Here is a 72089-nt window from a genome sequence, read left to right as displayed (position 1 = left end):
GACTCCATTACCTGTATAACTTTCAGCATGCCTCCTGAGCCCGGAAATGGCAATGGGCTGCTTACCTCACCTTGAGGGGGAAGGGGGTCAGAACTGGGGGTCTCCTCCTCCACCTCCATCTTTGCAAACCTTTGTTCGTTGCAAAACTTCTCCCTGTAGGGACCATCTCTGCCTTTCATCATGGCCACGATAGTTTCTTGATGTTCCACACAGACTTTCGCTAATTGGACCTCTGAATCCATGGATCCACGGTTCTTGCTGAACAAGCCTTCACGCTGCTTTCTCAGGCGTTTCAAATCCGCTCTAAGCTTGTAGAGCTTGTCTCTCTCCTTATTGAGGACTTTGATCCCAGCCACCACTCGCTCCCGAATGGATCCAGCATCTTCATCCTCACCAGGTGCAGAGAGATCACCAACCACGGGCTGCACAGGAGCATGCATGCCATCCATCCGCCCAGGGGATGACTGAGAGCCTCCAGCAGGAGAGGCCCTGCTGGCCTCCATGGCTTCCCCAGAAGGGAGCCAGGAGAGCTGGGAGGGATTTCACCTCACTCCCCTCTTACACAGATCACCTGCAGCAGCTCCAGACACACAGCCAGAGAACCTTCCAGCAGCCACACCCAAAGCTGAATGATGGAAAACTGTTCCTCCCACTGACACCAACAATGGGGGACTATTCCTCCCACTGACACCAATGAAGGGGTACTATCCCTCCCACTGACACCAATGAAGGGGTACTATTCCTCCCACTGACACCAATGAAGGGGTACTATCCCTCCCACTGACACCAATGAAGGGGTACTATTCCTCCCACTGACAACAATGATGGGTCACTATTCCTCCCACTGACATCAATGAAGTGGTACTATTCCTCCCACTGACACCACTGATGGGGCACTATTGCTTCCACTGACACCAATGAAGGGATACTATTCCTCCCACTGACACCAATGAAGGGGTACTATTCCTCCCACTGACACCAATGATGGGGCACCATTCCTCCCACTGACACCAATGATGGGGCACCATTCCTCCCACTGTGTAATGTTCTGGTACCTTTGGTACCCTAATTCCACTTTCCTTAGTGTATGCGCCCCACCATTCTCTTTTGGTAAGGTGCGCATACACCTTTAAGACCGATGCTGTCATCAGTGAGCGCTGCAGGAGCGGCTATTTCAACCGCCGGCGGTCTCACTAACATTGTTCGTTCAACGCCGCATAACCTGCCTTGAAGCTCACATGCTTGCAAGCATACCTCGCTGTCGGAACCTCGCTGCTGATCCCTGTATCCCGCTACCGGATCACCCGCTCATACCGAACCTCTCTACTACTGCTTGCTACTAGTGATAAGTACCCCGCAGGGGAATCCTCCATAAACCTTCATACTAAAGCTTACACTATCTAGCTCTGCATACTAAGGACTGTTACTATCATCTGCACTATCTAGATTGCTAGCTCTTGAGCCTACTAACATCTATCCTTGCACTGGGTTAGTCTCTCCTGTATGTCATCTGCTATCCTATCATCTACTACCATACATGATTGCTAACCTATCTGCATCTTACCTGTTACCATCTCATTCTCAAGAACATTCCTCTCAAGTGTCTGTCAACTATTGTCTCTACTTAAACCTGTCTCTTCAGCCTATCACCACTATACTACTATATACATAGATCACTCCAGGAACATCTTATTGAGTGTGTATATTTGTATGCTGAATCAGAGACTATCCACAGTGATGAGTCTTGGGAGTTGGGATTGGTATCTCAGCGTTTCTCTACATGACTACTGAGTGGAGTATTTCTGCAGCTGCAAATCCACATTGTTCAGAAAACGCAGGAGCGTTACACACTGACACCAATTTAGGGGTACTATTCCTCCCACTGACACCAATAAAGGGGTACTATTCCTTCCACTGACACGAATGAAGGGGTACTATTCCTCCCACTGACACCAATGATGGGCCACTATTCCTCCCACTGACAACAATGATGGGCCATTATTCCTCCCACTATCAACAATGATGGAGCACTATTCCTCCCAATGACACCAATGATGGGGCACTATTCCTTCCACTGACACCAATGAAGGGGTACTATTCCTCCCACTGACACCAATAATGGGGCACTATTCCTTCCACTGACACCAATGATGGGGCACTATTCCTTCCACTGACACCAATGATGGGGGACTATTCCTCCCACTAGTACAAATGATGGGGTATTCTTTGCTCCCAGTGACGCCATGGCATTTTCTACTCTCTCCGGTCACAGTCAGGCCCCCTCAAAGTCTGAAGGACAATAAACTAACCCTTGGTTTAGAAAGTTTGGAGACCCCTGCTCTAAACCATAAATAACTGCATATAATGGCAGAAATCTGAGAGAACATTTTAATCCAATCTGCAGGGGATTGGATGGACAGAAAAACAACGGCTGTGGATGTTAAAGTCTCTGCTGGGGGTGAGAAAGTGTTTTGCTTTCACAACAGTTGGCTGTACATACCTGTTTAGGTTTTCAGAGATTGGCAAAGTGAGGGAGAACGCAGCACGCCGCAGCGAGCTCAGAATATCTTCCCGCTGAATTGAAACAACATCTGTTGCCTCTTTCACCCCCCCCCCCCCATATGTCTACAGAAAAAAGGAGCCAGCGGCCCAGAGCAAATCTGCTTCTGGCAGCGTGATTCCACAACAATGCTGGTGGTAAATCGGAGAACTTGCAAGTTTGCTGCGTCCATTGCGGTTGTCGTAGTAACGGAATCTTTACAACTCCGCGTTCTGGGTTTTAGAATCTAGCAGGCAACGCTTAGTAAAAGAAAATTGACATTTGTTGTCACAAAACACCACGTCCTGTGTTACGGGCCTGAAAAATTGGCATAAACCTAATTACAATAAGAAAAAAATCAAATAACAAAACAGTGGAAAGTCCGTGCCAGCACATCGAAATCACATTTGTTTTCTTGGCACCTGAAAGCCACTCTAATCGTCTCAATCAGTTCTAAAATACATCTCACGCTGGCTAAATATTCGGTTCCAACGTGCTCCCCAAATAGCAGAAGTACTTTCATAACGTCGGAGAGGAGTGAGACGGCTGCCATTTAACTGTCTTTTCATTATTTATTTCAGTTTATGGAAGTGTTTATATGATAATAATCGGAGGAATTTACAGGGTGGACTGTAACATGGATCTGTTTAGCGGTGGCCATACACGCTGCCATTGTACTATTTGATCCATGTGCGATTCAATCAAAACATTCAATTAAGTATAACTTCTCTTCCGATCAATTTATAATTCATTTATATCTCATTCAATTAACCAGGCCATTTTTTTCGCGATTCGGCACTGCGACACTTTAACGGACAATTGCGCGGCTGTGCGACGCTGTACCCAAATAAAATTGACGTCCTTTTTTCCCCACAAATAGATCTTTCTTTTGGTGGTATTTGATCACCTGTGTGATTTTAATTTTTTGCATTATAAACAAAAAAAAAAGAGCGACAATTCTGAAAAAAAAACTATATTTTTTACATTCTGTTAAATAACATTCCCAAAAAAAAAAAATGTAAAAACCAAAATGTTTCATCCTTTTAGGCCAGTTTGTATTCTGCTACATATTTTTGTTAAAAAAAAAACGTAATAAGCATATTTTGCTTCGTGTGCGCAAACGTTTTTGCGTCTACAAGCTAGGGGAAAGGTTTATGTCATTTTTATTTATTTTATTTTTCTCACTAGTAATGGCAGCGATCTGCAATTTTTAGCGGGACTGTGACATTGCGGTGGACAGATCGGACCCCTAACTGACATTTTTGACACTTTTGGGTGGACCGGTGAAATTACTACAGTAATCAGTACTAAAAAATATGCACTGTTACTGTAATAATGACACTGGCAGGGAAGAGGTTAACCTAGTGGTGATCAAAGGGTTAAGTGTGAGCCTAGGGGGGTGTATTCTAATTGTATGGGGGCGTGGCTTCTGAAATGATCATAGAGCCCTGTGATCCCATATAGGAGGATCACAGGCGCTCTGTGATCATGTCAAAGAGAAGAACGTTCAGCTGTGTTTACATCAGCTGACCGTCCTTCTCTCTCAGCGGGGAACGTCCCATGGATCGGCATCCCCGCTGCCTAGTGGGAACAGGCTAGTGGGAAAATTCGCTATTGTCACATGGATCCTCCTCCTGGCCAATCAGGAAGCGTGTCCGATACGCGCTTCCTGATTGGCCGAAAGGCAAACCCCATGCCATTGGCTGGGGAGGAGGCGGGAGCTGGGCCATCCACGCCAGAGAAGCCGTTGTAGTAACATGCTGCTGCTGCTGAAGGAGCCGTGTCATTGTGATTGTGGATCGATGGGGAGCTCAGCACAGAGGACAGCTCCGGTACACCATCTGACCATCACATCACTCACTGCTTCAAGCAACAGGAGGGGATCGATGTCGGAGAGGTGTGCGAGGTGTGCGCTGGCACAGGGGCGATCCATGGAGAATGGTGTGCATTAGGCACGGCGGCGTCACTGCTACTGCTCCTCTCTGCTACCTGCCCCTTCCGGACTTTACAGGACCTCATCTCCCCGGCTGAAAGGGACAACGCCGGGCTGTCACCCTGTGCAAGGAAGTGCAAGTCTTTCTATTACCCCCCCCCCCCAATATATTCATCCCCATCCCGACAAAGCTGTCACCTTCCACACTGCAGTGATCGCGGCTTGCTGGTGACAGGTGCACTGGGGGGAAGAGAAAGCCCAGCAGTCTACCGCAATATACCCGACAATAGCTTCTCTCTGCTCATCACTCTCCATCATCTCTTTCACCTGCACTCTACTAACACTGCCCCTTCTAGCTGCTTTCTGATCAAGGTTAATAGTACAAATCAAACGATCCTGGTGTGTTAGCTCTATGAATCTCTTCAGTTATGCTGACTAAAGTATAGGTGGGCAGAATGGGGCTAGGACAGTACATATGGGTCATGCCTAGAGTCCTGAGGAACGGGGAAGTGAGTGTACGGAGCTTCAGGACCATGTTGGACCCTTCTTACAGCGAGGAAGAGTCGGAGGAGTTGTTGGAGGAGGACAGGCGGGATGTGCTGGTTGTATCCTCCGCTGGAGGAGGAGGAGTGGGGCACCGCACACTACATGCACCTTCCCGGGACTCAAGAGATATGACCCTCACCAGACCGGCCAGTCCCAGTCTGTCCATTAATAGTGAGGGAGCCGGCTGCAGCTCTATGTCTTCATTATGAGGTGTATAGCCTACCCCTTCAATGCCAAACAACCCACTGACATGACCAGGAGGCAGGTAAGAGGTAGGAGGTAGGCAGGAGAAGGTAACCAACCTGTGTGTGTATGTATGTGTGCAGCAGGTGTAACCTGCCTTCCTCTGCCACTGCATAGGGAGCGATATTCCCTGCCTGCCTGACTGCCTTCCATATTGCATTGTGACATACATGTGTTCCATATTGCATTGTGTGTCCATCTCTGCCATAAAGATACATTTATATATATTACACCCACATACATCGCTGGGGGACAGGCACAATGTTACAGCGTACCCCTCTGACAACCAGAGGAGGACTCGAGGAGACGCCGGGGGACTGAGGAGAAGCCGCTACTGCAGGTAAGTGCACTGGTCACTCTGCATTGAAAGGGGGCACGCTGGTGCACTCTGCATTGAAAGGGGGCACACTATACCTTGATTACTGAAGGCCCCTTTCACACTTTTGTGACCTCAAAGTCACACAATTTTTTTACAGCGTTTTTTGCCGCAAAGCAATGCCTATTACATTTTTCTGTTTGCGCCCCCCAAAAATTTTAAACACCAGCCACCACTGCCTACTGCTTGCAATAAAACCTACATGGATGGAAAGAAACTGTGTCTGGTGAGTTCAGCTTTCTGATAATGATTGTTCGCGGTGATTGCATCTGCTTATACAGGCAAGAAATAGGTCTCAGCAAGGGATAAGTCACTATTACAACAATTGGAGTCAGAATAATGTCAGATGGGGTGGTGCTACCGGGTGACGTAGCCGGGTGGCCCGCCCCTTGCCTACATAAGAACTGCCAAAGTGCAGATTGAGCAGATGGCAGGACGCCTCCCAAGAGGCAGAAGCGTTTTTATTTTTTCTATTTTTCGTGTCCGGCGGGCGTCGTGATTGACGATGGATTTACATTGAGGGACACTATATTTTTATTTTTTTATAAAGCACTTGTCAAAAATTGTTTCCTGTAGTGCTTACGTTTTGACACTTTTTTGGTGAATAGCCGATACCCATTCACATGGGGGGGCAGGATGTGGGGGCCCCCTTTGGTAACAAGGGCTTCCAGATTCCAATAAGCCCCCCCACCCAGAAACCACAACAACCACAGCCCAGGGTTATCGAGAAGAGGCCCTTGTCCCCATCAACATGGGGACAAGGTGCTTTGGGGGGAGGCTGAGACACAGTTTAGCAACTGGGGTAGCAAAATTTGCCTGGTGAAATTAACAGGTGGTGTACTGTTAGCAGATTGGGTGCAAGTACCTGTGGCACCCATTGCTATACCATCATCCCTCTCAGTGCAGGTTTTTGAGAAGATTTTTTTTTATTTTTATTTATGCATTTTTTTATGATGTGGGTCTTTTTAGGTGCTTTTACCAATGGACTGCATGGCAGGTCATCATATGCCTTGCCCACACCAATGAACTTTTGAAAGTCAGCGGGGAGTTAGCAGCGCCCTGCACCTGTGGAGCTCTGTGGTGTGACGCAATAGGGTGGCTACCCCTAAGCCAGCCCCTGGAGGACATCCTGCCTCGTTGGAGTTGTGTCTTCTCCTCCTCTTCACTTTCCTCCTCTGTTCTCTCAGGCACCCAAGTGCAGTCATTGACCTCATCATCCCCTCTCTCCTCATCAGTGGAGCAAGCTTGGAAGTATGCTGGGGGAACATGACTGCTAGTTTCTTGTCTGTCATTGGCACTCCCTGTCTCTAGGCTTATGTTATTCCCTTCATCAACCTGTGAACCAACATCGGAGCATTCAAATTGCTGCGCATCCTCAAGCAGCATGCAACTGACACTATGATCGAATAATTCAGGTGACTCCTCTGTGCATGATGGTGGGACTATGTAAGGAGTAGCTGTGGTCAAGGAGCCTGTGGAATAGGGCGCTTTGGCAGCTGTGGTGGAAGGCAAACTAGTATGAGCCTGGGTGACAAAGGATGAGGAGGATGAGGACGGCTTAGTTATCCACTCCACCAACTCTTCTGCATGTTGTGGCTCAAGAACACGCCCAGCACTGGAAAAAAAGGACAAGCATGGCCTGCCTGCAGAGGATGCACCATGTCTGCGACCACCACTTTTCACTGTGGACACATAGGCTGCTTTCCCTCTTTTAGTGGCCTGTGAGCATCTGCCTCTCCTTGTTGGCCTTTCACCCACGATGGGGATTTTTGGAGGCATTTTTATAACTTTTTATTATCGAGTGTGAGATGGAAATATGGTGCTTGGGCGTAATACTTTTGTGCTTGGTGCAATATAAACCATTTTGTGATTGTTTTTTTTATTTTCTGGGGGGATTTTTATAACTTTTTATTATGAAGTGTGGGAAGGGAATATGGTGTGTGGGTGCAATATTTTTGTGCTTGGTGCACTATAAACCACAAAAAAAAAAACACTGCTGACACAGAAGGAATAGTACAAGTGACGCAGAAGGGGGGCAGCAATTATGAGCTAAATAATATTAGTGCTATAAAAAAGGAAGAAAAAGCAAATCACTGCTGACCCAGAAGGAAAAGCACCTGTGATGCAGAAAGGGAGGGGGGCAGCAATTATGCTCTAAATATTATTCAAAAAAAAATGGGATCAGTGGGGTGACACAGACGTGTTGCATACACCAACACTTCAGTGGCACCACTACACTTTTGTTACACAAGAAGCACAGCACTAGACTCAGGGCCGCCATCAGGGGGGTACAGCCCATACAGATGTAGGGGGCCCAGGCATCCCGAGGGGCCCAGTCCCTCTGGGTTGCCCCAGGCTCCATGTTGGCAACTCCCCTTTTGTTCATTGTCTCCCCTACACTGACTCCCACTGGTGCCACCCACTGCACTGGCTCCTGACTTCCATCCTGCCACTGGCCACCGCTGTCAAAATGATTGGTTGCTAGGACCACCTGGCGTCCTAGCACCCAATCATATGCATTCACAGGCCCCCGCAGAGGAGGAGGATGTAACCTGGTGGTCAGGTCCTGGGAGCCCAGGCCTAAACCTGTAAGGGGCCCTAAAATTTCTGATGGCTGCCCTGACTACACTTCACTGACTGCACTAAACTGACTGAACACACAATCCACTAACTACCTGCCTAATCTCCACTAACACACTACACAGGGCTGCCCTTTAAGCAGCCTTATATAGTATGGGACGTGGACTTAGCCCCTGAGCCATAATTGGCCAATCATGGCTCTGACAGGACATTGTGCTGTGATTGGCCAAAGCATACAGGTCAGGTGCATGCTTCGGGCAATCACCTGCTATTAGTGCACTGCAAGATGCACAAAAACACAATATAATATCCAATTGTTTTGGTAAAATATAAAAGATGGTGTTACGCTGAGTAAATAGATACCAAACATGTCACACTTTAAAATTGCGGCGTCAAACAGCGTAAATTTTACTATCCATAGGTGACGCTTAAAAAGCCTTTACAGGTTACTACTTTAGATTTACACAGGAGGTCTGGCGCTAGAATGAGTGCCCACAATCTGACTTTCATGGTGATACCTCCTCACATGTGTGGGACAATTGCTGTTTGCGTGCATGCGTGCAAGGCCGACACGTGCGTTCGCCTTTGCACATGAGCGCGGGGGCAGGAAGGCATTTTCTAAACGTTTTTAAAATAATTTTTTTATATTATTATATTTTTTACACTGTCGCTTTACACTTTTTTCAATCACTTTTCACAGGGAATATACATATCCCCTGTGATAGCAATAGGCAGTGACAGGTACTCTTTATGGAAAGATCTGGGGTCTATTAGACCCTAGATGTCTCCTTTGCCCTTAAAAGTGTAGCACTGCCCCCTTGAGGGCTGCTGGTTAACGGGTGTTCCTCAGCACTCCCATGACCATATAGTACAGAACTATATCTCCCACAGTCCAGTTCTTCCACTTCCTGTGAGAGGCTGATCTCCCTCTGAAAGCAGCCTTAAAGAGGCACTCTGGCAACATCAACAGTAACGCTAAGTATATATATATATATATATATATATATATATAAATATATATATATATATATATATATATACATATACATATACACATATATTATGGTAGTCCGATCCCGGCTACAAAAGTATTTGATCACACCAAGATTGGTGCAGAAGTGTCGGCTGGTCACGTGGGTCTCCCAGTGGGATGGGCCCGAGAAAGCCGCGGAAGGCGAAGTGAGGGGAGGACATCCCGTCCCGCTGCTTGTAAAAGCTAATAAAGAATTTATTTTACAAGAAAGCCAACCGTTGGTTCTAAAAAAAAAATTAAAATACACTGCTGTTGCCTGCAGGCATCATCCTGGTAAATCCACTGAAAGGCCAGTGATGTAACGATGCTGGAGCTAAAGTAAATATACTATTGATCCCCTAATATCCCTTGAATTAGTTATATAGGCAGCAGCAGCGAGGGTGCAGAATGTCTTTGGCCTTCAGCCATTCTGCTCCTGCACAGGCTACTCATGGTTGCAGATGACGACTTTAAATGTACAAATCTGCAGCTGCGATGCAAAGGTTCCATTAGCACTGTAGGAATGTTAATGTTAGCTGCTCTGTTCTAAATGCCATTTTATTCCTTGGCATACCTCATTAGACCCAGCCTGTCTAAACAGTGGGGTCACCTGCTGGCTTGGCACCATCCACAGGCAGCTTAACTCTTCAATAAGGCACAGAAATTGAATCCAACGCAATGTTCTTTTTTTATTTTTATTTTTTTTATCTTTCTTTTTATTGTTTTTTTTTCCTTCAAATGATGCAAGGCAACTTAAAGCGGAGTTCCGGCCATGAAAAAGTTTTTTCAATAAAAATACCCCCGGGACAGTCAGGGCTAGTACATTCCACAATGGATAGCCTCTGTACTGTCCCGGGTCGCACTTACCTTTTAGAAGAAATACTTACCTTGAAAATGTTTTCTCCAGCCCTGCCATCTTGGATGTGGGCAGCTGAAGCCAGTGCATCCTCCTCCGTGTCCTCTTCTCCCAGAATGCGCCTGCACCGGCCCCCGATCGTCACTTCCGGTGCGGGCGCGTCATCCCTCCACAGCACCGGAAGTGATGAGCGGGGCCGGTGCAGGCGCATTGATTCCTGGGAGCGATGACGTTCAGCTCCCAGGAATCAATGCAAAGAGGAAGTGACGGCGCGGGCCGCGGCCGCAGAGGTAGGAAATGGAAGAAAGGTGAGTATATTTTTCTTCAATAACAAGGTAAGTAAACAAAAAAAAAATCGTGACTATCCATTTATTTTTCAGGTGACGAAAAGCAAGTGGATGGCCCAAAATTGACTATGTCGATTTTGTGGCCGGAACTCCGCTTTAAAAAGAGCTGAGCCACTTCAGCCCTGGAAGGTTTTACCCCCTTCATGACCAGGCCATTTTTTGCGATTGAGCACTGCGTTACTTTAACTGACAATTGCGTGGTTATGTGACGCTGTACCAAAATAACCTTGATGTCCTTTTTTTTCCACAAATAGAGTTTCTGTTATAAACAAAAAAAAGAGCAACAATTTTGAAAAAAAAAAAACATTTTTACTTTCTGCTATAAAACATATCCAATAAAAAAATAGAAAAAAATAGAAATTATCTTTATAAATTTAGACCAATACATATTCTGCTACATAATTTTGGTAAAAAAAAAATCCCAAAAAGCGTACCGTATATACTCGAGTATAAGCCGAGTTTTTCAGCACATTTTTTTGTGCTGAAAACGTCCCCCTCGGCTTATACTCGAGTCAAGGAAAAAAAAAAAGTCCCTGGCCGCTCCGACGGACTTAAGCTTTAAAAATGGCGCCGCCCGTCGCATACATGCGTGCGCAATGACGTGTCGGCGCCGGGCGGCGCCATTTTTAAAATGAAGGCGCCTCTGGAACAGGTAAGTGAAACAGCTGCACTACCTGCCATTATGCAGGGCTGCGGGCACACTACAAGGGATGCAGTGCTGCGGGCATGGTCCACCTGTACCATGCCCACAGCACTGCATCTCCTGTAGTATGCCCACAACCCCGGATCCTCTTGTACCATGCCAGTACCCTGCATTCTCCTGCACCATGCCAGTACTGCATCTCCTGTAGTATGCCCACAACCCCGGATCCTCTTGTACCATGCCAGTACCCTGGATTCTCCTGCACCATGCCAGTACCCTGCATTCTCCTGTACCATGCCAGTACCCTGCATTCTCCTGCACCATGCCAGTACCCTGCATTCTCCTGCACCATGCCAGTACCCTGCATTCTCCTGCACCATGCCAGTACCCTGCATTCTCCTGTACCATGCCAGTACCCTGCATTCTCCTGCACCATGCCAGTACCCTGCATTCTCCTGTACCATGCCAGTACCCTGCATTCTCCTGTACCATGCCAGTACCCTGCATTCTCCTGCACCATGCCAGTACCCTGCATTCTCCTGTACCATGCCAGCCACACTGCATTCTCCTGTACCATGCCTGCTACCCTGCATTCTCCTGTACCATGCCCGCCGCCCTGCATTCTCACCCTAGGCTTATACTCGAGTCAATGATTTTTCCCATCTTTTTGTGGTAAAAGTAGGGGCCTCGGCTTATACTCGGGTCGGCTTATACTCGAGTATATACGGTATATTGATTTGTGGTTTTGTGCAAAAGTTATAGTGTCTACGAACAATGGGATATTTTTGTGGAATTTTTATTTATACATTTTTTTACTAGTAATGGCAGCGATCAACGATTTTTAGCGGGACTATGACATTTTGATACTTTTTTGGGGACCAGTGACATTAATAACGCGATCAGTGCTAAAAATATAAAGAAAAATAATATTGCTGCGCCAAGTAAAACATCAATCATTAGAGATAAATATAAATGTTTAGTGTTTAGTCTGTTTAGTCTGGAAAAATCCCAATAGCCTGGTTCGCCTTCCAATCACCGCATCCTGATACTCTCTCCGGGTATATACGGCATCGGTGTGGAAATAAAAACAAGATCTAGTGATTCATTGCTTCATCTCCTGTTATCCCATCACTTGGAGGGATTTCCACACCGATGCTGTATACACCCGGAGAGAGTATCAGGAGGCGGTGATTGGAAGGCGAACCAGGCTATTGGGATTTTTCCAGAGTGTGTATTGACTCTTAAGGCCCGTACACACGTGCAGATTGTCGGCCGAAAATGTTCGGCCGCCGAACGATCTGCCGATTTTCGGCTTGTTAGTATGATGCTTCCGACAGCCGACAGCGCACTTTCGGCCGAAAAGAATCTGTCGTGCAAGCATTCAATTTTTTGTATGCCGACACCAGAGCGGCCGCTTGTTCGCCAGTCAGTACAGATTTCGGCCGACAGACAGCAGATTTGCAAGACTGGGCATGCTCAGAAAAGAAAAAACACAGGGAAAGTTAACCATCAAATGACGTCACTTCTGCAGTTGGCGGACAAAATTCTTGTGCAGTCTTTTGCACTTTTCAACAGACACCGACAGCCCTGGACAAAAGACGGCCGATCGTTCGGCCGACGATCTGCACGTGTGTACGGGGCATTAGGAGTCTTTCCCTAAGGTGAGCTGCTAATCTGTCACTAGTCACTTGGACTTGGAGTAAGGCATGCAGCACCTTTAATCACGTTTATGGATGAAGATTTTAGTCACGATTTCTGACACTATTTTTCATCGTGATTTGGGACAATTAATATTGATTTAAAATCACGGCTCACATTTTATTTATTTATCACTTGGTATCACAGTATATGGACTGATTTAGAGTAATTGTGGTATTATTTTGAAAACTAAACATTTATATTTATCTCTAATGATTGATGTTTTACTTGGCGCAGCAATATTATTTTTCTTTAGATTTCACAGGTGTTTTTGTGTTTGGCACTGATTGTTTGCAGCCCTGTGCACAAGATTGTTTTTTCGTTTATTTTGGGCCTGCGCTGATTATTTATTTTTGTATTTAGTGCTAAAAATATGCACTGTAGCTGTACTAATACCACTGGCAGGGAAGGGGTTAACATCTGGGGTGATCAAAGTGTTAAATGGGTCCCTAGGGAGTGCTTGCTAACTGTGTGGGGGGTGCTCTGACTGGGGGAAGACAGAGTTCTGTATTCCTGCTTAGCAGAAACACAAGATCTCCATCTTCTCCCCTGTCAGAACAGCGATCTGCCTTAATTACAGATCGCAGTTCTGCCTCTCCTGGGAACGATCGCAGGTGGCTGGCTGACATCGGGTCTTCCGGACCCGCTGATTGGCATCCCCTGTGTCCAATCAGTGCGTGATCGCACCTCCAGGCGGTGTGCGCGTGCCCCCCAGTGGCTATTGCACGAAATGACGTACAGGTACATGGCTTTGCGCAATATAGCCGACCTTCCACAGTAAATATGCGGTAGGCAGTCGGCAAGTGGTAGTACAAGTACAAAAGATATATACAGTACTGAATATTTAAATAGGAAGAGGTAATTAAAGGATGTGAGGTGCTACAAAAGCATAATTAAAGTGATACTTTTTTTGTTATAAATAACAAACATGTTATACTTACCTCCTCTGTGTAGTTGGTTCTGCACAGAGCAGCCCCGATCCTCCACTTCTTGGGTCCCTCTTCGGCGCTCCTGGCCCCTCCCTCCTGTTGAGTGCCCTCACAGTAAGCAGCTTGCTATGGGGGCACCCAAGCCGAGCCGCAGCTCCCTGTGTCCTTTCATAGAATGTGTCGTAACATAGAAACATAGAATGTGTCGGCAGATAAGAACCATTTGGCCCATCTAGTCTGCCCAATATATCTGAATCCTCTGAATAATCCCTGGCCCTATCTTATATGAAGGATAGCCTTATGCCTATCCCATGCATGCTTAAACTCCTTCACTGTATTTGCAGCTACCACTTCTGCAGGAAGGTTATTCCATGCATCCACTACTCTCTCAGTAAAGTAATACTTCCTCATATTACTTTTAAACCTTTGCCCCTCTAATTTAAAACTGTGTCCTCTTGTGGTAGTTTTTCTTCTTTTAAATATGCTCTCCTCCTTTACCGAGTTGATTCCCTTTATGTATTTAAAAGTTTCTATCATATCCCCTCTGTCTCTTCTTTCTTCCAAGCTATACATGTTAAGGTCCTTTAACCTTTCCTGGTAAGTTTTTTCCTGCAATCCATGTACTAGTTTAGTAGCTCTTCTCTGAACTCTCTCTAGAGTATCTATATCCTTCTGGAGATATGGCCTCCAGTACTGCGCACAATACTCCAAGTGAGGTCTCACCAGTGTTCTGTACAGCGGCATAAGCACTTCTCTCTTTCTACTGCTTATACCTCTCCCTATACATCCAAGCATTCTGCTGGCATTTCGTGCTGCTCTATTACATTGTCTTCCCACCTTTAAGTCTTCTGAAATAATTACTCCTAAATCCCTTTCCTCAGATACTGAGGTCAGGACTGTGTCAAATATTCTATATTCTGCCCTTGGGTTTTTACGTCCCAGGTGCATTATCTTGCACTTATCCACATTAAATTTCAGTTGCCAGAGTTCTGACCATTCTTCTAGTTTTCCTAAATCCTTTTCCATTTGGCGTTTCCCTCCAGGAACATCAACCCTGTTACATATCTTTGTGTCATCAGCAAAAAGACAAACCTTACCATCGAGGCCTTTTGCAATATCACTTATGGAGATATTAAACAAAATTGGTCCCAGTACAGATCCCTGAGGTACCCCACTGGTAACATGACCTTGTTCTGAATGTTCTCCATTGACTACAACCCTCTGTTGTCTGTCACTCAGCCACTGCCTAATCCACTCAACAATATGGGAGTCCATGCTCAATGACTGCAGTTTATTGATAAGTCTTCTATGTGGGACAGTGTCAAAAGCCTTACTAAAATCTAGATATGCAATGTCTACTGCACCTCCACCGTCTATTATTTTAGTCACCCAGTCAAAAAAATCTATAAGATTTGTTTGACATGATCTCCCTGAAGTAAACCCATGTTGTTTTTCATCTTGCAATCCATGGGATTTAAGATGTTCCACAATCCTATCCTTTAATAGGGTTTCCATTAATTTGCCTACTATTGATGTCAGACTCACTGGTCTATAGTTGCTCGATTCCTCCCTACTACCTTTCTTGTGAATGGGCACGACATTTGCCAATTTCCAATCTTCCGGGACGACTCCTGTTACTAATGATTGGTTAAATAAATCTGTTAATGGTTTTGCCAGCTCACCACTAAGCTCTTTTAATAATTTTGGGTGTATCTCATCAGGACCCTGTGACTTATTTGTCTTCACTTTAGACAGCAATCTTAGAACGTCTTCCTCTGTAAAGACACATGCATCAAACGATTCATTAGTCATCCTTTCAGATATGGAGCCGCGACCCCGCCCCGCCCCCTTCCTCTTATTATTGGCTCACTGCTCGCTTTTATTGACAGCAGTGGCAGCCAATGGTGCTTCGCTGCTGTCTCAGCCAATGAGTAGAAGAGTCCCAAACAGCCGAGTCTCTCGTGCAACATTGCTTGATCGAGATGGGGCTCAGGTAAGTTTTAGGGGGGCTGTATTAGGAGGCTGTACTCACTTTTGTTGCCTGCGGTTCAGACATTATTGGCTGTGTGTTGAGTTATTTTGAAGGGACAGGAAATTTACACTGTTATACAAGTTGTACACTCACTACTTTACATTGTAACAAAGTGTCATTTCTTCAGTGTTGTCACATGAAAAGATATAATAAAATATTTACAAAAATGTGAGGAGTGTACTGACTTTTGTGAGATACTGTATATAAGAGTGGTAGAGGTAGAGTGGACACTATTCTGGGACCTTGGAGTGTGACATGGAGTGTGGGGAGCCTGCAATGCAGCTAAAGAGCCAGACTTTGGGAACACTGTCAAAGAAAGAGAAAACCCCTTTGGCAGGCAGAGAGAACCTCTGCTTACACAGGACTGGAAGGCAGCCGCTGGCCAACGATACACTGCAGTTACTATCAAAGAGAGATTTTTGGGGTAAGTACACTTCGTTATTACATGCAGGAACTTCTACAGGGATACTACCCCAAGTGCTCCAAAGCAAAGGGTTTGGGCCACAATGAGCTGGCCAGCAGAAGGTCTAGAGTACCTGTAGTACTGATTGCTGAGGGTTATTTCAGTTAACACCTATAGGTCTTCCCCCTAATTATGCCTACCCTGCGTAAGTTCAATAACTAGGTGGACTACTAAACACTCACTGCTTCTAGTCTGTTAATTATACCAGTTGAACATTACATTTGTAGCACCCTCCTAGATAGGTGCTAAGAAAAAGCAATTATTATGCTCCATCTGCTTATCAGGGGAGCCTAAACTCTTAGTCATGCCTGTTGCATGTGTCCAGGTGTGAGTCAATTGGTCTGAGGGAGGGTCCCCACTCTATCTAATAGGGGAGCCTGTTGGACAGTGGAGGAAACCTGGCCAGTGCCAAACAGGCTTTTGTGATAGTTCCAGTGGGAGGGCACTACCGCAGTGCATCCTGGGATTGACCATAAAAGCCAAGGACACATGTGACAGGGTGTCTTTGGCGAGAAGCAGAGTCCCAGGAGGACTGTCTCTCCTCCTGCTGTCCTCCTGCTGTCTGAGGAAGGTGGTCACTGGCAGTCGGCCTGGTGAGCCAGGTGTGGAGCTGAGCCTGAAGGATCCTGGAAAGCTGACGGTGGAGCTGCTGGCAGAGTCATCTGGGAAAAACAGTGTCCATGAGTACCAGGGGGCTTGGCAAGGGGTCCGCCCAGGAAGAGAGACCACTGAGAAGTCAGAGGACAGAAGGTCAGCTCACACAGTATGCAAGAGTAAAGGGGGTGCCAAGTAGAACCCTGAAGAATAGGGATAAAGATGAAAAGTAATTTACTATACAGTTCGCTTATTAAATATTTCACTACAGTGGCAAGGTGAAGCAGCAGCCTTGCCGCACTCAACATAGCTAGAAGTCCATAAATTGTGCATAGTTCATCCAGTTGGAGTATCCCACTCATTCCCTTCTCCTATCCAAGTTCTAAAATAAAACCAACAAAAAACCGAATCCCCTGGACTGTTTTCTGACTGAGCCGAACGCTTCAAGTACTTTGAATTGCTAAGTTGTTGCTATGGGTAACCCTGGGGAACCCGCTTCAAGCAGCTCCCCAGTGAGTAGTGCCACACAGTATTACTATTTGCTGTTGTTGATTGTTGACTACTATATCTTTTTAACTGTGAACCAGTTTAATAAATTTTTTTCTTGCTAATTCGCCATTGCACAGACTTTTCTCAACCGAAATCTGGTTGCAATACAATTTGCCACTACAGACAGTTTAGTGTCCCTTACTGGGGTTTGTGTGTTTTTCGGGATTGATATATACACTATATCACCAAAAGTATTGGGACGCCTGCCTTTACACATGAACTTTAATGGCATTCCAGTCTTAGCCCGTAGGGTTCAATATTGAGTTGGCCGACCCTTTCAGCTTCAGCTCTTCTGGGAAGGCTGTCCACAAGGTTTAGGAGTGTGTCTATGGGAATTTTTGACCATTCTTCCAGAAGCATATTTGTGAGGTCAAGCACTGATGTTGGAAAAGAAAGCCTGGCTCGCAGTCTCCCCTCTGATTAATCCCAAAGGTGTTCTATCGGGTTGAGGTCAGGACTTTGTGCAGGCAAGTTCCCCCACCCCAAACTCACTCATCCATGTCTTTATGGACTTTGCTTTGTGCGCTGGTCCAAATCATTTGTTGGAGGGGGGGATTATGGTGTGGGGTTGTTTTTCAGGGGTTTTACCAGGACATTTTGGACAATTTCATGCTCCCAACTTTGTAGGAACAGTTTGGAGATGGCCCCTTCGTGTTCCAACATAACTGCACACCAGTGCACGAAGCAAGGTCCATAAAGACATGGATAAGCGAGGTCGGGGTGGAGAAACTTGACTGGCCTGCACAGAGTCCTGACCTCAACCCAATAGAACACCTTTTGGATAAATTACAGCGAAGACTGCAAGCCAGGCCTTCTTGTCCAACATCAGTGTCTGACCTCACAAATACGCTTCTGGAAGAACGGTTAAACATTCCCACCGCGTGTCCAGACCTCGCTTACAGCCTACTGTGTGTTCCTGTGTTCCAGCCAGCTGTGCTCTGATCTATTTCCTCCATGGGTCTTACTGATTTGTCTGCACATGCATTTCACAGCTAAGCCGGCCTCTAGAAGGGAGCTTTCAGAAAGGTTTACCCTAGAATCCTGAATATCTTATATGTTAATAATTCTGGGAAATGTTTAAACATTTTTACCAGGATGTCTCTAATAGCAGTTTTGCAGAAAATCCTTCCAATTTATGTATACTGGCCCTTTATCAGCACCTGTTCATCCAAGCTAGCAGAACTTATGCTGCATTCTTTATTTTGAACACGAGAGGGCAGTAATGTTACAAAATGTCAATTGCCATCAAAACAGCATTATGTAAAATACAGTTTCCTCTCCTTAGGTCTTGTTCTCACCTAATTTACGCATTTAGGGTATTTTAGACATGTCTAAATCCTCATACACATAGGCATAATAAAATACTTCTATGATCAACAGATCTGGCAGGAGCTGGCAGAAAATCCATCGAAAAAAAAGACTAGTTTTTGTGCATAATTACACACGTTTATAGGTGTTTGATGTGTTAATAGCATATGAGCGTAAACACTACTAGAATGAATTTATGAGCATTTACATGCACTTATGTATGTTTACGTGCGTATGTGCATATATTATGCCAGTAAGCTCCTCTCCAAACACAGGTTTGGGCCATTTTTATTTATTGCCTCTAAAAGCCTGCCCTAAAATATGAAACTAAACACTACAATGTGCATGGATATGAACAGAGCTGCATTTAAGAAAAATTAAGAAAAATTAAAAATCCCCTTTTTTTGCTGGTGTGCATAAAACCTATGTGTTTTGTCATCGTTCCATCTATTAAATCTTCTGCCCTTGTTGTTTTAACTTTGAATAAAACATTTTTTTTCTGCCAGTAAATACCTTATACAGCCCACTTCCTCTTTCTTGTCTGGTTATTAGCCTAGGCCAGTGATGGCGAACCTTGGCACCCCAGATGTTTTGGAACTCTGCTTTAGTTCAGTATAATGGGAAATGTAGTTCCAAAACATCTGGGGTGCCAAAGTTTGCAATCACTGGCCTAGGCTATTGACATCATGCACAGCTCCTCTCTCTCTCTCTCTCTCTCTCTCTCTCTCTCTCTCTCTCTCACTGTCAGCAAAGGAGGGAGGGATGAGTCTTAGGAAAGCCAAGGAGAGCTACAGAGCTGGAAGGATGAGGGCGGAGATAACAGGAGACTGCAGAGATCCACAAGTATTTATCAAGTAAGTGTGTCTGTATATATATATATATATATATATATATATATGTGTGTGTGTGTGTGTTATTATATCTTTTCATGTGACAACACTGAAGAAATGACACTTTGCTACAATGTAAAGTAGTGAGTGTACAGCTTGTATAACAGTGTAAGTTTGCTGTCCCATCAAAATAATTCAACACACAGTCATTAATGTCTAAACCACTGGCAACAAAAGGGAGTACACCCCTAAGTGAAAATGTCCAATTTGGGCCCAAAGTGTCAATATTTTTTGTGGCCACCATTATTTTCCAGCACTACCTTAACCCTCTTGGACATGGAGTCCACCAGAGCTTTTTCCACTCTTCCATGATGACATCACGGAGCTGGTGGATGTTAGAGACCTTGCGCTCCTCCAACCTCCATTTGAGGATGCCCCACAGATGCTCAATAGGGTTTAGGTCTGGAGACATGCTTGGCCAGTCCATCACCTTTAACCACAGCTTCTTTAGCAAGGCACTGGTGGTCTTGGAGGTGTGTTTGGGGTTGTTATCATGTTGGAATACTTCCCTGCGGCCCATTCTCAAAACGGAGAGGATCATGCTCTGCTTCAGTATGTCACAGTACATGTTGGCATTTATGGCTCCCTCAATGAACTATAGCTCCCCAGTGCCAGAAGCACTCATGCAGCCCCAGACCGTGACACTTCCACCACCATGCCTTGTCTTTGTACTCCTCACCTGGTTGCCGCCACACACGCTTGACTCCATCTGAACCAAATAAGTTTATCTTGGTCTCATCAGACCACAGGACATGGTTCCAGTAATCCATATCCATAGTCTGCTTGTCTTCAGCAAACTGTTTGCAGGCTTTCTTGTGCGTCATCTATAGAAGAGACTTCATGACTAGGGGATTAAAGATGATTTGTCTCCATTCTGCTCTGACCATCACTCTCCTCCTCCATTATAAATAGCCACATGACCACAGGTTGGAGTTAATAGCCATAGCAACCTTTTATTAACAAACTGTATACATAACAGGTAAATAACACGTTAAACCCAGTTTTTTACTGGAGCCTCAAGGTTCCGGTAGGCATCAAAGAAGGAGGTACCTGCGTCCGACTTAATTAGGCCTCCAGCCGCCAGAGCACCGGCTCGGAAACAACCAGTCACAGGTACCAACATACCAACTACTGGGAACCGTACCTCAGACGGGTCCCTACCAAGTATAAGTTTGCACCATACTAACCTACCAGGACCTTGTACCCCGCTTGCTGCCATGACAAAGAACCACCCCAAAAGAAGAAAGCCTCTGTTAAAACAAAAAACAAAAACAAGGGCGGTGGACCGCACAACCAAAAGTCAGAAAAAACAAGAAAATGGGAGGGAGGGTGGGAAATATTCTCCAATACAGCTTTCCTCTGACTGAAGACTTCCTGAGGCCCCTAGCTTGACCCTGTAGCTCCACCCTTTCCTGGCCAAAACACCAATTAAAAGTCCCACCACTTATATTTTCTATTGTACTGGGCTGAAAACTCCTCCTTGTCCCAAACTCCTTTAACCCCTGTCATGCCGGCCCGCCATCCATGTCTCTTCTCTCCTTTACTCCAAGCCTCTCCTTCTGGGATGACAGCCATGCAGACTAACTTGATGCAGTGTGCGGTGTATGGTCTGAGCACTGACAGACTGACGCCCCACCCCTTCAACCTCTGCAGCAATGCTGGCAGCACTTATACGTCTATTTCCCAAAGACAACCTCTGGATATGACGTTGAGCTTGTGCACTCATCTCCTTTGGTCGACCATGCGAGGCCTGTTCTGAGTGGAACCTATCCTGTTAAACCGCTTTATAGTCTTGGCTACCGTGCTGCAGCTCAGTTTCAGGGTCTTGGCAATCTTCTAATAGCCTAGGCCATCTTTATGTAGAGCAACAAATCTTAATTTTTTCAGATCCTCAGAGAGTTCTTTGCCATGAGGTGCCATGTTGAACTTCCAGTGACCAGTATGAGAGAGTGAGAGCGATAACACCAAATTTAATACACCTGCTCCCCATTCACATCTGATACCTTGTAACACTAATGAGTCACATGACACCTGGGAGGGAAAATGGCTAATTGGCCCCAATTTGGACATTTTCACTTAGGGGTGTCCTCACTGCCAGCAGTTTGGACATTAATGTCTGTGTATTGAGTTATTTTGAGGGGACAGCAAATTTACACTGTTATACAAGCTGTACACTCACTACTTTACATTGTAGCAAAGTGTAATTTCTTCAGTGTTGTCACATGAAAAGATATAAACAAATATTTACAAAAATGTGAGGGGTGTACTCATTTTTGTGAGACACTGTATATAGTTGTATATACAATGCGCTACTTATCGATCAAAAAATGTTTCCCAGTGCTAAACATTTCATCCAACTTCTAAATTGCTGCATTTGTAAACTCCAAAAGCCAATGTAAAGGAATAGTAGTGGTAAAGAAGCATTTGTGGGTTTAACCCAGGGCTCGACAAACCCCGGGTGCCAGGTCGCATTGGCGACTAGAATTAGCGACCTGGTGCCTGGGGTGCACTGCAGGAGGTGTCCTGTCCCTTTTGCGCCCCCCACCCACTCACCGAGTGCACGGACAACCGCGCCATCCGATAATTGAGGCCGTGACTTTTCGGCCTTCTTCAGTGAGAGAACGGGGAACTGACGCCCTCTTTTGGTGGCCGGGAGTTTGACAAGCAGTCACTAATGATCTGTTTCCTCTGCCTGTCCTCAATGCCTGTCCATCTCCTTCCCAAGAGGAGATGAGAGGGAAGTTTTTGCAGGCTTCATCTCCCTGTCCACTTACCTTTGTTTAAAGGTAAGTGGACAGGGAGTGTGGTTATTATTATTATTATTATTATTATTATTATGTATTTATTTATTTTTTAAATTATTAAAAAAAAATAATAATAATAATTATTTATCTTTTTTTTTAATTATTATAAAAAAATAAAAAAAATGTATTTTTCTTTTTTTTTCAATTATTATTATTAAAAAAAAAATGATATATGTATATATATATATATATATATATATATATATATATATAGATAGATAGATAGATAGATAGATAGATAGATAGATAGATAGATAGATAGATAGATAGATAGATATTTTTTTTTTCCCCTCATCGCCATGCCACAGCCACACAGCCGAAGGCCCCTTTCACATGGGCTGTCTGATCAGGTCTGCCTGTCAGTTTCTCAGGCAGACCTGATCGGACCCTTCAGTCTCCTCTATGGAGCGGTAATCTGCCTCCATCTGATCCTGTCTGTCAAAAAACAGACGGATGGTGGTTCTATTTTCTATCCATCCCGTGGATTGGATCAGATAGCATCGGATGGAAAGAAACAGACAGACAGTCTGTTTCCATCCGATTGCGCTATAGAGGAGAGTGGGGTTTTAGTTGTCTTTATGAGTAAATTTAGTATGTTATTTTTTTGGAAATAAAGCTTGGTTGTTTAAAAAAAAAAAAAAATGGCTCCTAACTTTTTTAGCTGGCTCCTAGATTTCAGGCAAATTTGTCAAGCCCTGGTTTAACCAATCTTTTTTTTATTAACAATTCTCCTTTAAGGGAGCGTGGCAGGGGGGGGGGGGGTGTCCTATGGCTACATGCTTTTGCTGATAGGTGTCCCTCATTCCCATCTTAGAAAGTTGGGAGGTATGTATAAACATCTGAGTTCCGTATAAATTATGGCAACCGGATTTCAGAGAACATCTCACATGTGTGGTGGGTGTGTCAACTTCTCCAAAACCGTGTGACTTCCCATCTCTCTGCCTGATGTATGACCTACATAGAAAACAATGACATTTCTATTTGACCTGCATTTTCATGCAGCAAAATGCAACGGACAAGTGTGAATAGTTTCTATTCAGTGATCCATTACACACATGTAAAAATAAATTGCTTGTAAACACTTTTTTGTTGTTGTTGTTTTAAATCATTTGACCGCTGCTTTAGCCTGTTCCTATCTGTGGGAGGAGGACGCTTCTACCTAGAGATCCAACACTGAGTGACATCTCTCCTGGGAGAAGATAAGAAGCAGTCTTGGCCAACAACACATGTATTGTGAATGGACGTGGAAACGTGATGACGTCACAATTTACATAAATGGGAAGGGATAGATCCAAGGGCTGACAACGCTGCAAATTCAGAAGCGCTGTCAGTCCAGCACAGAAAATGAGGCCACATCAGGAAGGATGACTTGCAGAATCAATAGGTAAAGTGGTTGTAAACCTCAGATATGAAATATGAACAAAGCATATACTTCTATAGTGTGTGCTTGTCTCAATCCAGAGCACCAAGTGTCATTTCTGTCTGCTGCTTCGTTCCTCTGCTATCAGTATGAATCATTTCTGGCAAGTTTTCCTGACACCAAGAGAAAAATGGTGACAGGGGAGGGAGCTTCAGTTGATTGACAGCCTCAGCTCTGTTCCTGAGCAAAACGGAGTTCGCCGCGCGCAGCGCTCGTGTGAAAGGAGCCTTAGGCCTTAGAACCACTTTAACCTATCAGCATGTCTTTGGAGTGTGGGAGGATACCTGCACAGGTACAGGGAGAACATGCACACTCTATAGTGCCATGTTCAATGAATAATGGTGTAGCACAATTCATGTGTTGCTGTGCTTTATAGAACCACAATGTGTGTGTTCACAGCTGTGTGATAGAATGCATGTGTTATAGAGCTGCTATATGTAGCAATCCCCTGTTCTCAATCCGCGATGTTTAAATATCTGTGCAATTTTAAAAGAGAGAGCTCAATGCATTAAAAAAATGTCCATGTCCAATGCACCAACACATATAAAGTGTCAACAAACTACAACCCAAGCACATAAAAACACATAGGACAACTGCTTTATGTGTGGTCATAAAGCACAATAAAGACACAAATTGATTCACACAAAGGTGTGAATGGGCCCCAAGAGCTGTTCAAAACAAGAAGCGTGAAATAACATGTTGTGTCGACAACTTTGCACATTGCATTGTAATTTAGAAGTTGACTTGAATGGAAAATGCCGGTCAGCACAGCCAAAATGCAGAATGTAGGACTTTCTACAAAACTAGACCTTAGTGAGAACCGGCTGTTAGGCTGCGTTCACATGTGGGCGTAGCGGATCGCGGGCAGAATCTCTGTGATTCTGCCCGCGATCCAGAAATCAATGCAAATCGCGGGACGCATGTGCGTTGCCCGTGATTTGCAATGGCACCCCAAACGCTGTGCGATGTTGCCGCGATTTCCGCCTGCCGAATCGCGGTAACATCGCGCAAACAAAATCGTGGGACACATGAGGCCCCAAAGAAGCTCTTGTACCTTTTTTGGGCGTAATGCGTCCCGCGATTTTGTTTGCGCGATGTTACCGCGATTCGGCAGGCGGAAATCGCGGCAACTTTGGGGTGCCATTGCAAATCACGGGCATCGCACAAGCGTCCCGCGATTTGCATTGATTTCCGGATCGCGGGCAGAATCGGGGTGATTCTGCCCGCGATCCGCTACGCCCACATGTGAATGTAGCCTAAAAGTCAATACACACCATTCCCTTTGTCATGTTGGATGATGTTGAGTATGTCTTCACATGGGTAAGCCCCCGTTCACACTAAGGTGACCTGTGAGGTGACGTGGTCGCCTCACAGGTCGCCGTAGGTCACCTCCCATAGGGAAGCTGCGGACCCGTTCTAATAGGAGCGACACAAGTCGCTCCGACTTAGAAAAAGGGTCCGGAGCTTCTTTGGGGCGACCCGGAGCGACCGTCATAGACTTCAATGTTATGAAGTCCGTGCCGGCCGCTCCGAGGTCGCGCCGCGCTGCTCGCACCGCGACCTCGGAGGTCGCCACCCGAAGTCGGATCGCTTGCATGTGAACGGGGGCTTAATGTATAGCTGTTATGACACAATATAAATGTTTTCTACTAATGCCATATGTTACAAAAAAATACAAATATTTATTGATATTGCTTTTTAAATGTTTACATTATTTTCTAAAACCAGGTTATTACTACTAATAATAATAGTGATAATTATAATAAAAATTATTATTATTATTATTATTATTAATAATATATTATACGATTGTTTATAATAATATAATAATAATTAATTAATAATAGTAATAACTATAATAATAATAATGATAGTTATAATAATAATGATAATTATAATAATGATTATTATTATTATTATTATCATCTTCATATTATTATTAATATAATTTTATTTATTGATATTATTTTAATATTACTAATACTATTTTAATTCTATGTAATATAGTATACATATATTCTTAAAAAAAAGTTTTTATTTTATATCATTAAAGCGGAACTTCACTGCATCTGAGCACCACAGACCAAAAATGCTGTTTAATTCATTTTTATTATTCAAAGCAAACGCCCCCATCCATCCATGTCTCTGGGGTTGAATTACTAAAACTGTAGAATGCAAAAGCTGATGCAGCTCTGCATAGAAACCAATCAGCTTTCAGGTTTTATTTAATGAACAAGCTGAAGCTAGAAGCTGATTGGATACCATGCACAGCTGCACCAGATGTTGCACTCTCCAGTTTTTGTAAATCGGCCCCTCTGTGCTTTATTTTGGTGGGAAATAATGTTGAAAAACACATCCTAGCATTTCTGGCCGTGGCCATCTTGAGTAGGGGCAGCTGATTCATATACTGTAGTATTAATCCATCTGCCCTTAGCTCAGGCACGCAGGCAGGAGGGTGTGCTTTGGTAAGAAAGCCCCTCCTCCCCTCCTGAGGACTCCTGGGAGGTATGACCTAATTTGCCTAGGCATGGAAACCAGAAAGTAACTGAAGAAATGTAAAAAAATAAAAAGTTTAAAACATGTAAATATGATATACTTTCCTATCTATATATCAGTAGAAGGACTAAAAATAAGTGTTTACTGAGAGGGTGAATTTCCACTTTAATAATATTTTCATTAATAGATAATATAGTATACATATATTACAGCATATAAATAAAAATAAAAAATATATATATATAATGTATATGTGTATGTATGCATATATATATATATATATGTTTGTGTATGTATGTATGTATGTATATATATATATATATATATATATATATATACACACACACTGTGTATATATAGATATAAAGTATAATATCCTAATATATTACTGTACCGTGTTTGATAATATATTATTATTTATATTTATTGTTATACATGTTATGAAGAAGGAGAAGATTTATTTAGTTTATTATTTTCTAAAACTCCAATCTGTATTTATACCTGAATTTAAAAAATAGTTCTCTTGCCTTACATTTGCTGTGTGTTTGATATATTTTTTTTTAATAACTCTTTGTCTTATTTTCTATACTTTTAACCTGTTGACCCCACAAGGTAAAGCATCACTGGCTGGGAACTTGTGCTCTCCAGCCTTGCAGCTAACTCTGCTGCACTCCTTCCTTAGTAAAGCCAAGCGCCCAGTCACGTGTTCCATCGTCCACATGGTGTTCACCCTCCCACCGCACAGGCACAGCTGTTGGCTGGAAAGTTCTCCAGTTGGGATTTGATAGGCTGGTCTTCCTAACCTGGGAAGTCAGTCAAGTGTTGGAATCAGGAAATCAGTGATGTTCTCTGGTGGGGAGGGTCAGGAGAGAGGACATGGCTGAAGAGGACACTGTACAGGTGAGAGGCTGATCATCAACAGTCTGGGCACCATGGACCTACTGCAGGGGAACTATAAATACCAGCATGCCCAGGAACTGCTGAGCTTTTCTAGAGTAGACCGCAAATCGCTAATGCCAACGATTTGCAGCTTACTGTTGAAAAGCTAGAGTCGCTGGCGATAGTGCTACAACATTGGGTTCTGATCTTTACAAGTTGCTCTTCTTCAGTGATTTTAGCAACATTATCATAGCAATGCATTAGAAATGATATTCACAAGCGATTTTACCACTAACACAAAATGCTGCTGACTCTCAATCACTGATCAAGAAGCCACTTTAAAAATGAAAGCATTAATGATCCCATAGAAAAACATAACCAATTTATTTGCAAGAAATCGCTATAACATACTAGGGGGGGGGGGGGAAGATTGCCGAAAAAAAAAAAAAAAAACATTACCCGTCTGACAATACTTCCTTGTAAAGAAAAGGTATATGAACCAAGGACTTGTATATCAAAACCATATAGAGTGCCCAATGGGGAGCAAGGAGTACCCAATGGGGAGCATAGAGCTCCTAATGTGGAGCTTGGAGTACCCAATGGAAAACACAAAGCACCCAAAGGGGAGCACGGAGCATCCAATGGAGAGCACGGAGCACCCAAAGGGGAGCACGGAGCATCCATTGGGGAGCACAGTGCACCCAATGGAAAGCATGGAGCATCCATTGGGGAGCACAGGGCACCCAATGGAGAGCACAAAGCACCCAAAGGGGAGCACGGAGCATCCATTGGGGAGCACAGTGCACCCAATGGAAAGCATGGAGCATCCATTGGGGAGCACGGAGAACCCAATGGAGAGCACAGAGTACCCAGCAGTGGAAGCACGGAGCACCCAATGGAGAGCACGGAGCACCCAATGGGGAGCACGGAGCACCCAATGGGGAGCACGGAGCACCCAATGGAGAGCACAGAGTACCCAGCAGTGGAAGCACGGAGCACCCAATGGAGAGCACGGAGCACCCAATGGAGAGCACGGAGCACCCAATGGGGAGCAAGGAGCACCCAATGGGGAGCACGGAGCACCCAATGGAGAGCACAGAGTACCCAGCAGTGGAAGCACGGAACACCCAATGGAGAGCAAAGAGCACCCAATGGAGAGCACGGAGCACCCAATGGGGAGCACGGAGCACCCAATGGGGAGCACGGAGCACCCAATAGAGAGCACGGAGCACCCAATGGGGAGCACGGAGCACCCAATGGGGAGCACGGAGCACCCAATGGGGAGCACGGAGCACCCAATGGAGAGCACGGAGTACCCAATGGGGAGCACGGAGCACCCAATGGAGAGCACGGAGTACCCAATCGGGAGCATGGAGCACCCGATGGGGAGCGTGGATGTATGGCAACACATATAAACATTGTTGCGTTGCAATGGCGTTCACCATTCAATAGCACCTAAACACACTAGGGCAACACACCTGCGTTGCAGTGTACCGCAACACATGGTAGAGCATTGCCTTACAAATAAAGGGTCATGTCCAATTTTCAGCACAACATGGTGCATTGACAAGCCTTTAATTTTAATGGGCTGCCTTAAAAACCAACTGAGGAATTTTTAACAACTCTTCCCTTGCAATGGGGCCCCCCTGCACTACAAAGGGTAAACTGGAACTCAACTCCTAGAAATACTCACCTCCTCATTCCAGTGATGTGGCAGTTAAATCCCTCATCAGTCGTTATCTTCTTCCCTGGTGCTGGGTTTTCAGCCTCTTCATTGGTCAGTCGGGGAATGATGTCATTCTGCACACGTGCACGAGAATCTTTCACTCCGGCAGAGCTGGAGTGTCAGGAATGCAGGCTGAGCTTCACGTGCACAGCTCAGTGTGCATTCAATAGAAGACTGCAAGCAGGCAGGTAAGTGTTATTGCAGAAGAGACATAGCATGTAATCCTTTACTCTGAGCTCCACCAGGACCTTTCCATTGGTGCAAACAGCATACCCCCCAACTGTCCCCGATTACGACGAGCAGTCCCTGATTTGGAACAAAGTCCCTCTGTCCTCCTCATTTGTCCCTCATTTTGGTCTGATCTATATAGTTGTATATAAAATATACCTTTTATCTTTCAGTTTCCCAGTGCAAATCCTTTCATCCAATTTCTAAATGGCTGCCTTTGTAAATTCCAAAATCCAATTTAAATGATGATTAGTAGTGGTAAAAAAAAAAGCACTTGCGCGTTTAACCAATCTTTTTTTATTCAATTCTTCTTTAACCACTTGCCTACCGGGCACATTCACCCCATTCCTGCCCAGGCCAATTTTCAGCTTTCAGCGCTCTCACGATTTGAATGACAATTGCGCGGTCATGCTAGACTGTAGCCATATGAAATTTTTATAATTTTTTTCACACAAATTTTTTGGTGGTATTTAATCACCTCTGGGTTTTTTATTTCTTACAAAAAAAAAAGTTTTTCTTATTTTCTGCGAGTAAATTTTGAAAATAAATACATTTTTCTCCTTCACTGATGTGCGCTGATGAGGCTGCACTGATAGGCTGCACTGATGAGCACTGATAGGCGGCACTGAGAGGTGGCACTGCTGGGCACTGAGAGGTGGCACTGCTGGGCACTGAGAGGCAGCACTGACGGGCGGCACTGCTGGGCACTGACGGGCGGCACTGCTGGGCACTGACGGGCGGCACTGCTGGACACTGACGGGTGGCACTGATGGATACTGACGGGTGGCACTGATGAGCACTGATGGGCAGCACTATGGGCACTGATTGTGGGCACTGATGGGGCACTGATGGCGGGAACTGTGAGCACTGATGGTGGGCACTTATTGTATTTTATTTACCTTTTTTTGTAATCAGGGCACTGGTGATCAGTGCCCTGATTACATTCCTCTGTGTCCCCTAACCTCTGATCGGCTCTGCTCCTTCCTCACACTGCAGTCTCTGTGTGAGGAAGGAGAGCTGGCGATGAGGGATGATCTTATATGTTTACTCTCATTGCACGGTTCGATCACATGGTAAATGGCCGCTGTGATTGGCCATTCACCACGATCTGTGATCCCGGAAATTAGAGCCCGCGCTGCAGCCGTCTTTCGGCTATAGCGCTGGTCGGAAGAAGTTAACCACTTTAGCCCCGGAGGATTTGGCTGCTCAATGACCATGCCCTATTTTGCGATTCGGCACTGCGTGACTTTAAGGGCTCTTTCACACATGGGAGTCCGTCGGACAGACTCGTTTTTCTCAGCGGGGGATCGATCAGCCGAGCCCCCATGGGTGTGTCTATATAAATGCTTTCGTTTTAACAAGTCTTTTGCCTAGCTACTCCTAAGGAGAGGAAGTCAATACCCATTGGTGAAGACTGTATGAGTGAGCGGCGACTGTCGGAGGACTCAGAGAAAGGAATTTTACGGTAAGATTTTACAAAAATTCAGTTTTTTTTAGGCCAATTTGTTTTCTGCTACATATTTTTGGTAAAAAAAATCACAATAAGCATATTTTGATTGGTTTGCGCAAAAGTTATTGCGTTTACTAACTACGGGAAAGATTTATGTCATTTTTATTGTTTTTTTTTTTTTAACTAGTAATGGCGGCGATCTGCAATTTTTTTTTTTTTTGCGGGACTGCGACATTGCGGCGGACAGATCGGACCCCTGACTGACATTTTTGACACTTTTGGGGGGTACCAGTGACATTACTACAGTAATCAGTGCTATAAATATGCACTGTTACTGTAAAAATGACACTGGCAGGGAAGGGGTTAACTTTACTGGTGATCAAGGGGTTAAGTGTGTCCCTAGGGGCGTTATTCTAACTGTTAAGGGGCGTGGCTAGTGAAGTAATCACAGAGACATACGATCCTACATAGCAGGATCGCATAGCCTCTGTGATTACTTCAGGGAGAATGACAGACGGCTGTGTTTATATCAGCCGTCTGTCTTTCTCCCTCTGCTGCGGGAGACATGCCAGTGGCCGGCGCCCATCGGAGCCGCCGGTCACACGCGCTGGCTCCCCAGGGAACGAGCGGGGCGCGCTCGCCCCCTACAGTGTCGTGGACAAGCGACGTAGTAGTACGTCGCTTTGCCCAGCAGCGGCAGAGTGCCGCAGTAAATGTACAGTGGGCGGGGGGAAGTGGTTAAGGGGGCGTGGCAGGGGGTGTGTCTTACGCCTAGATACATTTGTGAATAGGTGTCCCTCATTCCCATTTCAGAAAGTTGGGGTGAATGCAAACAGTCTGCCAAAACCTCTTCTCTAAGGGTTCTTTTACAGGAGCAGTCCAATCGGGTCCCGCTTGTCCGTTTTTCAGGCAGACCTGTTCGTATGCCCCATGCAAGTCTAAAGGTAGGTAGATGTAAAAGAATGTGCATCTGTTTACATCCACTGATCTCCATGTCTGCTCAGATTCAGAAAAGAAAAAGTAAAAAGGACTGAGTACCTTTCTGTCTTTCTGGACCTAAATGTGGCAGATCAGAGGTGGTCTGATGTACGGAAACATAAGTCTGTTTACATCTGGCGCCCATAGATCCTGCAGGGGGCCGCAAACATCCCATCAAACGCAGAGAGACAACTGAATGAGCACAGATGTCACAAAAGATTCTGAGCGGAGTACGCTTGTGTGAAAGTACCCTCCTTGACGGCAGTCACATACTCCTCCTCACCATGTACAATGCAGGGATATTAGCCCTGCATTATATTTGATGAAGAGGAAGGGCTATCCATAGACCGAAGCTTCAGGGAGATGAGGGCAGCGCCAGAGCCAGCCAGAGCGGGAGATAGGGTAATACCACCTGTTCCTGAACACCCTTTAACCACTTGCTGACCAGTCCTTTTCTGGAACTTTTTGTTTACAAGTTTTTAAATTAGTAATTTGTTTTGCTAGAAAATTACTTAGAACCCCCAAAAATTATATATACATATATATATTCTTTTCAGCAGAGACCCTAGAGCATGGGTGTCCAACCTTTTGGCTTCTCTGGGCCACATTGAGTGTAGAGAAATTTTCTCGGGCCGCATATAAAATATATACTATAGATACGGTATACTGTATAAGTAATAAAATGCCGCCCCCCCCCCCCCCCTCGCACTAATTTAACACAACTAGAGGATGATCAAATGAAATGGAATCAGTATACAGAGGTTTACTTCTTCTGAGAGATGTTAAAGGAACACTCTAACCACCCTGACCACTTCAGTAGGAGTCAGAAACACTGCACATGCCAGGATATTTACAGTTCTGTGCTGGGGGATAGTTGCACCCCTAGCACATGTGACTTAGGTAGACAGAAAATGTCATGTCCTTATTCATACATGTATGAACAAGGACATGACATATTATGACAAAACACAACTAGTTATATAAAAACATATTGCAACAATTTACACACGCTAATGCACATACCTTTTCTACTTATTTTGCAGACTGCTGGCGGTTACTGCTGGCAGGCAGTGCTGGTGGGTAATGCTGGCACTGCTGGTGGGTAAAACTGGTCATGCGGGTACTGCTGGTCATGGCGTCAGGTACTGCTGGAGGAAGCAGCGGCTGCAGTAGAGAGCTGGTGCCCATCAATGAAGCCGAACTGGTGTCCATCAATGCAGCCGCACCAGTGCCCATCACTGCGGGTCCTGCTGGGAAGTGGCCATGGCTTGTGGGTCCTGCTGGCCACTGGCCTGTAGGTTCTGCTGGGTGCTGGCCATGGCCTTTGGGTCCTGCTTGCTGCTGGCCTGTAGGTTCTGCTGGGAGATGGCCATAACCTGTGGGCCTCAGGCCATGGCCAGCTCCCAGCAGGACCCACAGGCCAGCAGCCAGCAGGACCCACAGGCCAGCAGGACCCACAGGCCGTGGCCAGCATTACCCACAGGCCGTGGCCAGCATTACCCACAGGCCGTGGCCAGCAGGACCCACAGGACGTGGCCAGCATTACCCACAGGCCGTGGCCAGCAGGACCCACAGGACGTGGCCAGCAGGACCCACAGGTCGTAGCCAGCTGGACCCACAGGCTGTGGCCAGCAGGATCCACAGGCCGTGGTAGCAGGACTATTTTGAGGTTACTGGGTGGGCACTGGGGCAGGATAAACGGGGGTTTTATAGATGGGATGTGGGGGTCAGCTGGGAGTGTCAGGGTCTCACCTCAGCAATGTCAGCTGCCAGCTCCTCCAGTCCTGGGGGGGGGGGGGGAGGGGGTTGATGCTCCTGTCCTGGGGTCAAGTAAAATTGCCAGTGCTCAGCCCCGCAGCCTCAATCAAGTCACATGTGTCCTGACTCCCTAGCGCTCCCTGTCTCTGCCTGCCTCTAAGATCTGGGAGTTGTAGTTTCCTGGCTGGCTGCGCTGCTCTCAAGTCTCCACCCACCGGGAGATTGAGCACGGCTGTGGACTACAACTCCCAGAATGCATCAGCGCCGTCAGCTAGTTAGCAGCTGGCCGCCGCGGCCATGCCCCTTGCCTGACAGAAGCCACAAGGAGAAAAAAAAATTAGTGAAGGCGGGAGACTGTGTGGAGTTCGGCGGCCGGTGGGCCGCATTGGGAAACGTTTATGGCATGGATCATCTGGGCCATCCGAAAGGCTCACAGAGCCGAGGGCTTGGCTCCTTTGGGGATGGTGACCACTCACTCGACCAGAAGTGTGCCCACATCCTGGGCGGCTTTGCAGCATGTGGTTCCCAATGTAATCGGTAGGGGGGCCTTGTGGTCCCCGATCAATACATTTATGGCTCAATATTGTGTTGAGCCGGCCTCTTTATCTTCTGTTAATTTTTGGTTTTCAAATCCTGTCGGTTCACAGTGTCAATTAAACCCTTTCCTTTGATTCTGCAGTTGCCCACCCAGGTGTGTATGGCTAGTTATTTCCCATACGTATGCTGCCATGGAGTCTGTCAGGAAAACTGAAGATTTCCTATCAAATATTTACCGTAATTTTCCTTTCCTGATGGACTCCATGGCAGCAGGAGTTCCCTCCCAGAGTCATGAGTAGGCTAGTTATGGAATGTGACCTCTGGCTCAGAGCAAAGATTTAGGAGAGTGGGGTCCTAAAGAGGAGGAGTGGAGGCGGGGTTAACCCAAACATATGCTGCCATGGAGTCCATCGGGAAAAGAAAATGATGGTAAGTATTTGATTTTGTGAAATTTTGTGCCTCTGCGTTTTTGGAAAGGGTCGGGGACTTTTTTCCTGCAAAATGCAGCGTTTTGCATGTAATAGACTTTAATGGACCTGCATCTAAAATGCAAGGATTTCGTTTTTACCACGATTTTGTAGCAATTTGCATTTTTTAAATCTGCCCAACAACAAATTATAAACAAAACATAACGCAAATCGCTGTAAAATTGCGGTAAAAAAACAGTGGAAAGCACTACAGAAATGCTCAAAAGCAACATGCATAGGTGTGAATCGAGCCGGAATCCCTGACCCTTTCCAAAAATGCATCGGCTGGAAAACGTATAGATGTGAACGTGTACCATAGGAAACCATGGTCAATGGACTGTACTGCCATTCTGCAAACTGCAAAACGCACTAAAATATGCATAGGTGTGAACGTAGGGTAAAGGTCTATTGAACTCCGTGTTCCATCTGCTCAGCTACTTTTATTTTTCATTTGTAGGAATGTCAAGGAGAGGAGACGGGAGGCCACAGCTGGGCTCTTATCGGACATCAGCCGAGCAGTTGCTAAAGTGTTATGGAACAATTACTTCTGGGAAGAGGCGACACACTAAACCTGAGCCAGTGAGAAATCACACTTCCAGGTACGGTGTATGTACAGCTGACTGACACTGCGCTGTGAATTACATAGTATAAGTGCGAGGCAATCAGAGGATCTCCAGCTGCTGTGGAGAGGCCCCCCCCTCACTATTCGCACCTCCTTGCAGAAGTGACCCCCCCCCCCCCCCCCACCATGCACACTATGCCTGATACCTCGGAGATCAGTCATCTGAATCAGAACCCCTCTACTACCCCCCTACTTCCCCCTTCTCTGTCATTTCAACAGCCAGAGCAAGGCAACTCTGCAGCTGTGCTAAAGTCAGAATATCTTCAATCTCATATTGTCCTGGCTTTGTATATGGCTGATTACAAACACAACTAGCAACTTAGCATTTTAACAAGAAAATGGAATAGCTGTCTAAATGACAGCCCCCACCCCTAAATACATATTACATAAAAAAAATTCTAGTTTTTTTTTTTTTTTTTTTTTGCAAAAAAACTAAAAATGCAGCTTCTAAAGTTTCGAGGACGCACAGTGAAGTCACCACATCTCACGGATGCCTCCTAACAAAGCTGGGTGCTGTTCCTAAATGTTGATAAGAATATTTTATTTTTTTTTTTATTTGGAAAATACAATTTTACCTTTATTTTTGGGGAAAAAAATATAAAGCAATTTTTTTTTTTTAGAAATAGACCTCCATGTATTTTGGCACTGCGTTGTAATAACACATTGCACTGCCTCTTACCGCTCCTACACACAGCAGTGTGCATTCTGCCAGTCAGAGTAAAGCCCCGTACACACGTACCGATCGTCGTCATACAAACGTCGGCGGACGAAAGATCTGCCGATTGTACGCTTGTTAGTATGGTGCCTCCGACAGCTGTCTGCGCACATTCTGCGGACAAGAGTCTTTCTTGCAAACATGAAAATTTTTGTATGCCGACACCAGAACGGACGATTGTTCGCCAGTCAGTACAGAATTCTGCCGACAGACCGCAGATTTGCAAGACTGGGCATGCTCAGAAAAGAAAAAACACAGGGAAAGTTAACCATTACATGACATCACTTCTGCAGTCGGCTGTAGTCGGCGGACAAAATTCTTGGGCAGTCTTTGCACTTTTCAACAGACACCGACATCGGAGAAAAGACGAACGTTTGTATGCCGACGATCGGTACGTGTGTACGGGGCTTTAGGCTCCATTCACACCAAGGTGATTTGAATCGCGGGCGTGATTCTGCCCGCAATCCCACAATTGCGGAAAAACGTGGGACGTGTTTCCGATGCCATTTTTTCTCGACGGCACCCCAAACATGGAGCAATTTTGCTGCGATTGTCATGCGTCAAATCGCGCAAACATAATCGCGGGACGCGTGTCGCCCAAAAGAAGCTCCTGCTCCTCTTAACAAGCTTTGCACGTTGCGATTGGGGTGCCATTAGGAAGTAATCCGCGATTTCGGGAATGCCTAGGTGTGAATGGAGCCTTAAAGCGTAACTCCACTTTTGTTGCAAGGATTACAAGGATTTTAACAAACTTTGTTGCAGATTCCTACCTTTTTGTTATTCTGAAGAAATCATTGTTTGTTCCTCTGTTCTGAGTGAGTCAAACAAAAGGGAGTGGTTTCATATTTATCAATCAGATGCTGCAGCTGCAGAGCACTAATGAGAAAAGCTGCTGGGCCTGCATCTCTTTAGACGTGTTCCCATTGGGAGTATCTCATGCAGACTTCTGGGAAAATTGGTGAGCCAATCACACAAGCAGGAAATGATGTTTCTGGGGTGTGGTCAGTATACATTCTGTGTACAGAACAGCTCCAGGTAGCCATATTGCATTGCACTTTCAAAAAATTACAACAGCTGCAGATTGCAAAGGAAAGGTAATATTTAATAACATTCAATTACAATATGATTTGTGTATACAGTATACTTTTTTGCTATGATTTGTGTATGTTATATTGTTTTTTCTTTATTTGCTATTTTTTTCCCCCACGAAAATGGAGTTACCCTTTAAGCCTCGTACACACTATACAATTACCTTTAGATTTTTTTCTTTAGATCTACCAAAACCATACAGTATGAGGTCAAACCTAAACACTTTTAATTTGTATGCAATCAGGCAGGTCCTTGCACTACATAGTTGAAGGTAATTCTAAAGGAAATCGAACAACAAAAGTTGTATAGTGTGTATCCAGCTTTGGAGTTCTCAAATCATCAGGGAATGTGATAACTGTGACCACATCCAAAACATAAAAAAGTGTTTAAGACTTTGTTCAACAGCAGCCCTTGCAGCCCCTTTGAAAAGCGATTTTCAGTGGATTGCTTTTCAGAGGGTGGCTGACGGGCAGCTAGGAGGTGATATGTCACCTCCTCATTGCCTGCTTTAACCCTGAAAAGGCAAAGCCACCCCGTCGTGTGCATTGCATGCAGTTGCGGCACAGCTCCATTCATTTGAATGGGTCACGCTCAGTGGTGGTACTGTCTACTGAGCAAGACAGGGGGTTTATTTTTCCCTGTGTACAACCCTGAGTGGCTGCATGTTCTTCTAGTTGAGTGGTCAAGGGTCGGTAAAACCACAGCTCAACCACCTGTTTTTACTGCCCCCTGGCCACCACGTGAACAAGGCCTTTAGGTTTCTTTGCATTTAGGGTATATGCAAACCCAGCAGTGGCTATAGGACACAGCGGCTGGTGTGGAATGGGATGACTGCAGTGCCGATGCACCAATCATGGCACATCGCGCTGTTCTTTTTTGTTTTTTTACGCAAACTTTATTATAATGTCAGGCAGCGACATTTCATGTAGGTCTATCGGCTGCAGCGTGATGCAAAGCGGTGAATTGATTCGTACCAAACAAAGTAGTGTACGCAGTATTCTTTTTCAGCGCACACTACCGCAACTATTATTATTATACAGGATTTATATAGCGCCGACAGTTTGCGCAGCGCTTTACAATACCGCAATGTGGCGGTGTGAACCAGCCAGGTAAGATACTAGGCATTTTGCGTTGTCTTGTGGTGGTATTGGGCTGGAATATCCACCCAACGCAGTCCTACTGCACCTAGTGTGAATCTAGAGGTCAGATGGTGTGAATGAGCCCTAAATAAAATGTACATTCTCCATTGCAATAAAAAGCATGTTTCCATTATGATAGAATATGAACTGAGCCGATGTTTTTCCTTTCAATGGAGTTAATGTCCCTCGATATGCTCTGTTGCAGTGGTCCCATCGCAGTCACCTATTCTCCTGTATCCCGCCATGAAGAACAACGCCTCCGACCCCGAACCTGCATTGCCTGCCGGGCCTGTGTGACCGCAAATCTCCACAACTCTGTAAAACAAACCGCAGTCCCTAAACTTGAACTGCTGAGCCAAAGAAACTTCCTTCCTTACTACTCAGTCAAAGCCAGCGAAGAAAGACCAAAGAGAAGGGGCAGAGCTAAGGAGACAGAGAGGGTAAGTAATAGAAATCCCCAAACACCCCCCCGTGTAGACATCCAAAAGCCCTGAGAATGCCTCTGGGTGTCGCCATCTTGGATGTTATGTCTCAGGGCTGTCGGTTAAGAGACACTCTATAGCAGTGGTCTACAGTGGTAGCTTGAAGAAAGGAGGATAGCCCCTGGAAGCTGCTCATCTAGGTGTCCTGTTGAGATGAAAGGAGTGGCAACCTCAACCTGGACTCTGACCAGACCACGCCCCCAACGTGTTTCTCTCCCCTGGAGCTTAGTCATGGGGATAGACTAATGACTAAGCTCCGAGGCGTGGAGAAAAAAAAACATGTTGGGGGTGTGGCCTAGTCGGAGTCCAGGCTGAGGTTGCCACTTCATTCATCTCAACAAAATACCTTGATTTGCGGCTTCCAGGGGCTATCCTCCTTTCCTAAGGCTACCATAGGAGTCAGGATGGGCTCAATCCTCTGCCAGCATTTGGATGCACTTTTGCACATTCCCCCTTTATCGAGCCTGAGCAGCACACAAACATTTTCCAGGCCACAGAGGTCTACAGTGGTCATACAAATATTCATGGACTAAAAAAAAGTTTCCCTTTCATATTACATCAGAGCCCCCCCCCCCTCCCCCACATCAGATGCCTCTCCCATCACATCAAAGTCCTCCTTTTCAAATCAGAGCCCCCCCCCCCATCACATAAGAGTTTCCCTTTTGGTGTCTTCCTCTGTCCTCTTGTTTAGTGCTAGTTAGTTCAGTCCTAGCTAGACCCTCCCTGTTTTCTCCATGTGCCCTGAGTCTGTATTAGTACTTTGCAGAGACAGGTCTCAAGAAAGTCAGTCATTGTCTTACACTTCTAAAGACTAGAAAAACTTAATCTGTACTGCAATTAGCTGAAGTGAAATTGTGTTGGATTCAAGTTCTGTGTCGTATTGAAGAGTTAAGATGCCTGTGGATAGTGCCAAGTCAGCAAGTCTGGACAGATTGGGTCTAGGGGGTATGTCAATACATAAAGTGGCATTTGAAACAGAACATCAATCCAAGTGTTTAGCACTAGGGTAGGTGCATTGGGGGTGCCACCACAATGCATTTCACTGTGTTGCATGTGTTTCTGTGCCCTGGGATTATGCATGGTAAAACTGAGTTTTATTCTGCATTATTGCAACGAGTTAGTGTAAACATACTGTAAGTGAAAGGGTTCTCTTTCTAGGACCCATAGTGAGTCAGAAATGCTTGCTTCCACCGGGCCTAATCACACATGTTGGCATTGAAGTCAGATCACGCAGCAGTGTTGGCATCAGAAGTATATTTTATTAAAAATACATTTTTTTCAGCTTCCAGATTCCAGAAAGTTGATTTCTTGTCAATTGAAACCTTCCGGAAATGCTCCTGGTTCGGTGTCATCGAACAGCTCCAGACACTCGGGTATGGTATAGATGTCCGTGTTCATTCACTTTCTAATAATAGGAATATCACATCCTTCTCACTCCTTGCAGATATGGGATCTCTCATGTAAAGCCACACCGCTGCGATCCTTGCATACCCCTGTAGCTCCATTGTTCCTTAACCCTGCTTTTCTACCAGGTTTATGCCTACAAGAATTTCAGTGGTGGGTCAATAAGGGTCTATATAGAATAAGTCAATTTATTGACCATAAGGGTATCTGCCATCTTTTTTTTGTGCAGCAGTTGAAGATGCCCGCGTCTGAGAACCTCAGATTATAACAGATTTTGCATGGATTATATTACGACACATGAGTCTAGACAGGGGAGGGCTGGCAGCCTTAGGTCTGGGGGGCAAGTCTAGTCAAGTGGCCCATTGAACCATCGAATCAGCTTACCATCCATGCCCACCTGGTTTTGGATTTGCAGCTGTATACAGTGTCTGGCCCCTACATTAATCCAGCCCTGAGTGAGGCCTTTTTACCAGTTTTTACCACTTTTCAGAGTGGCCCGGGGGGGGAATTGCCACCCTGCCCCCCGTGCCAGTACTCCCCTGAGTCTAGATGTTTTCATGGTGAGACTCAGTAGATGTTTTCATGGTGAGACTCAGAGAGGAGGTATCTTGATGCACTACAAATTGTTCATTTATCCGATTGGAAAATGACCCTATATGTTGGCATGCGAACAAGATTTGGGGGCGGAAATCAAATTATCTGACTGGTGGTCCTGGTCCACACGGACATATAAGAGCATTAGGAATATGGATCTGGTGGCAGCGTCAAGGTCTTGTCCAGATGGTATCTGGTTCCAGATCCTCTTTCTAAAATGTATACGGGCACTTCCTCCTTGTGCTTTAGGGGATGTGGTCAGCTTGACACGATGTTTCATACCTGGTGATCGTGTACCAAGGTTAGTTGGTTCTGGGTGAGAGTTCATACACTGATCTATTCCGGGACACATGTAAACATAGTAAACAATTCCAGAGTGGGCCTCCTCAATAAGCTGGTTGCCAAAATCCCCAAACATGCCCAGACTCTTATCTATTTTATGTTTCTTGCGGCAAAAACCGCCTGGAAGACTTGTACGATTATGAAATGGAAGCTGACCTGGATCATGTTACTTGAAAAGCTGGTGAATATACTGATTGACAGATCAGCTAGGTTTGATCATGGCTTGATCATGGCCACCCTTGGCTTAGATACCTCCAACCAGAGTTGTATAAATCCTTGATTTCAAATTCTTTGGCGATCTTTGTAAATCCCTTGGCAGACTCACTGGCATCTCCAACCTTTGTAGTGAGGACCAGAGAGCTTTATCGATCCTGGCATAATGACACCACCAGAGTTGTATAAAGTACTCAAAACCCATACTTGAGTAAAAGTACAAGTGCTCGATCAAAAAGTGACTTGAGTAGAAGTGGAAGTGCTCGATCAAAAAGTGACTTGAGTAGAAGTACTAAAGTATTCAACATTTTTTGTACTTAAAGCGGAGTTCCGGGCACAGATGTCATTTTTTGCTGAACATACCCCCGGGACAGTCAGGGCTAGCACATTCCACAATGGCTAGCCTCTGATCTGTCCCGGTTCGCACTTACCTTTTAGAAGAAATACTTACTTAGAAAATTTCTTCCACAGCATTTCCATCTCTGTTGTGGGCAGCTGAAGCCGGCGCGGTCCTCTTCTCTGTCTTCTTCCGCGTCTTCGTGTCCCAGAATGCACTGCACCGGCCCCTCTCGTCACTTCCGGTGCGGCGCCGCATTCCTAAACAGCTTCTGGGCATGCCCAGAAGCTGTTTAGCAGGGGAATGCGACGTCGCCTGGAAATGACGAGCGGGGCTGGTGCCGTCGCATTGATTCCTGGGAGCTATGACGTTTAGCTCCCAGGAATCATCGCGAGGCAGGAAGTGACGGGGTGAGCCTTGGCGCTGGAGGAGGAAGCAGTCATAGGTGAGTATTTACGATCTTCAATAAAAAGGTGAGTAAACAAAAAAAATAAAAATAACTATCCAATTCCTTTTCAGGTGAGCTCTACCTAGCGGAGGGGCACAAAAAAAAAATCGTTTTTGTGCCCGGAACTCCGCTTTAAGTACTGCAAGTAGTTTTTTAAAAAATGTTGCTACTCAAGTACTGAAAGTAAAAGTACCAGTAGTTTTGAAAGAAAAAATGATACTCAAGTATTGAAAGTAAAAGTACAAGTACTGTGTTATGTAGTTATTAACCACTTAAGCCCCGGAAGATTTTACCCCCTTCCTGACCGAGGGGTTTTTTGCGATTTTTTTTTACTGCGTGACTTTAACGGACAATTGCGCGGTCGTGCGACGCTGTACCTAAACTAATTTTACGTCCTTTTTTTCCCCACAAACAGAGCTTTCTTTTGGTGGTATTTGATCACCAGTGCGATTTTTTTGATCATGCGCTATAAACAAAAAAAGAGCGTAAATTTTGCAAAAATAACAATATTTTTCACTTTTTTTATATAAAATTCCCAAAAAAAATGTAAAAATCAAAATTTTTTAACATTTTCGGGCCAAATTGTTTTATGCTACATATGTTTGGTAAAAAAAAATCGCAAAAAGCGTATTTTGATTGGTTTGCGCAAAAGTTATCGCGTTTACTAACTACGGGAAAGATTTTTGTCATTTTTGGTGTTTTTTTTTTAACGAGTAATGGCGGCGATTTTTTTTTTTTTTTGCCGGACTGCGACATTGCGGCGGACAGATCGGACCCTTGACTGACATTTTTTACACTTTTGGGGTTACCAGTGACATTACTACAGTAATCAGTGCTATATATATGCACTGTTACTGTAAAAATGACACTGGCAGGGAAGGGGTTAACTGTATTGGAGAGGGAGGGGTTAAGTGTGTCCTAGGGGTGTGTTTCTAACTGTGATGGGACATGTGTACTATTGTAAAAACAGAGATCAACGGTTCTACATAGTAGAACCGTCTGATCTCCATTCTTACACAGGTGAGAATGACAGGCGGCTTGTTTACATAAGCCGCCTGACTTTCTCCCTCTCTACCGACAATCGTAGTGTGACCGGCGGACATCGGGTCCGCCGGTCACACGCGCGGACTCCTCAGTGAACGAGCCAGGGCGGGCGCGCGCTCGCCCGCTATTGGCTCACAAGCTGGTCACAGGCTAGCGACGTAGATCTACGTCACTCTGCCTGGCCGGGGCTGACTGCCGCAGTAAATATACTGTGCGCAGTCGGCAAGCGGTTAAAGAAAGAAGTCAAAAGTTTGAACATCATATTGTTTTTTATTATTTCAAATGCAGCTTTTATTTATACATACAGTAGCATTTATTTTCGTATGCGCTGATAATACACATGTTTTGAGCTCCATGAAACCTGCCATCTACTGTTTTGGCAGTGGTAATTTTTATAATTGTAACGAGTAACTATGCAGCACAAAAGAAAAAATATCGGAGTAGAAGTATTGAAATCATTGAAAAAATGTAGTGAAGTAAAAGTGGAAGTAGGAGAAAAAAATTCTACTCTAGGAAAGCACAGATACCGCCTCTCGGTACTTAAGTACAGTAGTGAAGTAGTTCTACTTAGTTACTATACATCTCTGCCTCCAACCTCCAACCTTTGGACATTTGAAGCGTGCCGATCGGGGCAGTGGGCTCTCTAACAGACCTCTTGGGCAGTTTTCCCTTGCACCCCCCCGTTTCTTTCTTTTCTCACTTCCCTTTCTCTTTTCTACTGTAGACTTCTATGGTTTCCATATTTGCTACTTGGAATGGAGTACTTGAAAGTAATTGTGACCCACGTAAGGTTGCCAACTCATCCCTTTAACCACTTAAGCCCCGGAAGATTTTACCCCCTTCCTGACCAGGGGGTATTTTGCGATTCGGCACTGCGTGAATTTAACGGACAATTGCGCGGTCGTGCGACGCTGTACCTAAACGAATTTGGCGTCCTTTTTTTCCCAGAAACAGAGCTTTCTTTTGGTGGTATTTGATCACCTGTGCGATTTTTTTGATCACGCGCTATAAACAAAAAAAGAGCGTCAATTTTGCAAAAATAGCAATATTTTTCACATTTTTTTATATGAAATTCCCCCCAAAAAAATGTAAAAATCAAAATTTTTTAACATTTTCGGCCAATTTGTTTTATGCTACATATGTTTGGTAAAAAAAATCACAAAAGCGTATTTTGATTGGTTTGCGCAAAAGTTATCGCGTTTACTAACAAAGGGAAAGATTTTTGTCATTTTTGTTGTTTTTTTTTTTAACGCGTAATGGCGGCGATCTGCGATTTTTTTTTTGCGGTACTGCGACATTGGGGCGGACAGATTGGACCCTTGACTGACATTTGTGACACTTTTGGGGGTCCCAGTGACATTTCTACAGTAATCAGTGCTATATATATGCACTGTTACTGTAAAAATACACTGGTAGTGAAGGGGTTAACTTTATTTGGGAGGGAGGGGCTGTGTGTGTCCCTAGGGGCGTGCTTTCTACTGTGATTGGCTGTGGCTTCAGCTGTAAGGACACTGATCAACGGATCTACATAGTAGATCCGTGTGATCAGTGTCTTTACAGCGAGGAGAATGACAGGTCGCTTGTTTACACAAGCTGCCTGACATTCTCCCTCTCCCCCGCCGATCGCTGAGTGACCGGCGGACATCGGGTCCGCTGGTCACACGCGCGGGGGGGTCCGTGACCACACGGGAGCGGGAGCGCGCCTCCGGCGGCGCGCGCTCGCTCCCTAGACCCTCCACAGGCAAGCGACGTAGACCTACGTTAGTTTGCCTGTGAGGGGCTGACCGCCGACGTAGATAGTCGTGCGGCGGTCGGCAAGTGGTTAAACCAGGACTCATATTAATTACACAGGTTCTAGGGCTAATATAATGCATATAAGGCACTAACTGAGTTTAGTACCACCTTAATCAGCCACAGAATCTGTGCAATGTGTCCTGGTTTAAAGGGATGAGGTGGCAACCCTAGACCCACGTCGACTGGCTGGTGGGTTATAGAAATCCTGAGCTATTTTTTCCTATGCCTTTTGCATGTGCTTTCCAAGCGCCCTGATAGGATTATCTCTGAGTGACAGATATGTTTTCGTGCTTAAGCATTGATTGAAGTTGATATTACTATACGCTATTTTGCTGATTATGCCCGCCATTGATATATTCATATCACTCATCTGTGCTGTGGGACCTTATCTTATCTCTATTTTAACCACTTTAGCCCCGGAGGATTTTGCTGCTTAATGACCAGGCCCTATTTTGCGATTCGGCACTGTGTTACTTTAACGGACAATTGCGCGGTCGTGCGACGCTGTACCCAAATAAAATTGATGTCCTTTTTTTCCCACAAATAGAGCTTTCTTTTGGTGGTATTTGATGACCTGTGCGATTTTTATTTTTTGCGCTATAAACAAAAAGAGCGACAATTTTGAAAAAAAAAAAACAATAATTTTCACATTCTGCTATAGAACATTCCCAAAAAAAATCTAAAAAATCAACATTTTTTAACATTTTAGGCCAATTCGTTTCCTGCTTCATATTTTCAGTAAAATAAAAATCGCAATAAGCGTAGTTTGATTGCTTTGCGCAAAAGTTATTGCGTCTACTAACTATGGGAAAGAGTTGTCATTTTGTTTTTTTCTAGTAATGGCGGCGATCTGCGATTTTTTTTTTTTTTTTTTTGTGGGACTGCGACATTGCCGCGGACAGATCGGACCCCTAACTGCCATTTTTGACACTTTTGGGGGTACCAGTGACATTACTACAGTAATCAGTGCTAAAAATATGCGCTGTTACTGTACTAATGACACTGGCAGGGAAGGGGTTAATACTATTAGTGATCAAGGGGTTTAATGTAAGCCTAGGGGAGTGATTCTAACTGTGGGGGGGTTGGGCTTGTGAAGTAATCACAGAGACATGCGATCCTATATAGCAGGATCACATAGCCTCTGTGATCACTTCAGGGAGAAGGACAGCCGTCCCTCCTTCTCTGTCAGTGGGGGGAGATCGCGAGTGGCCGGCGGCCATCGGAGCCACCGGTTACACGCACTGGCTCCCCAGCTGACGAGTGGTGCCGGGAGCGCGGCGGCGGCGGCGCGCGCTCGCCCCCTAGATATTCCTGAGCGAGCAACATAATACTACTTTGGTTTGCCCAGGAGCGGCGGTGGGCGGTCGTCAAGTGGTAAATACTATTGTCTGTGTAGGAGTTGTATATGTAGCACACCCCCATAGGAGTTGCAGGTGAAAGGGATCCCCCTCTCTTGCACAGCCAGGCACACCACATTTTCACAAGCACCCAGAGTCAGAGAACAGTCCGTTTTTTTTTTTTCTTTTTTATTTATTAAGGGTTAATAACTTGGATAGGGATGGAAGGTTATGGGATGCCCACTTAACTTCAGCATATTATATTTTGCCTTCCCTGGTCCCCCCTCAACATACTAAAAACATAGTAATAAATCCTTTCATTGCAATACATACATACATACATACATACATACATACATACATAAATACCTACATACATATGGAATGCAGGCAGATCATGGATAGTGGAAGTGGCCAGCAGAATACTTTACTCAAAGTGTTACTAAACCCAGGAGCCTGCATTCACTCTATCTGGTCTCCCACGGTAGTAAATATAAACTGCTATATACCTTTTCTCATTAGCAGTATATAGCAGTCTTGTGACTTCTATCAGTGTCTGGCTAAATACTAGTTAAAGCTTGTAGGAGGAGTTTTCATTCTGCTCTTACTGCCCTATGGGGCTGCAGGACCCCTGGCCCTTTGTCTGGACAGTGCTGATTGGCCCTGTGCTGATCACATGCACTCTCCCAAGAAAAAAAAAGGCTCTATCAATACACACCAAACTGAGGAAGTGCAGTTGGCCCCCAAGGCTCTGTACTATCAGGAGATGGATTGGGGACTGTGGAAGAAGGGGAGGATCAGAGAAGACAGGGTCAAACAGCCTTTTTAAACAATGCAGAGGATTAACCCCTTAGGTTCCACAGGTAGTATAACAATCATGCTTTACTGCATATACAGACTTCCTGAAAACATCACAGCACCTCCTCAATACTCCTCTCAAGAGCCCTCTGCCGTGATGCCAGCGGTGGGCTGGCCCCTGGGAGGAGTTATGCAAATATCATATTGCCTTGATGGGTGGATGTCAATCTGGAGTAGTATGTATTCCTAGGCAGGCTGTATTTACATGCAGACTACCCTAGGTTACATCCACCTGTGATGCTGAGCCTCTATGATTGAAGGAACCAAAATCAGAGAATGAATGGCATGGGCCAGGGACAGTAAGGCTGGGGAGGAAAAAGCTAAATGATGATGGATGCCCTACAGCCAAGAAATTAAGTGGAGTGTATCTGCCTTGCTACTGATTCTAATGCACACTGTGAGAAGCTTACAGTGTGCAAGCTATTTCAGCAGAGGAGAGTTGCCTGTACAAATGTGCAAGATGGAAGGGAAGGCTGGAGTTCAGCTGCAGTGTGCGATCACTGCTTGAACATTGTTGGACGCCGGTTGGGTAGAAGCAGTGCTGTATTTTGGCCTAGGCCAACAAGGCCCAGGCCTAGGGCGGCACTTTGCAGGGGGGCAGCAAAATAGGGGCTTCCGCCTCCATCTGAGACTCTATTGGCCACTGGTCGCTAGAGCCGCCTGGCGTCTAGCAACCAGTGTCGTGACCCTGCCCATAATTCAAAGTGGAGGAGGATTTAACTTCCTCCTCCTCCACACCTAGAGCTACCCTCACCCCCTCCCTCTCTCTCCCACCACCCCCCTCTCTCTCTCTCCATCCCCTCTCTCTCTCACACCCTCTCTCCCCATTCCCCTCTCTCTCTCACCCACCCCCCTCTTTCTCACTCCCCTCCCTCTCTCACCCCCCCCTCTCTCTCATCCGTCCCTTTCTCTCTCTCATCCGTCCCTTTCTCTCTCATCCTCCCTCTCTCTCTCTCATCCTCCCTCTCTCTCTCTCATCCTCCCTCTCATCCCCCCTCTCTCTCTCATCCTCCCTCTCTCTCTCTCCATCCTCCTCTCATCCTCCCTCTCTCTCTCTCATCCTCCCTCTCATCCCCCCTCTCTCTCTCTTTCATCCTCTCTCTCTCTCTCTCTCTCCTCTCTCTCTCTCTCTCTCTCTCATCTCCCTCTCTCTCATCCTCCCTCTCTCTCATCCTCTCTCTCACCCCCCTCCCTCTCTCACCCCCCTCTCTCTCTCATCCCCCCCTCTCTCTCTCTCTCTCTCTCTCATCCCCCCTCTCTCTCTCTCACCCCTCCCTCTCTCTCATCCTCCCTCTCTCTCTCTCATCCCCCTCTCTCTCTCTCTCTCTCTCTCTCTCTCTCTCTCTCTCTCTCTCTCTCATCCTCCCTCTCTCTCATCCTCCCTCCCTCTCTCTCATCCTCCCTCTCTCTCTCTCATCCTCCCTCCCTCTCTCTCATCCTCCCTCTCTCTCTCTCATCCCCCTCTCTCTTCTCTCTCTCTCATCCCCTCTCTCTCTCTCTCTCTCTCTCTCTCATCCCCCCTCTCTCTCTCTCTCACCCTCCCTCTCTCTCATCCTCCCCTCCCTCTCTCTCATCCTCTCTCTCTCTCTCTCTCTCTCTCTCTCTCACCCTCCCTCTCTCTCATCCTCCCTCTCTCTCATCCTCCCTCCCTCTCTCTCATCCTCCCTCTCTCTCTCTCATCCCCCATCTCTCTCTCTCTCTCATCCCCCCTCTCTCTCTCTCTCACCCTCCCTCTCTCTCATCCTCCCTCCCCTCCTCTCATCCTCCCTCTCTCTCTCTCTCTCTCTCTCTCTCTCTCTCTCTCTCTCTCTCTCTCTCTCTCTCACCCTCCCTCTCTCTCATCCTCCCTCTCTCTCATCCTCCCTCCCTCTCTCTCATCCTCCCTCTCTCTCTCTCATCCCCCCCTCTCTCTCTCTCTCTCTCTCATCCCCCCTCTCTCTCTCTCTCACCCTCCCTCTCTCTCATCCTCCCTCCCTCTCTCTCATCCTCCCTCTCTCTCTCTCTCTCTCTCTCTCTCTCTCTCTCTCTCTCCCCTCTCTCTCTCTCTCATCCTCCCTCCCTCTCTCTCATCCCTCCTCTCTCTCTCTCATCCCCCCCTCTCTCTCTCTCTCTCTCTCTCCCCCCTCTCTCTCTCTCTCACCCTCCCTCTCTCTCATCCCCCCTCTCTCTCTCTCACCCTCCCTCTCTCTCATCCTCCCTCCCTCTCTCTCTCTCTCATCCTCCCTCTCTCTCTCTCTCTCTCTGATCCTCCCTCTCTCTCTCTCTCACCCTCCCTCTCTCTCATCCCCCTCTCTCTCTCTCTCACCCTCCCTCTCTCTCATCCTCCCTCCCTCTCTCTCTCTCTCATCCTCCCTCTCTCTCTCTCTCTCTCTGATCCTCCCTCTCTCATCCTCCCTCTCTCTTATCCCCCCTCTCTCTCTCTCATCCTCCCTCCCTCTCTCTCATCCTCTCTCTCTCTCTCTCTCTCTCTCTCTCTCTCTCTCTCTCTCTCCCACCACCCTCTCTCTCTCTCTCTCTCTCTCACACTACCTTCTCTCGTGAGATCTCAGGGGTCCTTGCTGGGACTTGGAGTCCTTCAATTTTGGAGGGAGTCACATCCGTTAAAGAGAAAGGGGTGGGGCAAATTAACATAGGAGGAGGGGGGGGCACCCAATTTTAGTCTTGCCTAGGGCAGCACAAAACCAAAATACACCACTGGGTAGAAGCAGAAGATGAGCTGGCGGTAAATACATGTCAGCAGACCCAGGAGGAGGTAGGGATCCCCAGGAGATCCATGCAGACACCGCACAGTGATAATGATTTCTGTGTGATGGTGTGAACTCTGCAATCAGCAGACCACCAGCTATGCCGCAGTCCTGCGACTTTCCATGTACGTCCTGAAGAGACACCACTGTGCCTTTACTGTCTTTTCTGAACTTTTATCTCAAACACAAGAAACACAGCACCCGCTAATAGAGCGCCAACCCCGCTGACTTCCTCCTAGGTTTTCATCATGTTTTCTTTTATTTCCCTCCTTTGCTGTTGGGTTTTATGGTTATATTAGGAAATGAAAAATACATCACTTTAAGGAATCTTTTTTTTTTTTTTTTTTTCAGATTTGTTTTGTTTTTTAAGCATAAATTATTAATTAAAATGATCTCTCAATATGTAATAGATTAACCACTTGCCGTCTGTTCACCGGAGCTGTACTGCGGCAAAGTGGCTCTTGTAGGTCTGATGACGTAGTACTACGAACGGAGACACTCCCCCTTCTAGGCGGCGCGTGCGCGCCGCCGAAGGCTCGCTCCCACTGTATTCAGTCACAGCGGGAGTCGGGCCAGGGGAGGAGCAGCGGCGATCGCCGCTGCTCTTCCCCGATTGCCGGGGAAACTAGTGTGGAGATCCACCCGCTTGTGTAAACACAAGCGGGCGGATCTCTGAAGTGACAGGCAGGGTCAGATTGCAGGGTTCAGCATAGCTGAACCTGCGATCTGTCCTTGTGTCACTCAGTCACCTCCCCCCCACACATGTCAGTAAGCACCAGGCATACATTAACCCCTCCCTCTCCAATAAAATTAACCCCTTCCCTGCCAGTGTCATTTTTACAGTAACAGTGCATATTTATAGCACTGATTACTGCAGTAATGTCACTGGTACCCCCAAAAGTGTCAAAAATTTTAGTCAGGGGTCCGATCTGTCCGCCGCAATGTCGCAGTCCCGCAAAAAAAAATTGCAGATCGCCGCCATTACTCATTAAAAAAAAAAAAACACCAAAAATGACATAAATCTTTCCCTTAGTTAGTAAACGCAATAACTTTTGCGCAAACCAATCAAAATACGCTTATTGCGATTTTTTTTTTTTTACCAAACATAGGTAGCAGAAAACAAATTGGCCAAAAATTTAAAAAAAATTAGATTTTTACATTTTTTGGGGGGGGGGAATTTCATATAAAAAAAATGTGAAAAATATTGTTGTTTTTTCAAACTTTACGCTTTTTTTTTTTTGTTTATAGCGCAAAAAGTAAAAATCGCACAGGTGATCAAATACCACCAAAAGAAAGCTCTGTTTGTGGGGAAAAAAGGACGTCAATTTCATTTGGGTACGGCGTCGCACGACCGCGCAATTGTCAGTTAAAGTCGCACAGTGACGAATCACAAGAAGTGGCCCAGACGTAAGACAGCAAAATCCTCCGGTGGTAAAGTGGTTAAAAACCAATTAACCACTTCCCGCGAATCAACGTAGCCCTACGTCGGTTCAGAGAAGTGCTTGTACCAGGATGATGCCTGCAGACTTTTAGAGCCGGCAGTCGGCTTCCAAGTGATAACAGCCAATGCGGCTCAGGAGCTGCTCGGCCGTTACCCCAGCAAGCGGGAGGGGATGCCCCCCTTCCCGCCACCCTCCACGGCTCTACCCAGGTTTCCCGTCCCACCAAGATACCCGAGCAATTAGCCGACACATCCGCCGGCTGGTTGGAGTCCCGAACAAGGCCAGATTCGGCTTTGATCGGGTCTCCGATTTGGTAACCCAGGAGTTACGTGATGACGTCACGGCCGGGTTACTCGGCGGCTAAAGGTGCCGAATTTAAAAGCCAGTATTCACAAATCCTGATTTGTGAATACTGTTTCCTGTTTAAAATGATGCGGTTCCCACACAACATAGTGTGAACCGGCACTTAGGCCTCTTTCACATGGCCGTTCCAATTAGGTCCACTTGCCAGTTTTTCAGGGAGACCTGATCGGAAGGTCCATGCATTTCTATAGACAGGTGGGTGCAAATGGACTAGCGTGCGTTTACACCCCCTCCCTTAGGGTTTGATCAGGACCACTAAAAAAAAAATGGGAGTCTATCCTCTTCTGTTTAGGTGAAGCAGATCAGAGGTAGATGGGTGTAAAATTGACAGCAGAGTCAGTTATGCCTGGCTGCCCTTAGAGCAGAGCGGGCTCCGTCCATGTCCCCTCTGCAGAAATGTGCCATCCACCCGCTCTGCTCTCATCAGCAGGGGATCAAATGACAGATCCCTGCTGATCGGAACAGAATCCGTCCCAGGTTCTTATCAGTACTGACTGTCTGCAGCATCCTTCCAGGTCCATATCCATACTGTCTGTATACAGCATCCTTCCAGGTCCATATCTATACTGACTGTATACAGCATCCTTCCAGGTCCATATCTATACTGACTGTATACAGCATCCTCCCAGGTACACATCCATACTGGCTGTATACAACATCCTTCCAGGTCCATATCCATACTGGCTGTATACAGCATCCTTCCAGGTCCATATCCATACTGTCTGTATACAGCATCCTCCCAGGTACACATCCATACTGGCTGTATACAACATCCTTCCAGGTCCATATCCATACTGGCTGTATACAGCATCCTTCCAGGTCCATATCCATACTGACTGTATACAGCATCCTTCCAGGTCAATATCCATACTGACTGTATACAGCATCCTTCCAGGTCCATATCTATACTGACTGTATACAGCATCCTTCCAGGTACACATCCATACTGACTGTATACAGCATCCTTCCAGGTACACATCCATACTGGCTGTATACAGCATCCTTCCAGGTACACATCCATACTGACTGTATACAGCATCCTTCCAGGTACACATCCATACTGGCTGTATACAGCATCCTTCCAGGTCCATATCCATACTGGCTGTATACAGCATCCTTCCAGGTCCATATCCATACTGGCTGTATACAGCATCCTTCCAGGTCCATATCCATACTGGCTGTATACAGCATCCTTCCAGGTCCATATCCATACTGACTGTATACAGCATCCTCCCAGGTACACATCCATACTGGCTGTATACAGCATCCTTCCAGGTCCATATCCATACTGGCTGTATACAGCATCCTTCCAGGTCCATATCCATACTGACTGTATACAGCATCCTCCCAGGTCCATATCCATACTGACTGTATACAGCATCCTTCCAGGTACACATCCATACTGACTGTATACAGAATCCTCCCAGGTCCATATCCATACTGACTGTATACAGCATCCTCCCAGGTTCATATCCATACTGGCTGTATACCACATCCTTCCAGGTACATATCCATACTGACTGTATACAGCATCCTTCCAGGTCCATATCCATACTGACTGTATACAACATCCTCCCAGGTCCATATCTATACTGACTGTATACAGCATCCTTCCAGGTCCATATCTATACTGACTGTATACAGCATCCTCCCAGGTACACATCCATACTGGCTGTATACAACATCCTTCCAGGTCCATATCCATACTGGCTGTATACAGCATCCTTCCAGGTCCATATCCATACTGTCTGTATACAGCATCCTCCCAGGTACACATCCATACTGGCTGTATACAACATCCTTCCAGGTCCATATCCATACTGGCTGTATACAGCATCCTTCCAGGTCCATATCCATACTGACTGTATACAGCATCCTTCCAGGTCAATATCCATACTGACTGTATACAGCATCCTTCCAGGTCCATATCTATACTGACTGTATACAGCATCCTTCCAGGTACACATCCATACTGACTGTATACAGCATCCTTCCAGGTACACATCCATACTGGCTGTATACAGCATCCTTCCAGGTACACATCCATACTGACTGTATACAGCATCCTTCCAGGTACACATCCATACTGGCTGTATACAGCATCCTTCCAGGTCCATATCCATACTGGCTGTATACAGCATCCTTCCAGGTCCATATCCATACTGGCTGTATACAGCATCCTTCCAGGTCCATATCCATACTGGCTGTATACAGCATCCTTCCAGGTCCATATCCATACTGACTGTATACAGCATCCTCCCAGGTACACATCCATACTGGCTGTATACAGCATCCTTCCAGGTCCATATCCATACTGGCTGTATACAGCATCCTTCCAGGTCCATATCCATACTGACTGTATACAGCATCCTTCCAGGTACACATCCATACTGACTGTATACAGAATCCTCCCAGGTCCATATCTATACTGACTGTATACACAATCCTCCCAGGTCCATATCCATACTGACTGTATACAGCATCCTCCCAGGTTCATATCCATACTGGCTGTATACCACATCCTTCCAGGTACATATCCATACTGACTGTATACAGCATCCTTCCAGGTCCATATCCATACTGACTGTATACAACATCCTCCCAGGTCCATATTTATACTGACTGTATACAGCATCCTTCCAGGTCCATATCCATACTGACTGTATACAACATCCTCCCAGGTCCATATCCATACTGACTGTATACAGCATCCTTCCAGGTCCATATCCATACTGACTGTATACAGCATCCTTCCAGGTCCATATCCATACTGACTGTATACAGCATCCTTCCAGGTCCATATCCATACTGGCTGTATACAGCATCCTTCCAGGTACATATCCATACTGACTTTATACAGCATCCTTCCAGGTCCATATCCATACTGACTGTATACAACATCCTCCCAGGTCCATATCTATACTGTCTGTATACAGCATCCTTCCAGGTCCATATCCATACTGACTGTATACAGCATCCTTCCAGGTCCATATCCATACTGACTGTATACAACATCCTCCCAGGTCCATATCCATACTGACTGTATACAGCATCCTTCCAGGTCCATATCCATACTGGCTGTATACAGCATCCTTCCAGGTACATATCCATACTGACTGTATACAGCATCCTTCCAGGTCCATATCCATACTGACTGTATACAACATCCTCCCAGGTCCATATCTATACTGACTGTATACAGCATCCTTCCAGGTCCATATCCATACTGATTGTATACAGCATCCTTCCAGGTCCATATCCATACTGGCTGTATACAGCATCCTTCCAGGTCCATATCCATACTGACTGTATACAGCATCCTTCCAGGTCCATATCCATACTGGCTGTATACAGCATCCTTCCAGGTACATATCCATACTGACTGTATACAGCATCCTTCCAGGTCCATATCCATACTGACTGTATACAACATCCTCCCAGGTCCATATCTATACTGACTGTATACAGCATCCTTCCAGGTCCATATCCATACTGATTGTATACAGCATCCTTCCAGGTCCATATCCATACTGACTGTATACAACATCCTCCCAGGTCCATATCCATACTGGCTGTATACCACATCCTTCCAGGTCCATATCTATACTGACTGTATACAGCATCCTTCCAGGTCCATATCCATACTGACTGTATACAACATCCTCCCAGGTCCATATCCATACTGACTGTATACAGCATCCTTCCAGGTCCATATCCATACTGACTGTATACAGCATCCTTTCAGGTCCATATCCATACTGACTGTATACAGCATCCTTCCAGGTCCATATCCATACTGACTGTATACAACATCCTCCCAGGTCCATATCTATACTGACTGTATACAGCATCCTTCCAGGTCCATATCCATACTGACTGTATACAGCATCCTTCCAGGTCCATATCCATACTGATTGTATACAGCATCCTTCCAGGTCCATATCCATACTGACTGTATACAGCATCCTTCCAGGTCCATACCCATACTGACTGTATACAGCATCCTTCCAGGTACATATCCATACTGACTGTATACAGCTTCCTTCCAGGTCCATATCCATACTGACTGTATACAACATCCTCCCAGGTCCATATCTATACTGACTGTATACAGCATCCTTCCAGGTCCATATCCATACTGACTGTATACAACATCCTCCCAGGTCCATATCTATACTGACTGTATACAGCATCCTTCCAGGTCCATATTCATACTGACTGTATACAACATCCTCCCAGGTCCATATCCATACTGACTGTATACAGCATCCTTCCAGGTCCATATCCATACTGACTGTATACAGCATCCTCCCAGGTTCATATCCATACTGGCTGTATACAGCATCCTTCCAGGTCCATATCCATACTGGCTGTATACAGCATCCTTCCAGGTCCATATCTATACTGACTGTATACAGCATCCTTCCAGGTCCATATCCATACTGACTGTATACAGCATCCTTCCAGGTCCATATCCATTCTGATTGTATACAGCATCCTTCCAGGTCCATATCCATACTGACTGTATACAGCATCCTTCCAGGTCCATATCCATACTGACTGTATACAGCATCCTTCCAGGTCCATATCCATACTGACTGTATACAGCATCCTTCCAGGTTCATAGCCATAGTAACTTTATACAGCATCCTTCCAGGTCCATATCCATACTGGCTGTATACAGCATCCTGCCAGGTCCATATCCATACTGACTGTATACAGCATCCTTCCAGGTTCATAGCCAAAGTAACTGTATACAGCCTTATCCCAGGTTCATAGCCATAGTGACTGCCTTAAGCATATTGTCATATGGTGGATGTATAGCTCATGTGGTACAGGTGTGGTAAATGCAAGTCAGGAAACTGTGGTTCAAGACCTCCTGGCCAAATTTTATTGAAAACGAAACCTTGGTTTCCCACGCAGGGAATTTCAGTTTCGCACAGAAAAACATAACAGAAAATGCAGAGTAGAGATGTGAACTACGAAAAAAATACCACATTTCGTTTCGGATTAACTCATTACGTAAATAATTTTGTTTCGTCATACTCATTATGTTAGAATGATTTGTTTTTGGAATTTGTTTCATATATTCTAAATCATTTCATATATTTGATGCTCTGAATCGATTCGTATTTTCAGAAGTTATTTCAGAAGATTGGCTATATTCCTTTTTAACGTGTTAAAGTTGTACTAAACCAAGGAGCCTGCATTCACTATATCTGGTCTCCCACGGTACACAGAACATGGAAATGCAATTATTTTAGTAAATATATACCGCTAAATAGCTTTTCTCATGAGCAGTATATAGCAGTTTGGTTACTTCTTTTATTGTCTGGTTAAAGCTTGTAGTTTTCCTCCTCCCCTAATTGTCCTAATGAGGCTACAGGACCCCTGACCCTCTCTCTGGACAGTGCTAATTGGCTCTATGCCGATCACATGCACCTTCCCAAGAAAAAAAAAAACTCTCCAGCATTACACACCAAACCGAGCATTTGCAGCTTGCCCCTAAGGCTCTGTACTATCAGATGGATTGAGGACCGCCTTTTTACACAATGCAGAGGATTAACCCCTTAGGGTCCACAGTGAGTATAACAAGCATGCTTTACTGCATAGACAGACTGGTTTTACTTTTGTGGGTTTAGTAATACTTTAATTTGTTATTTCAGGAAATATTCACACTTACCCCTAATGCAGGTGGTCAGACACTATAGCTGGCTTCTGTGTTCTTCACCTATAGCAGCCCCATTTCCCATAAGGCAAGCAGGCCTACTGGTACTCGGCTGCCCCCAGGACTTATACACAATGCTATAGTGCCTGCCTGCCACAGCGGGGCAAGCGTGAACTGAGAACAGCAAACAGGTACCTGCGGTTGGCAAATAGGCAAAGTAGTTTAATGACAGTCCAGGTACAAGGCTGGCAGAGTTCAAAATAGTCAGGGTGAAATCCTTAGTCAAAAGACAAGCAGAGTTCAGAGAACAGTCAATATCCGATCTGAGGATGTCAACAAGGGAATCCAGACAGCCGAGCAGGAAAGACAAGCAGTGAGCTTGAGCACATGGTACCTACCATGAGCATGAAACTGCAGGCTTGGCTGGCTTAAATCAGGTTTGGTCTCCACCCAGAGATTGGCCACATCAATCACCTTGCAGGTGGACAGACAGGGAGAATGTACTGTATCACAGCCAAAACCAGATTCCTGGAACGAGACCAGCAGCTATCAAGGATCAGGAGCTCTACATGTTTCTGACAGAAATTACTTATGCATGCTAAGTCATCCCTACTAGTCCAACTTACAAAGATAAATGGATTAAGCTGATTGGACGATATTGACTGGAGTCACGTGCATCTGAATGGAAGGAATGAAACGAAATTCAGATTTATTCGTTATGTTATGATTCGGAGATTCTGATGGATCCACCTCCATCCAACCCAGACACAAAATTTCAGAATCATCATCCTTTTTAACTTTTATACCTTACGTACTGTATTTATTGCAGTTTGTTTCCATTTCATATGTAGTGCATTTTATTTTATAATAATGAAAAATGTTAATGCAACATAAAAATTAATCGGATCCTAATCAGTTCGGATGAATCGGTATATCTTTATGTTATTTCGAATGCTTCAAACATTAACAAAAGGCTCAAACGTTTATATCATGTCATCCGAATTAAACCAATAAATACGAATTAAGTTCGTTAATTTCGTTATACATCCGAATCTCTAAATAACAAAAATATTGTCTGTTTGTAACAAATCACACGTGTCTAATGCTGAGTCACCTGGCTCTCTTTCCAGCAGTGCCGCTGCTCTCTTTACTTTGGTCTCTTAGATCTGTCTCACCCAACTCCGCTAGGCTCACTCAGCTGGAACCGATGTAGCACCCTGCTACACAGGCCCACTACTTGGGCTCTCAATATGGGGGGGCACCTGGCACATGGGTTATAACACTACTTCTGAGACTAATGGACTCCCTCCAGCCCCCTGAGTTCCCTAGATGCCTCAGCTTTCTCAGTCTCCTTGACTTGCACAGCTGTCCCCCAACATGGGGTGCAGTCTTCTGGCAGGAACACATGTTCCTGCAGCCTGGAGCACACAGCTCTCTACTGACAGGACTCCGTCTCAAAATGGGACCCTTGAGCTATGATCAGACTTGGCTTATAACGAGTCTGCACACCTGTGCACTCACACGCCTTGCAGGCTCCAGGCAGACCCATACCAGGATTGAAGGCTTCATCCCACCAAGACACTTTGAAGCCTTCAAGCTCTAGGCCCTACAGGGGGATTACAAAAGCTGGAGAAAACTAATAAGCTTTGGCTCTGGGTGGCTACCTCATTCCTCCACTGTGTATACGGAGAAACCATGGTTGTCACCCTAGACTGCTCTTCTTGTATGGACTACATGTGGGTGGGTGCAGCGTGGTGCGGCGGTAATAATTCACACACAGTCCTGGTGTAATCAGTAAAGCTTGTCTTGTAGCACAGGCAGATCTTGTATTGCAGAAAAGGCAGAACTTGTATTGTAATCAAGGCAAACAGTTCACAACAAACCCGATGGTAGAGGACCCAACTAGGAGAACTCACGAATACCAACAGCGTGTAGCGGAGCAGGTATCAGCCAAACTGGCAGTGTCTGCCTGGTGGGACAGGATGGCTGTCTTGTACCCAAAGGGGAAAAAGTCCAAGGCAATTGAGGACCCTAAGCTTTCTCTTCTCATCTGGAACTTCTCCCTGCCGATAGTACTGTCCCTGACAGACAGGGAACCTGTTCCTACACTACCCACACGTGAATGCACACCAAAACCTGCGGAGCAGGGACTTAAAAATACTCTGCTGACCCAAGATGGCTGCCAAGAGTCACCTGGATTTTGCATACCCAACCAGAACGCTGCCTCCAGGAACCAGGAAACCCCAGAGAAACCAAGTTTCCCTTGACTTCCTTGCCAGGCTGTAATGCTGCTCTAGGTGGGCCGCCACCTACAGTGGAGGAAGCAGACTGCACCTGCCTACATACAAACATGTCCTTATCCCTGCCATTCCCTTGGGGCCAGGCAACTGGTAGTTTACAGAAGATAGCTAGGAGGGAAGATAACTTTCATTGCAGCTCACAGGATTTGACAAGTGTAGCAAGTTTTCCAGGCCTATGGCCTGATGTGGGTCTGCCATCAGCACCGGTAACCTCTCCAGCCCATGTGAGCTGAGTGCCTGGGTGTGAGAACTGAAGCAGCGACAAATCCGGCATCTTTGTTTGTGGTTTTTATTGAATTTAAGGGGATGGGAGAAGGGAATGAGTGGGATACTCCTTTAGGCTCCAACTAATTACACTTGGGACTTTGTTTCTGAGAAATGCCCGTTGGCGCTTCCTAGACGCCAGCCGGCGCCAGCCAACGCTCACTAACACTGAGAACACTCTTTAGAACAATGGAAGTGCTGAATCCTTGACTTGTAGTCCAGAAGATACAGGACTGAGAACTGTAGAATTTCTGACACTGTTGTACTGCAAAAGTCACTAAATACTTTTCCCGCTTTTTTGCTTGGCTTGAGGTAGTATGTTGTAGAATTCTGTATGGCTGTAACTTTAACTGTCACACTCTGTACAATTCAGGGCCCAACTGCAGGTGCCCCCTTTTAACCTTGAACTCTTCAGGGTCCACTGACTCTGTACCCCCTCTGTAGCTTCAGGGACCTCAACCTAGGTACCTCCTTTACAGCTAGCTGACACTGGATTCCAGAACCTCTTCCGGAGTGGTCCCCTCTAACTTCAGGCAGACCCCCAGGGCAGTGGTGTATTTAGGTTTTGTGCTGCCCTAGGCCTGACTAAACTTGTGCACCCCATCATTTAAATATGACCCATCCCTTCCTATAAAGGCCACACCCCTTCCTGTTTATCACCAGCCCTGTCATCTGTAAACCACAGACCACAACCACAGTCTATCAGTGCCCATCAGTGCAGCCTCATCAGTGCAACCTTATCAATGCCCATCAGTTGTCATCAGTACAGCCCCATCAGTGGCCACCAGTGCAGCCTATAAGTGCATGATATCAGTGCCCATCAGTGCTGCTATATCAGTGCAGCGTATCAGTCCCGCCTCATCATTGGCCATCAGGACAGCCTATTAGTGCCCATAAGTGCAACACATCAGTGCCCATCAGGACAGCATATCAGTGCAGCCCCATCAGTGAAGCTTATCAGTACCGCCTCATGCCCATCAGTGCAGCCTTATCAGTGCCCATCTGTGCAGCATATAAGTGCTGCCTTATCAGTGCAGGCTCATTAGTGCCCATCAGTGCACTTTATCAGTACCCACCATTGCTGCCTCATCAGTGGCCATCAGAGCAGCCTATTAGTGGCCATCAGTGCAGCCTATAAGTGCCCATCAGTGCAGCATATCAGTGCCCATTAATGCAGCATTTCAGTTCTGCCTTATCACTGCAGCTTATCAGTGCCACCTCACCTGTGGCCATCATTCCAGCCTTATCAGTGCCCATTAGTACAGCCTTATGTCACTGGATTAGTAAGATTACTTCTTTCTTATAAGATATTTGGACTTGTGTTTGCTGCCCCCCTGCAAAGTGCTGCCCTAGGCCTGGGCCTTGTTGGCCTAGGCCAAGATACAGCACTGCCCCAGGGGCAATCCGCAGTACTCATGACCTGTGTAGGCTTTCCTGGGACTGGACCCCTCTCGCTCTCCGCAGGCTCTCGGCGCACCGGATCCCCTCAGCTCACTCCGTATGCTCTGGACACTCAGGCGACACCCAGAGACATCCACCTTCCTCAGACAGGAGGAGAGACAGCCGCACTCTTCTTCCTGGGACTCTGCTCCCGCCAAAGACACTGTGCCACGCACTTCCCCCCAAACCTATACCCACTCCCAGAATCCTTTGCAGCATAATCTGCCTTCTGGGGTAGTTACAAGCTGGAATGTGTCCCCTGATTGGGCTTCCCACACTGCACACTGCCCTATGAGAAGCCTCTCACAGGAGCCAGTGAGGATACTTCTCCCATCAGCAGGTACATCTGGAAGCCATGACACCCTAGCTAACAAATCACAGCCCTGCTGTTAGGCAGACAAGGCCCACTATACATTTACCTAGCACCCACCTGTAGGGTGCTACACCAGGTAATATTAGCAGACATTTTCTGCACTTAGCTGGAAAAAAAGAAACAAATGCAGCCACCACATCTAATGACTGTAAGCTATAATATATTACATTTTTGTTCTTGAGTTTAGTTATGCATTCACTGTGCAATTACAGGCTGGGGGTAGGAAGGTGACCAGGCTGGATTGCATAACTGCTGCAGAGAAAGGTGAGGTCACCAATCTAACTTTGCTATCTGGGTGGACTGTATAAATCTGTAAACTGGTGTCAGCGCTCCTGCTCCTCATACCAGCATCCTGGTTTTGACTATGGCATTCTACTTGTCGGTCTGGGGATTAATGTTGCCAGTCTTTGGGTGGAGACAAAACCTGATATAAGTCAGACAAACCTTTAGTCCTATACTTGTGACAGAGTGTGATAACGTGTGTAATATCTGATCAAGCTCCCTGTCTGTCTGCTCTGCTAGATTGGATTTCCCTGTGTATGACCTCGGATCGGAATAACGGTAACGACTATTCTCTGAACTCTGCCTGCCTTTTATCCGGACTGTTATTGAACCATTCTGCCTGTCTGCCAACCGCAAGTACCTGTTTGCTTTGCTCAGTTCACGCATGTCCTGGCATAGCGGTCAGGCACAGTAGCATTGTGTATAAGTCCTGGGGGCAACTGAGTATCCATAGGCCTGCTTGCCTTATGGGAAAGGGGGCTGCTATAGGTGGAGAACACAGTAGCCAGTCATAGTGTCTGACCACTAGGGTTTGGGGTAAGCGTGACAACTGGAAGGACAGAAACCCATATCTTTCGGAGTGTGGGGTGGATAAAACAGGTCCCTTTTATATGTATCTTAGCTTTTTGCCTAGAACTTCGATTTAGGCTCATAAAATCTATCCCCTTACTGTAACCCAAACAATGTCATGATTACATTATTGGCGCTGAAAGTATCAGCACAAAATTCTAACATCTCTACACCAAACCCCCAGCACCCAATCCAGCTTCAATGATGTATTAAAAACAAAAAGGATTTGCATGCGGCGCTCAAATAACAGTCCGTTTTCATAGACAAGTGTGATCCAACCTGCTTACCAGATGGAAAGAAATAACAGGCCTGTCATCAAACAAGGTTGGTGTTGGTTCTCTTAATACCGGCCGAATCCGCTCAGCAGAAAAGGCGAAACATATGGAATCAAACAAGAAAGCCTCTCATAGTGTAGTACATTTGGGTAAATTAAACTAAATCCAGATTGATGTATTGCTCAGTATCATATCCTGTCAATAACTGTGGTCTTTTCTTTTGCTGTCTCCAGAAATAAAGATGCCCCGTCCTCCCGCGCTCCCTCTACCTTATCCTTCAGGACTGAGGTGTGCTGGCATACAGCTCTCGCACTCTTCGGACTCAGAGCTCAGGAAGTGGATTGTAGAATTTGGAGGAGATGAACGGGCAGCATTTATGGCGAGGGGACTACAGAAACTACAGCTGGCCTATAAGAAGGGTAAATTGGAAATGGAACAACGGACTGAAAGAAATACACCCCCAAAGTGCCCGCAAATTGGCTAATGGTGACTGTGAATGCTAGATTGCAGCTTGATATGCAGGCCAGAACTGGCCACCACAGTGGAGATGCTCGCCGGTATTATCCAAGCCTCCATGTTCATACAACAGAGGACTGGAGAGCCGTTGCTGGCCTTATCTCTAGTATGCAAAAGGCTAAGTGAGTCAAGCCTATTTGTTTGAAGGTTATACCAATGGCTGTTATCCCGGGGTGACTGCCACTTCCCAAAGATGTGACAACTTTGGACTTTAGTCAACCATCATCTCATGGGCATCTGTAATCAACAAAATCTATTTGTATCAATTGTATTGCCATACTCCCGGTGCCTATGTGGGTTTCCTCTGTGTACTCCAAAGACAAGCTGGTAGGATAATTGGCTCCAGTCTAAATTGGCCTTAGTAGGTGTATGTAGGAATGTGAATTAGGGACCTTCGATTGTAAGCTCCTTGAGGGCAAGGACTGATGTAAATGTACAATATATTGTATATGTAAAGCACTGCGTAAATTGATGGCACTATAGAAGTACCTGTAATAATAATTAATAAACAAATGATAAATGTGCAAACGATACACAGCTGTGTAGGGGGTGGCAGCACCAGCACTGCACTGGTGTGAACTTTTCCATTAAACTCTATGTAACCTACTGTCTGTGTTTTTGATGCAGAAAAAAAAAATGCACTGGACTACATGTGGTGTGAACTGGCCTTTAGGATTCATTCACACCAATGGGCGCACGTTGGGGGGCAAATAACATGCACTGTGCAATATTAGATTGCAATGAGTGCGTATTTATTTATTTATTTATTTTAATTTTTTTAATCGTGAATACTAACACAGTCAACTGAAGCAATAGGACATAAGAAAAATTGCCTTGTCTATGATCTGGGACTGCATTAGGCAACGCTGCCTAACACAGCCCAACAGGGTTGATGTGAATGAGCCCTTAAACTGGGAGAAATATTACACAGGGTGCACATAATGATACAAACGTAATTGTACCTTACTCATTCAGTTATACTGAGCCATCTGCCTAATGTCTCAGCATATTACCGCAGTCAGTCCAAATGTCCGGCAATATAGGGACATTGTTCTTTATGGGAAAGTCTTATCTATTTTCAGTTTTAAAGGAAGCTTGTATATAGACAAGATCTACAGCAATATAAAACTGTAACCTACAAATGAATATTATGACATTTATATGAAAGATGTACAAATAAAAGAGAAGATAGATTGGTTTTTATATTAAGTCAATATTTCCTTCATTAATGCTGAATTTTATGTATTATGTATTTTATGTATTAGTGATATTTCTCTGCCAGTTAAAGCGGAGTTTCGGGCACAAAATCTATATTTTTTTTTTGTGCCCCTCCGCTAGTTAGACATCACCTGAAAAGGAATTGGATAGTTAGGTTTTTTTTTTTTTGTTTACTCACCTTGTAATGGAAGATCGTAAATACTCACCTCAGAGTACTTCCTCCCTCAGCGCCGCGGCTCACCCGTCACTTCCTGTCTCGCGATGATTCCTGGGAGCTGAACGTCATCGCTCCCAGGAATCAATGCGACGGCACCCGCCCCGCTCGTCACTTCCGTGCGACGCCGCATTCCCCTGCTAAACAGCTTCTGGGCATGCCCAGAAGCTGTGGAGGAATGCGGCGCCGCACCGGAAGTGACGAGAGGCGCTGATGCAGGCGCATTCTGGGACAAGAGGAAGAAGACACAGAAGAGGACCGCGCCGGCTTCAGCTGCAAGTATTTCTTCTAAAAGGTAAGTGCGAACCGGGACAGATCAGAGGCTAGCCATTGTGGAATGTGCTAGCCCTGACTGTCCCGGGGGTATGTTTATTGAAAAATGACTTCTGTGCCCAGGAACTCCGCTTTAAAGAGGAAGTAAACCCTCCTCTACAACTTGTACCTATAGGTTAGCCTATATTAAGGCTTACCTATAGGTACTGTAAATATCTCCTAAACATGTGTAGCAACACCCCCGCAGGAGCTGCTGATTAGATTATTGGGTCTACGTCCTGCCTAACAACCCACAGAATTGGCTCGAACCCTCCCTAGGCACAACTGATCCAGAATAGGACTGGAATACCAAATGGCTACACAGATTGGAATATAACACTTCAATAAATAATAATGACCTGTTACCTCTCTCCAGCTGCAGTCCTTCTGGGTAATACAAGGTGACCACACACAAGCTTGCTTTTAAACAGGAAAGTTATTTACTGTAAATCAAATAAACAGTTTCGATACAGTAAAATATGACTTTGTAAAAGGATATACTGATTAATTAATCAAAGATAAGATAAATACTGTGATATCACTCATCAACGGCACATTAATTGTTTCAGGAAATGTCTCAGAGCCTATAGGACCACCATCTTAATCACTATTATACTTTTGGAAATAAGGCTCAGCATTCAGTTAGACACAGTACCAGACAGTCAGACCTATCTGAGTCCGCTGTTTCTTCTCTATATCTTCGCTAGCAACGTTGGTGCACTCGCGATTTGTAATCCACATTGAGGATGGGTGATCAATAGAGAGAATGGCAGCAAACAGTTAGTAATCACCGCGGGGTGTCTGTGCAGGATTGGCGGTAAAACTTCTGTGAGAGATGTACTGGGCCACCTGGTATATTGCCTTCTACTACTCTAAGGCTAATCCTGACTAAAGTTACTTCTTTGATAGATAGAGTCAGTTTTTGGGCAGGTGCCCTCTCACCAACAGGACTGTCTCCCAGGAAGCCTCCGCTGCGATCTCAGTCTCCGGCCTCTGTCACCAGCCGCACTAGGTATTTGGGGTGGATGAGTCTGGTCTCTGTAGAACATCGATGGGACCTCCAGGAGGGATCCTCTACTGGAGATGAAACACTGCAACTTAGTCACTTAAGGCCCAGGAGTTTCGGCCTAGCATGCAGCATCAGCCCACAGCGCTGGCATCCTGCTTGTCTCACTGTGTCTTTCCCAAGAGAGTGAGCCTGGCTCCTCCCTTCCTTTATAAAGCTTCCCCCAGAAGGCTGTGCGGTGCAGCAGTGCACCCTGGTACTCTCAAAGCACTATGGGCAATGAAGACTGCTCAACTTCCTGAAAGGAAAATCACATCAAAAGAAATTCCATAGCCGCTGCAAAGTGTCCTTTTGGCCACTAGATGGAGCCGAGTTCCTCTCAAATGTCAAACAGCAGTCTTTTAGAACTTGTATAATGGGAGACCCCGCTACACACTCCCCCCACTTGAGAAACTTTGGTCCCCAAAGAGGACAACAGCATGTACTCCAGTGCATATGTTGGCAGTACACTAAAAAAAAAAACATTAACATATGCATAACAGGGAATCATCTTCCTTTTCATAAGCAGAGTTCAAACTTAACAACTGCATATTACAACACAGGTTTGACATAGGAACCTCCCACCAATTGTCGGGGGAGGGAAGGTAATTCTGTTCACAGACCCCCGACACTTGAGTGGCTTGTACAGATGTGCCTGGGGGTGAGCTAGGGTTGTCCTCCACCAAATCTGCGGTGGAAGAACTAGGCTGATCAAGAGTTCGTTTGGAAGTAAAGATAGCCTCTTCCGAGCATTCACCCAATTGGTTATAGGTCAGTCTTTTGGGTGGGTGAATGACTCTTCTTTCCCTCTGTTCTTTGGGATGCACGATCTCAGAGGTACTAGGACCAGCCACTTCTGGGGATTCTTCAATGTCCTCATCCTCATGTTCCAACACACAGGAATCTGATGCTTCAAGAGCGGTCAGTTCTTCTTCAGAGAAAGGTGCAACCTCCTCCTCAGGATCTTCATCATCAACTACTTCTTCTGGAAGCATGTGGAAAGGTATGAATTCGGGGGCTTCCGCCCGAAGGGTTCCTCTGTCAGCCAATTCGGATGAAGACAGGGAGGCAGGTGTGGGTTCTGGTAACTGAGATGACCACATCCAGTCAGGTACCTCCTCTTCATCTTCCAGATCTTCAGATGGAGAATTTCCCTCCCTCACATCTGGGAGTGTCGACTGAGATCTGGTGACTGGTCTGGACAGTCGAGAGGTCGAAGGGGTCTCTGACGAATCTACGACAGGAGGCATGCGAACTGCTTCAGAGAGAGGCAGTAAATGGTTCCTATGCCAAGTCTTCAGTGGACCCACACTTCCTTCAGGCCGAATTTGATACACAGGGAGGTTTGGTAGTTGCTTGCAGATAACATAAGGTTGGGACTTCCAGCGGTCTGCCAACTTGTGTTTTCCCGGGACACCCAAGTTCCTCAACAATACCCTGTCCCCTGGTTGCAAGTCTTGGATCCGAACTTTTAAGTCGAAATTCCTTTTATTCCTCAGTCCACGTTGATCAGATGTGGCCTGAGCTTTATCATAGGCCGATTTCAGACTCTTCCGCAGTCGGTCCACATATCCCTTGTGCGATGCTGAAGAGGTGTGATCGGGTGAGATGCCAAAGGCCAAATCCACTGGCAACCGAGCCTCTCGTCCAAACATTAGACGATAAGGGGAATATCCAGTAGCATCACTGACAGTACTGTTGTAGGCATGCACAATGGCAGCTACATGTTTGCCCCAATGCTGTTTCTTCTCTGAGCTTAAAGTCCCCAACATGTCCAAAAGAGTCCTGTTAAATCGTTCCGGCTGGGCATCCCCTTGTGGATGATAGGGAGTAGTTCTAGTCTTTTGGATGCCTAACAGATCTAACAGTCTCTTGATCAGTCTGCTTTCAAAGTCTCTCCCCTGATCTGAATGGAGGCGTTGTGGTAACCCATAGTGTACAAAGAACTTTTCTACAAGAACTTTGGCTACTGTAGAGGCCTTCTGATCCCTTGTCGGGAATGCTTGGGCGTATCTGGTAAAATGGTCTGTTACCACAAGGACATTCCCTTGGCCACTCAGATCAGGCTCTAGGCAAAGGAAATCAATGCACACCAGTTCCATTGGTCCCTGGCTTTGCAGATGGCCCATTGGGGCTGCTTGACGTGGCAGAGTCTTCCTTTGTATACATCGGACACAAGAATGACAGTATCCTTCAACTTCGGCCCTCATACAGGGCCAGTAGAACCTGTCTCTGACAAGCTGAAAAGTTCTTTCAGGTCCCAGATGGCCATGATTATCATGAAGAGCAGCCAGAACTCTCTCCCTGTATTTAGCTGGTAAGAACAGTTGCCACTTCTCCTCCAGATCTTCAGATGGGCCTCTTCGGTAGGCCACCCCTTCTCGGATCTGTAACCGGGTCCACTCTCTATGCAACAGACGGGCCCCCTGAGGAGAGTCGGTTAGAAGCAACTCAGGGCGCTGGATCTCCAAGGCTTCCAAAAGAAGTTTTCCCAGAGGGTCTTCCAGCTGCTCCTTCCTCAAGTCCCTTTTGGACAGCCGGGGTAAATCTTCCCCTTCAACCTGGGTCACCCTGCAATAGTATTTGGGTACTCCGACAGCCGAAACCCCAATCTCTTCGGCTCTTGATCCTCCTCTGGATCGAAGTTCAGTTCCCTGATATAGGGCACGCACCCCTTCTGGAGCCAAATGGGTCCATTCTTCATCAGGTTCGTGTGGTGCATGCAACCTTCTGGATAGGGCATCTGCATCCCTGTTCCCGATTCCTGGCCGATACTTCAGGCTGAAGTTGAAGCTAGAGAGGGCAGCCAACCATCTGTGTCCTGTTGCATCCAGCTTGGCTGTAGTCAACAGATAGGTAAGGGGATTATTATCCGTCTTGACAATGAATTCAGCTCCGTACAGGTAATCTTTCAGTTTGTCGACCACTGCCCACTTTAAGGCCAGGAATTCAAGTTTGTGGGTAGGATAATTCCTTTCAGCAGGTAGCAGACTCCTGCTCACGTAGGCTACGGGTCGCAGGTGACCCTCATGTTCCTGGTAGAGTACCCCACCCAGCCCATCTCGGCTGGCATCGACATGTAGTTCATATGGTTTCGTGGGGTCTGCGTAGGCCAACACAGGGGCAGTGGTTAGATTCTTTTTCAACTGAATGAAAGCCCCTTCACATTCTGGGGTCCACTGATCCTGGATGGACTCCTTGGCCTTCCGGGGTCCCATGGTGGACTTCACTGGCTTGACCAGTTCAGGAACGTCATCTTCTTCGTTCTTTAGTAACTCATTGAGGGGTCGGGCAATCTTGGCGAACCCCTCTACAAACCTCCTGTAATAGGAGCAAAAACCCAGGAACGACCGAAGTTCGGTCACATTTGTAGGTCTCGGCCAGGAGGCGACAGCATCCAGCTTGTCCGGGTCGGTGGCCACCCCTTCTTCAGACACGATGTGGCCCAGGTAATGGACCGAGGACTGATAGAATTGGCACTTCTCAGGAGAAAGTTTCAGGCCTTCTTCATGTAGCCTCTTCAGGACCTTTTCCAACCTCTCCTCGTGTTCTTCCAAAGTTCTGCCAAACACGATAACATCATCCAAGTATACCAGTACCTCTATCAAATTCATATCTCCAACGGTCCTTTCCATCAGCCTTTGGAAGGTAGCAGGGGCCCCTGACAACCCCTGAGGCATGCGATTGAACTCAAAGAACCCCACAGGGGTGATGAAGGCTGTCATCTCCCGATCTTCAGGGTGCATGGGGATCTGATAATACCCACTCTTTAAGTCCATCACACTGAACCACTTTGCCCCTGACAGGCTCTGTAGGGCGTCTTCGATTCGAGGAGTGGTATACTGGTCTGGGATGGTTCTTCTGTTCAGGGTTCGGTAGTCGATACAAAGCCTCAGAGATCCGTTTTTCTTCCGGACTACCACTATCGGAGAAGCATATGGGCTCCTGGATTCTCGAATAACCCCAGTCTTCTTGAGTTCCGCCAGCTGCTGACGTAGATCTTCTAAGTCACCTAAGGGAACTCGCCGGACTCTTTCTCGGAAAGGTTTGTCCTCACTCAGGCGGATCTTATGAGTGGCACTCCTGGCACATCCCACGTCGAACTCATCCCTAGAAAATATTCCTCGCCATCGAGCAAGTTGTGCCTTGGCCCTCTTCACCCATTCCGGTGGGAGGGCAGCGTTTCCAGAGCAGAGCTCTTCTATGATAACTTCACCCCTTTCCTCCTCTTTAAGATCAGATGGGACAACTGGGGTAGCCGGGTTAACTTGGCCCAACAGCACTCTGGCCGGTACCTTCACCGGTGTAGTAGAGGTGTTTCTGACACTCACTAAAACCCTTCCATGGTTTTTCTGTAACACCTTCAAAGGGATCACTTCAGGGATTACTTCTATCCCTCTCTCCTCTTCCTGTGGACCTGATTCAAAGATGATAAAAGGGCCCGGCTGTTTCCATGTGAGTTTAACGGAAGCTTTCAGACAAGCCACCTCTCCTGGCTGCAAGACCTTTTCCGTTCTGTCCAACTTCCAGAGTCTTCCAACTCCTTCTGCAGGAGTCTCTTGCTCCAATACTAATCGTTGATAGGCCTGCCGTAGCATGGGGTGAATCCTTGGCGCTGGAGCATCCTGTCCCTGGACCAGTTGTGTCAGGAGGCGCCTTACTAGGTCAGTGTTGGTCCCTACGATGAGAGAGCTTTTGTTGGCCCCTGGCGGACGAGGACAGACCACCGCTAGGGTGTCGAAGGTTTCAGCTTCACCAGCCACTGATGGGTCAAAGGTCAACTTGATTGGCAGATACCCGTCATAGGGAAAACTTTGAGTCCCGATACCCCATATCTCCAGATCTTCCAACTTCTGCAGAGGTAGATGGGTAAGGTGTTTATCATAGAAGTCTCTATACAGAAGAGTCACTTGAGCCCCAGTGTCAAGGAGGGCTCTTGTGTAAATTCCTTCTACCTGGACAGAGACTACAGGGGAAGGCCCGACCAAGTTAGTTGGGAATTCTCTTGAAGTGGCCTTGTTGTCTGATTCAGTTCTCTGCACCCAGGCTCTTTTCTTCTTTTTTTTTCTTCTGGACTTCAGTCCCCTCTGGGCCCGGTGTGCATTGATTTTCCTCCTCTCAGTAGCCTGGAGTATAGAACTAGGGGCGTTGTACCTGGATCTGACTCCCTGACTCAGATTCCCTGAATCATTGAGTCTCTTGGATTCCCTTGAAACTGGCGGGCACCCGGTCGACTCCTTCACGGGTGCTCTCTGAAGTTTTTCCGCTGGCTTGCGAGGTTCTGAGGCGACATTTCCTGGGCTGGGACATACTCCTCTAACATGTCCTACTCCCCCACAGTTGAAACAAGTTAGCGATCTCCTAGGTCTCGGTTCCAGGTCTACTCTAAGGTTAGAAGGTTTATCCGGCTTCTCTGACGCGTTCCCATCAGGTAGATTAGATGCCTGACTAGTCAGGATGGACACCATTTCTATCAACTGGGACACCTGGGTCTTTAGGAGTTCAACTTGCGAGTCACTTTCTTTTGCACTTATCACTTTGACATGAGCAGTTGAGTCAAACTGCCGACTCTTCCTCTTGTTGTCCAACATGACCTCTTCTTCTCTGACCATTCGGATCAGGTCAGGGTATTCCAGAATGCCACCATCTTGGCGAGTTCGCAACAGTATGGCAATGGGATCTAAGGGTTGAGCCCCTCTCAGCACCTGCCGTGCACGAGTCTCATCTACCTTCCGGGGGTCTATCCCTTTCTTTAACAAGATCTGGTGGATGATCTTATCCAGGCGTCTAATAAATTCGGACAACTTCTCTTCCTCTTCTTGGTAACAGTGGTCTAACTGGTAAAGAAGTTCAGCCACGTTCTCCGTCCGACCAAATACATCTTGTAGAATGTCTAGATAATCCTGTGCAGTACAGTTCTTTTTGCTTAGCTTGAGATTACGTACGGCCTCTAGTGCAGGTCCCCTTAAACTTTCTGTGATTCTCTGTTTCTTGTGCTGTTCTGGTACCTCCCACTCTTCCAAAACCTGAGTGGCGGTATCTAACCACTCTTCAAACCCATCTTCTGTCGAAGGCACAGGCTGTTTCCCAGAGAATGTCCTGAGCTTCCTATATCCAGTCATCAGATAGTTTGGGGAGTCCTTACTACATTTTGCTACGATTTCCCCGAGAACAGCACACAGTTCTGAGCTAAAGGTAGACAAAGGGGGTGACTCTGGACTCCCTTCTTGGACACCTTTTTCTTTGCTGGATCCCCCAGGAGTGGTGGATGAGGGACCTTCAGTAAGGACTTCTGGATGTATTAAGAAAAGTTCTGTTTGGTCAGTAGTCTTTACACTGGTTCCCTTAAAGTAATCAGGGACCC

At 46.0% G+C, this 72089-nt stretch overlaps 1 protein-coding gene across 1 annotated transcript; it reads left to right on the top strand.

The window, feature by feature from the left end:
• The first annotated feature begins 27079 nt into the window (after positions 1–27079).
• Positions 27080–63245, top strand: LOC309556697 (uncharacterized protein). The gene is made up of 5 exons (XM_082259160.1): positions 27080–27158; positions 34739–34880; positions 38052–38286; positions 39611–39701; positions 62654–63245. The coding sequence occupies exons 2-5, from the start codon at positions 34741–34743 to the stop codon at positions 62902–62904; spliced, it is 717 nt and encodes a 238-aa protein (XP_082115286.1). The 5' UTR covers positions 27080–27158; positions 34739–34740; the 3' UTR covers positions 62905–63245.
• Positions 63246–72089: the final 8844 nt, after the last annotated feature.

The sequence above is a fragment of the Pelophylax lessonae genome (genome assembly GCF_965119305.1).
Source record: "Pelophylax lessonae genome assembly, chromosome: 5".
Lineage (NCBI taxonomy): Eukaryota > Metazoa > Chordata > Amphibia > Anura > Ranidae > Pelophylax > Pelophylax lessonae.
This window is presented reverse-complemented; position numbering and strand designations above follow the sequence as displayed.

What these genes read in the sequence shown, in the direction of transcription:
- LOC309556697 (XM_082259160.1), top strand. Translation starts at nt 34,741, where the DNA reads ATGTCAAGGAGAGGAGACGGGAGGCCACAGCTGGGCTCTTATCGGACA. An exon ending in GTGAGAAATCACACTTCCAG is followed by an intron (nt 34,881 to 38,051) that starts GTACGGTGTATG and finishes GCTCTGTTGCAG; the next exon opens with TGGTCCCATCGCAGTCACCT. An exon ending in GAGCTAAGGAGACAGAGAGG is followed by an intron (nt 38,287 to 39,610) that starts GTAAGTAATAGA and finishes CATTTTTTTCAG; the next exon opens with CTTCCAGATTCCAGAAAGTT.